The 70,495-nt window shown below is 43.2% G+C and overlaps 3 protein-coding genes across 8 annotated transcripts; 2 read left to right on the top strand and 1 right to left on the bottom strand.

The window, feature by feature from the left end:
- Positions 1-11,648: 11,648 nt before the first annotated feature.
- On the top strand, positions 11,649-15,698 carry FGF19 (fibroblast growth factor 19). Its single transcript, XM_075047119.1, has 3 exons — positions 11,649-11,868; positions 11,963-12,066; positions 15,366-15,698. The coding sequence occupies exons 1-3, from the start codon at positions 11,649-11,651 to the stop codon at positions 15,696-15,698; spliced, it is 657 nt and encodes a 218-aa protein (XP_074903220.1).
- A 5,696-nt stretch (positions 15,699-21,394) lies between these two features.
- Positions 21,395-43,863, top strand: LTO1 (LTO1 maturation factor of ABCE1). Of its 3 annotated transcripts, XR_012653203.1 has the most exons (6): positions 21,395-21,502; positions 22,100-22,205; positions 25,870-25,940; positions 26,912-27,029; positions 36,959-37,031; positions 43,663-43,773. XR_012653203.1 is itself a non-coding variant. In XM_075048265.1 (5 exons), the coding sequence occupies exons 1-5, from the start codon at positions 21,444-21,446 to the stop codon at positions 43,672-43,674; spliced, it is 366 nt and encodes a 121-aa protein (XP_074904366.1). In that variant the 5' UTR covers positions 21,395-21,443; the 3' UTR covers positions 43,675-43,863. The 3 variants fall into 3 exon arrangements, 2 of the variants coding, with proteins under 2 accessions (XP_074904366.1, XP_074904365.1); XM_075048265.1 differs by lacking the exon at positions 36,959-37,031 and having other exon boundaries at positions 43,663-43,863; XM_075048264.1 differs by lacking the exons at positions 36,959-37,031; positions 43,663-43,773 and adding an exon at positions 27,384-30,603.
- Positions 43,599-59,946, bottom strand: CCND1 (cyclin D1). 4 transcript variants are annotated; one of them, XM_075048260.1, is made up of 7 exons: positions 59,867-59,946; positions 59,640-59,763; positions 57,906-58,288; positions 55,905-56,120; positions 55,037-55,196; positions 49,409-49,557; positions 43,599-43,841 (listed from the first exon to the last, which is right to left on the bottom strand). In XM_075048260.1, the coding sequence occupies exons 3-7, from the start codon at positions 58,101-58,103 to the stop codon at positions 43,686-43,688; spliced, it is 879 nt and encodes a 292-aa protein (XP_074904361.1). In that variant the 5' UTR covers positions 58,104-58,288; positions 59,640-59,763; positions 59,867-59,946; the 3' UTR covers positions 43,599-43,685. The 4 variants fall into 4 exon arrangements, with proteins under 4 accessions (XP_074904361.1, XP_074904363.1, XP_074904364.1 ...); XM_075048262.1 differs by lacking the exon at positions 59,867-59,946 and having other exon boundaries at positions 59,640-59,783; XM_075048263.1 differs by lacking the exons at positions 59,640-59,763; positions 59,867-59,946 and adding an exon at positions 58,721-58,755.
- Between the last annotated feature and the right edge of the window lie 10,549 nt (positions 59,947-70,495).

Genomic DNA, 70,495 nt, shown 5'->3' with positions numbered 1-70,495 from the left:
CAGTCCCAACTTATATTCCTCCTGCTGCCGACCAGGTAGCCATAAACAGCTGCAGAACAAGGACATTTTTACCATGTTTCTCCCCCAACTTCCCTGTGGTCAACCCCAGGTCATCCTGCATGCCCAGGGCTGGCCTGGGAGCTTTTGGTGACACTAGGACCTCTACACAACTGGGGAAGCTCCAACAACCAAATCTTGCCTTTAAAGGTAACTTCTGCTCCCTCTGTAACCTTTTTCTACTGCCTGAGCAGCACAAAGATCAGATGTAACAAGGGAAAATTTTAGACTGAATATTTGTAAATTAATGCATAACCGGGGCGATTTATTATTCAGATTTGCTGTGTCTGAAAAAAAAAGACATGGTTCAAAAGGTGGATTATTATGGTTCTTGTTTATTTTGTGATGTTCTGTAGGATGGCATAGTAGTAATGATGTAATCACTACCAATAAATGTCACAGTCAGGCAATGACTCATTTAGAGCTCACATGATTACAGAAAAAATAGATACTAGTGTTATCATGATGCTTATCAGCGCTGTGTCATACGCATACCCATATTAATTGTATCAATCAAAAAGAGTTGATTCTGGGGACAAGAGTCAAAGCATGAACTTTTGAGCCTCTCTGCACTTACACCTACATAGATGTTTGGGGTTTTTTTGCCATCCCAGTACCTCTACAAGTGTGGAATATGTGTCCAGTGTTAGTAAATGCTCACAAATATTATGTAGCAGTTTGCTTGAGCCTGTTATATTCACGTCAATATACACCATTATAGAAAGATCTAGCTCATTTCCTAATTACTAAGCATTTCACACTGGATGGCAAATGAAAGGCTTAAGCCCCAGTGGGATCATATGTGTCTGACCCACAAATAATTGTTTGACATCAGAAGGTTTATTATCTCCTAGCAGGAATGAGCAGCATATTTCTTAATAGGTTCCCCACCCTGGGCAGTGCAAGCCTTCCTTTGAAGAGTGTCTCTATGGTAATTGATGTTAATGAGCAGCAAGCCAAGGAGAAACACTGGGTCACCAGGTAGGAAGCCCCCCAAGAGATAATCTAATTACTCTCCAAAACAAATTACTTTCAACCAAAACAAATTACTTTCAATCACTCTGCAACAGATAAGATCAGTGGAGGGAGCTCAAAGCTGATGACAGCTGGAGACTGAGGCTTCACGACTTTATGGATTGATCGCTTTTCTCTTTGGTCCGTTTTGTTGAATGACAATGGAGTGACAGAAAACTGGAGCCAAGAACTGAGCTCCCTTTCATTTCATTCAGATGAATGGGGAGGACCTGCCAAGTCGATGCTCTTTGCTGTGTGGCTCATTGATCTAAAATTGGAAAAGCTGTAGTCATGCATGTTCACATCTGTAATGTGAGCAAAACTCTCTAGGAATAAATGTGCAGGCTGGGAGACTGGGAAATCCACTCATTGTCTGAGCATCATTATGCTAGGAAGCATAAGGGAAAACATTATGTTGTTGCTTATTTGTGCATGCACGTAAAATGTAAGGCAAAATGGAGACTTCATTCTTATGAGGCCTTAACAGGGCTAAACTAGAAATATTAATTGATACTCTAATAATTTACTACCAAGAATTGGTGCCAAATGTCTGACTGTTCCCACTGAAGTAAATGACTTTTTTTCAGGGAAGGCAGAATTGGGCCTTAGCTTCTTTTCTTAACAAAGTATTAACAATATTGTTCTGAACATTAACTTCTTAACATTAATATTCAGTACCGTATGATGAAGTGAGCCTGAAATACAAACTACCCATGACCAACCATCACATTAACCAAATAGTAAGATCTGTTGCAGTGCAAAGCAGTGACTAGACATTGTAACTGGAAAATCTTACCCAATGACAGTGCAGAAGGAACTTTGGTAGCAAGGGTTATAAATTACCAGCAAAAGCTGTAGTTGATATGTCTGTCACTGCCATTCTCAGGAAATTGAGAGTTAAAATGCAGCTTTAAAGGAAATGTAAGTCAGGCAGTTGAATGATTAATCAATGATTTTTTTAATCACTGCTATTTGCCATGATGGTGCTAAGGGTTATCATCGCCATTTGTGTGTGTTGAAGGAAAAAGTAAATTTGAGGATTACCGTCTTTGAAGAATGGAATACTGGTATTGCCGCTGGAGCCATGAATTGGAGGGGTTTGTGTAGGGTCCATTTATAGTTGTGTTGCTCTTTATTTCATTAGTATTGGCTAGTTCCTTCTACGATACTATGCAGTCAATGACACATCTGCCTAACTGAATCCACACCACCCTGATGACAATATGTGACCTATTAGTCAAGAAAATGGAAAAAGAGGGGTCGATTGCCTAGCAATAGCAGCCTTTCTGCAGAATGAGGCTACAGTAACAGAGATCTGTAGGTGTTTGTTGCAGGCTTTATCTGCTAGAGACCTCTGATAAAGAGTCACATACAGGTCTCGGGGAGCCTTCACTATTGAGTGAAACCTTGGTGCCTCCCAAGAGCTATAAGAAGGTCTCCTGCCCTCATCTGGAAATCTTCTGAAATGGGTTAAATTTGGAACTAATTGGGGAGACTATCTTTACAATTCCCTTTGCAAAATGAGCGCCTAAATCAATAGATCCATATTCAAGAGTATAGGAACTGGAGACCAATCCACATGAAAGAGGCACCCTGACTTCACTTTTTCATCCTCAGTACTTAGGCCTGCTTTGTTCACTTCAAGAACTGAGGTGTCCCTGCCTCTTGTCATGCAAGGATCTTCCTGGTAGCTCCAGCCATGAAAGAACCAGAAGCAATGTGATTCTCACTTTTGGCCCGTAATGTTTAAAGAATTTTGTTTCCAGGAAAATGAAAAAATTTGAAGATGCATGTAACATAAAAACATTTGGGGTTTAAAGATGGTAAATTAGAATCCTTCTGACCATTACATGTCTGATCACAGTTGTAAATACACATAAAAAATATTGAGTTTAATTCTGCTTCTTATATCAAGTCGAGGTATATAACATAGGCAATAGCCACATAGCAGGGGATTTTACATTTCATTTAATATTTGCTGTGATGTTTAGATAGATAAATCCCTTGTTTTAATGCAGGTATGTAATTTCACTTTTCAGCAATGCTTCAGGTTTTATCTTATACTGAAACAAGTTATTTAATAAATCTGAATTACTTTTGGAGTAAGACATCCATTGCCTATTCATTTTCTCACTAGTCAGATGTGTAAAACCTAAGTAAACTTGAATTACTTTCTAAAGACCATCCAGGCTTTTTCCATGCTGATTTGTTCTGCTTCTCTTACTTTCAAATGGCCTTTTAATTGGCCATTAAACTAGGAAATTATGGCTGATTAGGATCAATCCAAATGCAGTGTTTTGGATGGACTGGCTATTTGAATACCATTCTTTTAGATCCCATGTTACTTCTGCTTTGTCAAGTAAAGGTCAATTCTGGCTGCATTGGCAGGATGCTTCAGTAACCTTTGCCCTTCAATTCTTGACCCCAAATGTCCCACAGCCATGTTTCATGGTACCAAATGTGACTAGTTAATAAGGAACATCAGAGAAAGTTACTCGGTTTCCCAATTCATGGTATATCGTGCAGCTACTCCATGGCTATGGTATAGGCTTCCTTTCAGAAGAAAATAATTTCCTCTCACCTCCAAGTGGAAGAAAAGTTATTAATAATCTTCATCTCTTGCCTCTTGAGCAAAGCCACTGTAAAAACTTTCTACGTGACTGCCACCTATATTGAGTCTGGGTGTCTTGTGAAGAGGGAGGGAAGATATCATCACTCTTTTTAAAATCCAGGTAAACTAACTCTGTCTAGTAAAAAAAGATTTTGGAGGAGTTGCAGAAGAATTTTCTTTCTTCTAAGATATTTCTCCGTGGTTTTAGGCCCAGGATATGGGCTGGGGTGAAAGGTAGACTTCTATTGATTCAGCTGAATCACTACTTTCCAGAAGCTGAGGAAATGGTTGTGTGCAAAATGTTCTTAACAGCCTTAAATGATGCCATTAGGAAACTTTGTACTTTTTTAAGTTTACATTTGTTCAGAACTGTTTCATAAAGGGCTTCATCATTTCAGTAAGAGTCCTTCCTGCAGTATCATAATAATCAAAAGCAATGACAGTAGGTGAATAAGCACTTATGGACTGAATTGACACTTTGACACAACGTTCACCTGCATTCACTTATCATTTACATCTCTCTACCAGTTTATCCAGTTCTGTTGGTGGCTTGCAGTTCCTAAGTAATGATAAGCAGCAGAGTGTAGCATGAAATAATAGGCAGCAAGAAAACTGTGGGTCTTAGCTGGCTTCCTTAACTTCCTTTCTACCTCTTTTATTCCACAACACAGTAAACTGTTATAATGTGTTCAGCACAGAGCTCAGACTCCTTTTTATCTGATCTCGGTCAAGTGTTTGAAGCCCAGAGCCAAAACCCCCACAGCTATCTACAGTGGAATATAAGCAGAAGTTCCCCAGACATGTGTAATTCTTACCTTTCGCATCCTTCAGCCCTAACAGGACTGAGCAATCTGGAACTAACCTGTTAGGGACAAGCTGAAGCCAGGCACTTCTCCACCTCTGTCCTCCAAGAGACTCACTGTGCCAAGTATCTGCAGACCTTACATATATATTGGCAAGCATAGGATTCTCAAAGAAAAAAAAAAAATCAGTGCCAGCTTCATCAAACCATGGCTGGACTAGAAACCTTCCACAACTTTTTAGCAGAATACAATGGTGATGTAACGGCAAATCGAGAATGGAGGTCTCCTGCTCTGCAGCAGTTCAGACCCCTCAAACCTTCCCTAAGAAAGAACAAAGGCAAGCCTAGCAAGCAGTTTCAGCTGACAGCAGCTATGAGGAAACCTGGCTCTTTGTTAGCACAACTGCTTATTTATATGTTTGCTCCACTGACTCTATGACTCAGTGGTGTGGGATCATCCTCCCGGCTGTAAAGGGAGGCTGTAAAGCCTCAGATGAACATCTCAAAGGCATCTTACCTTGATGGGCCATCAGGGACAACTATAGGCTAGTCCGATCCTCAACATCACATAAACTGTAATGTTCTCCCATAGGTTCTCAGTCAAGCCTAACTGATTCTAGCTAAAATGCCACTTAGATGGCCATAAACCTACAAAATACTAGTAGTGATATACATTATTATCATCTTCATGACTAAAAAACTTTGTAATATCAATTTTACAACAAACCAGGATTATTATCATAGGTGCCTTTGAGAAAACATCTACCTTTAAGCAGAGTTATAATCTCATTCCCAGGTATATAGGAGGCCTGACTTCAAGAGAAGGGGGGGATTCGGTGCCTCACCAAACAGACAGGCATAGCTAAACCCCTTTCATCCCTGTCCTTCCTACTTTTGAATTCCAAAAAATCATCACCTGAGAGCCCCTGGCTCAGTGTCCTTCTTAACAAAGAAACCAATTTTGCACCTCCAGTGAAATGAAGTTAGACCTTGATGGAACAAATTCATCCCAGATATAACTGGGTGAAATTGCTCCAGGGCCAGATTTGGTTCAGTGTGCCTGTATTAGTCTCGTTGCTGAAGTCCTCGCACATCCCAGCTTCCTACTATCCTCTTCAGGACTGATTTTGTGGGAATTGTCACTATATCAGACTGAATAGGATCACCTGATTAATTCTGGCTCTCCAGGGCTTTGGACATATTTGAACCACAGTTCTGAGTACACACTCTTGCGAGTTTGAAGCAAAACTTTGGTAGCGTATCTGTTTCCTTCTTTTTGTCGTATATCTTCCTCTTCTGCAGGCCCGTTCTCTGTCTATTAAAGGAAAAATATTTCCAATGGAATTGGATCTTGTCATAAAGGCAACATTATTTAGCCACTGACAAGACAAGGGTACAGGTAAGTGCTCCATGGATACCAATTTTGACTGAGAAGCTGGTGATCTAGAATTACTCTTTTCTGAAAAAGCTTTCCTCATGGTTTTCACAAACACAGTGCATAAACAAAGTCTAGAGGCATTACTCCCTAGGTCAAGCTAGAAATGAGACGTAACCTACTGGCAAAGAAACTTGCAATTATTCATTTCTGCTGCCGGATGCAGGTTTGCTCAAAAAATAATCAAAAAGTAACTTTTGTTGATTTAGTGTAAATAAGGTGCTGGAAAGCTACTGTACGAAATATGTTCCCAGAAAATCAGTAAGGCTTCTTCTATACCAGAATTACAAAGGATTTCATTGCACACGGAAAAGATGGGGTGGATGAAGTATTTCCAAAGTATGGAATAACAACTTACAGTGTTAATAAAAAATGCATTTAGGCCATTTGAAACTGATGGGACTTTTGTGAGCTTTAGTGTAGACTTAATCAGAAGGTATCATTTGACCAGGAAAGCTTCAAGCCAATTCCAGGCTAAGTATTGCTCTCAGGAATGCATTGACTGATAGCAATAGTTAAGAAAGCATTAGGTAACAGAATGGTGAGAGATATTTGAAATTAGTTGTCTGGCTGCGTTCATTGGAGAGAACCAGCAATAACACATGCAACTACAAATTACAGAAGCAACGATCTCTCCAGCGCGTTGACCTTCTTTAGCAGAGCAGTTTTAGAAGAAGAACCCCTCCAGAAGTTGATCGTTTGAAAAATCTTTAAGTATCTGATGCATTTGGATCCTACAAATTCACCGAGGACTATTGTACTTGTGATATCTGGGGAGAGCCTCCGTGAATCCTCGTCCCGTCGTATGACATCCTGTCAGTGGGCGCACGCAGCGGGAGCTGTGGAATCTCAATTCTGCGTTCATTCACAGCCCAGGGAGAAATATTGTCACCCTTATGCCTCTTGGATTGCAGAAGCAGCTGGGAAGCGGAGCAGTCCTTGACATATGGTGGAGTAACCTCTCCTTCTTAGGCAGGTTTTTTAGCTTGTGCTGTGCTGATAAGGCTCTTTATAGAACAACCTCGTGCTTGAATAACCGCATATCACCGGGTACTATGTCTTCACTTCTGCCTTTCCTCATTTGCCTGACATACTCTTCTCTACCAGAAGCAAGAGAAAGGACTGGACTGTTCTGCTGGCCCTCTGCCATGGGGAAAATAAAGGCTTTCTTTTTGCTTTCACTTGTGGGATGACATGCAGGAACTACAGCAGAAATCAGAAACCAAAGGAATTAGCACTAACATCTCTAGCTCTGCTTGGGACCTTACTTCCCTCAGAGTATTTACAGCCTCTGTAATTCTCCCACTTCCGACTTCAGAGAAGAGGGGAAAAGACTTACAAATCTCTTCTCAAAAGTAATACTGGATCACATTCACGTAATGCCCACTCCTAAATCTGCGGGAGATCCCAAAGATACCCCAGAGGAAGCAGAAAGGCGTTAAAAGCTTCCGTACTACTTTCCTCTTTCTGCAATAACTTATACATCCAAGGTTTTCACCATGATATTCTGAAGCTATTCTACTATTGAGCAGATGACTCTTTGTCCTAAACATCTCTAGTTCATCACATTTTGACCTTCACTCAGCCTTGAGTGACTCACCTATGTAATTTTTCCTTTGATCTCCACCACAAGGTAGCCTGCTATGACCACCTTCTACTCACGGGTGGCTACCTGCCCTATTTCTCATCCTTATTTGTGGCCACCTTCCTTGGTTTCATTGCAGTTGGTTCCAATGATGTTATTGCTCAGTGAGGCATAAGGCCTCTGTTATCTTTTTGGCATCTTTTTGGATCTCTGGATGTTTGACTTTTAAATATAGGTAGTTATGTTCTTCAAGACACATTCAGTTCAGCTTCAGTGTTACAGAAAACTGAAGCTCTTGTTCTGCAGAAATTACACTGGGACATTGAAAAGTGCACTGGAAATAAATGATTCATTACAACAGGTGAAAATGCTTTTGCAGTTGTGTACTATTTGGTCAGGAGGTATTTTTGTTCTACAAGACTTTCCTCCTGGTTTGGTTTTTTATTTTTTTTGGCGGTTTGGTGGTTGGTTTTTTTTTTTTCTATCCTCATTAAAGCAAAAAGTTGTACACTACCAGGTTTCCTTGTTGCAGGCTCTGTTTATATAGGGAGCAGGTCCAGCACTGGAAGTGATAGTGTGATTTACCCTCTAATACATTTGTTCTGCAGATAATTTTTTTCCTGCAAACACATTTGTAGGAACAAGCAAAGATATGTGCCTTTCTATTGAACTGTGGTAAAAAGACGCCAATAAATGATAAAGTTCAGTGATACAGATAGGAACTGAAATGAAAATCACATGTTGCAACTCTTATATTTTGAAAACATTAGCTCATTTAGGTCTCACTAAAAATAAGGTAGTTAATCTGAGTTAACAAACTTAGGCTTTTTTTCCAGAGCCAATAAAGAAGTAGGCACTTCCAGAGATTATTTAACCCGTATCTCTTAAACAGCTGGTTTGAGTTAGGATTGGTACTATCCAGTCCAGATAAGTACTTGGAGGCACTTACTCTGTCACTGACTACAGAGGAACTTGGACATATGATTTGGATTGAAAGCTTCCATAACAAGAGAGGCCATTCCAAAAAAATTAGTTAAGTTCTTCATTTTCATTTTAATTTGATTAGATATGAACCTTTAAACATCAGTCCCCATAACATCAGCAATAATAACAATAAAAATAATTTTTAAAAGCTCTCCATCAATCATTAGCAAATTCTCATTTATAGCCAGCTTTTGCTCTGGTGTGAAATATTATTTAGTGCAAATGATTTGCCCTTTCTGCCTCTATTTTTGATCTTCACAAGGGAATAATATTGCTGTCAAAATGAATAAACTAAACAAGTTGCAACCATCAATTCCTTACCACTTGAAAGAAATTTGACTTCTTGATGAGAAAATGAATACTTACGATTGTCAATATAAGTCACACTATAGTATAGCAGAAATAGTAATGTAAAATAGCTTCTAGTCACTGAGATGCACAACAAAATGAACTAAAAAAGCCTTTCAAATTAATTTCAGACCATAACTTCTGTGTGTGTGTGGTGGGTGCTCGATACCTTGAAGAATGCATACGTAGCCAGGATGAGTTACATGCACAACTGCTGTGGGGCCCAGGGTTGCAGGGCAGTGAACTGCCTTTGTAGCAGTCATGTAATAACATTAGAGAATTCTGCAGAGGAAAAAAAATGAGGGTCTCGGATGCCTTAGTATTATTTACTGGGTTTATAATGTTGTGAACTTGTGTGATGTTTGAAAGGCCAGAATTCCTCAAATCAGCCCGTGATTTGCAGGATGCAGCAGGAGACACCTGAGAGTGAAGTGCTCCTGGTTTTTATTAATTATTCTTCAACCATGCAGAGAAAACCGGGCTCCTTTTTGTGTGTCTCAAGCTGACCGCCAAAAAACCCCAAAGGTAGTCACTATCGGTAGTCACTTTTGAAATGGTTGGTGACATACAATCCCTTGCTCCAGGGAGCCTGTGATGCAAGACCCTGATCATTCAAACACCGATTGATGTGATTAACTTCAGTACCATAACCTACACATGAGAATAAGTGTACGCATTTATACAAGTGCAGGCCACCATCCTACAAGACTCTGTATTTTCATATGACCTTGTCTATGTGCACACAGCCTCCCTGAGCTAAGATTACTCATAAAGAAAAGTTATTTGTGTGAGTGTTTACGGGAGGGAAATGCAAGTGTACAGACAAAAGGATGAAATTAAACAGGTAGCAAAATATAAAAACAGTGTGTGGAAGCTGACCGAAACGTTGTTGTTTCAGAGAAGTTGCTGGGGGCATGGGGTTTTGTTTTGCTTAATTGTTATTTAATGTGTCCTGTGGGGGAAGGATTTTTTTTCTTTATGAAATTACCCGTTGTCTCTCTTGAGATCTGAGAAACTTCCTTTAATACTTAGTTTGGATGGACAGCAGAAAAGTCAGCAGCAATCTCCTAAAGTGCCCCTGAGATGCAAAAAGCGCAGAGCAACCCAAAATGTAGTGCGTCTGCTTCTTTCTGTCTCTCCTGGTGCACTCGCTAAGTGAGCTCCTGGGGAGGAGCGCATGTGGAAAAAGTCCATGCACAGACCAGAAAAAAAAAAAAAAAAATCTGTTTGATGCTTAAATGGGGCCGCTGGCTGCAGGCAATGCACTTTTACTACACATACTTTTTTTTTTTTCTTTTTTCCCCTTTTCCCCCCTTTTCCCCTATCCCCCCTTTTCCTTTTCCCCCCTTTTCCCCTTTTCCCCTATCCCCCCTTTTCCTTCCCCCCTTTTCCTTCCCCCCTTTTCCTTCCCCCCTTTTCCTTCCCCCCTTTTCCTTCCCCCTTTTCCTTACCCCCTTTTCCTTACCCCCCTTTTCCTTACCCCCCTTTTCCTTACCCCTTTTCCTTACCCCCCTTTTCCTTACCCCCTTTTCCCCTATCCCCCTTTTCCTTTCCCCCCCTTTTCCTTTCCCCCCCTTTTCCTTTCCCCCCCTTTTCCTTCCCCCCCTTTTCCTTCCCCCCTTTTCCTTCCCCCCTTTTCCTTCCCCCCTTTTCCTTCCCCCCCTTTCCTTACCCCCCTTTTCCTTACCCCCCTTTTCCTTACCCCCTTTTCCTTACCCCCCTTTTCCTTACCCCCCTTTTCCCCTTTTCCTCCCCCCCTTTTCCTCCCCCCCTTTCCTCCCCCCCTTTTCCTCCCCCCCTTTTCCTTTTTTTGCTTTTTTCTTATTTCTTTTTTCCTTTTTTCCTCCTTTTTTCCTTCCTTCCCCTTCCCCCTCTTTTTTCCTTCCCCCCTTTTTTTCCCTTTTCCTCCCTTTTTTTCCTTTGTTTCCCCCCCTTTCTCTTTTTCCTTCCCCCCCCCATCTCTTTGTGCAAATGGGGACCACCAGGAGCCGAAGACACCCCCCCTCCCTCAGGCAGCAGCTCCCCAAATACGAGCCCAGCCCTCAGCCCAGGTACCAGGCTCCATCTAGTGACCCAGCCGGGGATGACCGGGCGGCAATAAAGCCCGGCAGCACCGCCGCCCGGCCCAGAGGAGCCGGACCGGGCCGTGCCGGGCCGGGCCGGACCGGACCATACCGGGCCGGACCGAGCCGCCCCGTCCCGGGGAACGGCGGCCCCGCTCGCCCAGCGCTCGGCCGCTGGGGGGTGACCCGAGGTTTCCAAGCGCTCCCGAGGTCGCAGCTCTTTTCTTTTCGAAAAGGGACATAAAGGACGGGCAGAGGCCGAGGCAGCCGGAGCCGGGCAGCCCCCCGCGTCCCCGCAGAGCCCCTGGATGGGGTCGCATTTTCCCCCTCCCGCCGGGGCTGCGGGCCCGGCCCGGCCCCTCGGGGCACCGGCACGGCGGGGATCCGGCCCCGGGACGGCGGGTTAAAGGCTCGGCCGGAGCCTTGGAAGCCGGGGGCGGAGGAGCGGGGAGGGGTGGGTGTGTTGGGGGGGGGGGAAGCTCGGAGGTGCGGCTGGGGAGGGAGCGACTTCAGGGTGTCCCCTGCGAAATGATGTCACCCGATCAATATTTTCGGGGGGAGGGACCGATCCGACCAATTCCCGCTACGGACCGGGCTCCGATAGCGAAGCTGGGATGCAGCCGAATCGATCGGGCTGATAAGAGCGAGCTATAAAAGGCCGGGGGGCTGCCTCTCCCCCTCGCTCCATCCCCGCGGAGCAGCCGGCGCAGCCGCAACGCCCCGCCGGTGCCGTCCCTCTCCCCGCGGGTATGGGGCCGCGTCCCGCCGCCCCCCTGGCCCTCCTGGGGCTGGCCACCGCCGCCTTCTCCTTACCGCTGCCCGACGCCGGTCCTCACGTTAACTACGGCTGGGGGGAACCCATCCGGCTGCGGCACCTTTACACCGGCAGCAAACACGGGCTCTTCAGCTGTTTTCTGCGCATCGGAGGAGACGGGCGGGTGGATGCCGCCGGTAGCCAGAGCCCGCAGAGTGAGTACCGGGGATGGGATGGGGTGGAGGAGCTCACGGTCCTTCTTTTCTCTGGGGTTTCCCCTCCAAAAAAGAAAATAAAACCTCTCCCCAGGTCTGCTGGAGATCCGCGCCGTGGCCGTGCGCACCGTGGCCATCAAGGGCGTGCGGAGTTCCCGTTATCTCTGCATGGACGAGGCGGGGAGGCTGCGTGGGCAGGTGAGCTGCGCCCATCCCGGAGTCCCGTTCCACGGTGGGAGGTGGGGGGGGTCTGCTCCCGGGTTCTGCTTTCCCGAGGGAGTTTTCCAGCCCTGGAACGGTAGGCGAGACCAAAGGGCTGGCAGGTTATTTGGGGGTTTTATCGCTGCGGTTTGGTTAACAAAGCTTTGGGGTCCCCAGCACCCCCTTTTCTCTGTAGGACCTGTGATTCTTGTCAGTGTTACTGTCTGAAAGGATGATTAGAAGGCAGCAAGGAAACGTCATTTAGAAAGCAAAGTGTGTGTTGCGTGTCCCCTGCCAAACTATACCGAAAATACAGTCCAGGGCAAAATCGCGTTTATGTTTAAAAAGCCTCATTGGTGGGTGGCTGCGTTTCTGCCACAGAAATAGATTAAGTTGCGCCGTAAAATCTGAATAATTTCTCACTGCTCAGGTTAAGCATTCTGAAAAAAAAACAACCAAGATTAATTCTTTGGCAAGGAGATGCAGCCAAATAGCTGCCAGGATACAAATCCCAGAAACGGGGGGGGCCGTCTCTGAGGTAGTGCCACACAGAAACGGGATTTCGAGGGGAAGAAGGACTCTTCTGCACTGTCTCGCTTCTGACCTGTGATAACAACATACCTGTGGGACTCCAGGAGGTTGCGGAGTTGAGTGACCCGCTGACACCACTCTGTTAGGTCATGCTTTTTCCCTAGGTATGGCAGCCTGTCAGCTAGTCGTTATCAGTGATATAAACTTGTTTTTTAAGCCACGTGAATAAGCTGCCAACTCTAGAACTTGAAGGGTAAGATTCAGGTTCAGTCTGTGTATAACTGCTTTATGGGAGGCTGAGTTTCACAGAGCGACGGCATTTTATTATGCCATAGTAAAGATACAGCTTGATTCTGCTTTGATTACTCCGGCAAAATTTCTGCTGATTTCAGTCGGGCAAGGACTTGGCCCATCGTCAAAACTCCTAGTATCTTTAACAAGAGCAATACTGATGTAGTGATGTTTTTTGAATGCGTATGTAACGTAGGATTAAGCCTTTCTTTCTGAATTTCCTTGCTTTTCGGGACTAGAAGCAATCAATGCCATGATAAGATGCATGGGTTCAGATGATACAGTAGGTCAATTATTAGCTTAATGTTTTAATGTATATCCAAAGCAAAATGATCAATGAAAAAAAAGCAGAGGCTGGATCCTCCTCCCATCGGAGCTGCCGGATGGACTTTCGCAGTCACAGAATTTTAAAGCAGCTTTCACGTAACACCGTTTTGAAGGCATTTGCATGTGCCTTGACTGAGACTGGGTTTGTGGGTGTATATTATTAATTGCAGGGGTTTTTTTTCTGAAAATACAATGGCATGTAGCTGTGCCTTCGCATCTATATGTTGTGGACACCTGCTGTCACTTCTCTGCTAACAACCCCGGGCAGGCAGCTCTGCAGGAGATTCTTTGCCTTATCAGTGCTACGCTCAGGAGTGGAAGAATGAAAGGGCAAATACGGTGTCTGGGGACTGAACTGGGCAACCGCTCGCATTTCTGAAACATGCCCTTTTTAACACTGGAAAATTGGGGACTAGGGTTGATTTTTGAATGTGCAGTGTGCCGTAGTCTGTAGTTTAGGGGAAATAGCGTAACTGCTGAATATACTGACACACTATAAATTCCTCCTGTGAAAAAAAATAATCTGGAAATACTTAAAGCGCGTTTGGTACTTGTTTAAAAAAATACACTAGAGACAATCCCAATGAAATGAAGAGGGAATGATATAGCTGAGACATGGGGAGCACAATCAATAACTGTTATTTGTAATGCGCACTTGCTCAAGAAGCTGTTTTATTTCATCATCCTTGTTAGTGAGGCTGAGCACTCATAGAAATAAAGACAGCTAACAATTCAGCCATAAATTTGTATCATATAGACATATTTTTCTGAGATATGATGTGTGTAGAAGGATAAATATTGCATAATTTTATTTGGAGAAAATGCCTTTTTAGAAATTATTTGATTAGTTTAAAAAGTGCTTTTAAAAGACATCCAAATGCATGCGCTTAATTGTACTCCATATTATTAAGGGTGTTTGAGAAAGGACTGAAGAGAATCCAATACGCTCTCTCTTCAGACAGGCAGAGCATTCACGTAAGGACACTTTTGTCACTGCAGACTGGGACATAATCAGCAACTGTCTTTTATTGACCACAAGTTCAATCACCTGTAGTGGCTGAACCTGAAATAGCACTGGAGTTGTAAGAAATACAGTGCTTGTGTAAGGATCTGGAAAGGTCTGACCTGGTGATGCAAGCTCCTAATACGTTATCCGTACAGTATATTACAAATGTAATTCTACAAATTCATACCTAAGGAAATTCTTCTATACAAAATCTTAACTTGTGCTGGTATTAATCTGACAGTTCTAACTAATATGTAATGAGAAAATAACCTGCGTTAACTGCTCTTTTGTAATTTCAGTAAATGCTGAGTTAAAAAAAAGGCAATTATCTTTTTAATATCATTTTACTGATTGGCCACGTTTGCGTAAGCGCTGTCTTTGACAGCGCTGCCTTTCTACAGACGTGATCCTGAAGCCCTTACACAGGCAAATCTCCAACAGAGCTGGAGTTTTATACCTGAGGATTGTTGGATTAGATCTCATGACTGCAGTTAAGTACCGTCAGCAATTAAGGACAGTTTATGTAAATGAGCACTGCCATCTGAGATTCTTTTTCCATGTGCTCAGGACAGGGTGAGCGTGGTAGCTGCGGAGAAGTCCACCTCCAGGATTCAAAGCTTATTTAATGGGATGGATGTGCATTAACTTCAGGAGTTCTGGATGAGGTCTTTTCATGGCCTTGTAACCCAAAATGCATACTATGTGCAACGTGGGGAGCTCTAGTAGAATAGAATAGAATGGAATAGAATGGAATGGAATGGAATAGAATGGAACAGAATAGAATATTTCCATTGGAGAACAATTTAGATGGAAAACAGTCATCTCGTCCAACGGTCTGACCAGTTCAGGGCACTTCATCTCGGTGGCTGTGGTCCGTCACTGAAAGAGCAGTCACCAGAGCAGTGGGTCCCACCTGCATCCCTGCAGCAGCCAGGCAGAGAGGCAGCGGGCGGCTCACCGGCACAGATCTGGCAGCGGGGTCCGCAAGGTGCACCGAACCGGGGCACCCGTGACAAACCAGAGGGACACCCCCAGTGACAGCAGAGGGAGAAGGGCTGGTCCCACCAAAGGCTTATGTTGTGGTTGAATACAATGAGTCTGGCGGGTGCGTTTGTAATTCTCGTTACTCCTTGCTGTTCAGCTCAGGTATTCCACTGAGGATTGTTCCTTTGAAGAGGAGATTCGTCCAGACGGCTACAATGTATATAAATCAAAAAAATACGGAATATCGGTGTCTTTGAGTAGTGCCAAGCAAAGACAACAGTTCAAAGGAAAAGATTTTCTTCCACTATCTCACTTTTTACCTATGATCAACACCGTGCCTGTGGAGTCAACAGACTTTGGTGAATACGGTGATTACAGCCAGGCCTTTGAACCGGAGGTGTACTCCTCGCCCCTCGAAACGGACAGCATGGACCCCTTTGGCATCGCCTCCAAACTGTCGCCGGTGAAGAGCCCCAGCTTTCAGAAATGACTCTGATCACACACACATGTTTTTGAAGAAATATTGCAGAATACTGCAGGTTTTTTAGCTTTTCATGTAGTGATATTTCAAACTTTATTGTATATTTCAGTACGGAGCCAGCCTTTTCCTTGCCATGTGTTGTACCTGTAAGAGATGAGTGCCCAGAGGCTATTCTATAAGTCTAAAGAATTGCCTATCCATAGTTTTATTTAGAAAAGGATTAAATAAGAAAAGCTTAACAGCTTCATCAGAGTTCCTCCATTACCGTGGTGATGATAATATAATTTTTCTACATCAACTTCATTACCACGTATGTTCACCTGTTATTTCTGCTCACAGAGGCAAATGCAGAAAACCTTTTTTCCAGTCACAGGGAGGTTAATGATCTCTTAGCTTCAGAGGCCTTAAAGACAAACATTTGGTACGCAACACGATTGAGGAAAACCTAGCAAATGTGGTTACATGAACTAGAGTTAGTGCTGTTCCTTGAAAAGCTGCTGACAACATTCTGGGAAAACTTTCTATTGAAAGCATACCACTGAAAAAAAACCAATTCTGCTTGTATATTGTGCTTTTTCTTCCCTTAGGAAATAAGGGAAGAAAGGGAAAAATTTCTTCCTTCCCTTATTGCTAAAGGGTACTTTGGAAAACTGGATCTTTGATTTCTTTTAGAGGCTAATTTATGTTCACTGTGGGATCAGCATCATCCAGCAGAGAGTTCTCATTAACATTGGTGAGAATTCAGTGTGTGGTTGGAAGAGCGCACAGAACTAGTATACATGTTCACCAGGTAGGGAATGAGCAGTTCAAATTAGCATTTAAATCAAAGTTCTGTTGTATATAAGCATGCATGTCATTATCAAAAGCAGAGAAAGACTAAAAATGGATGATGTATAGGTCAAATCAATTGCAAAACAGGTTTTCATGTTTAACCTTTAACCATCAGCAATTCTTTCAAGTCCCTTCCAGGCTCGATTCTGCAGCCATGGGAATCAGTGGAGAGACAGTTTAGTGACTTATATGCCGCAGAACTGGGTGAGCCACGCCGTTCTTCTTGCAGGAAGGGATGATGAGTACCTCGTGGCCAAAATGCGGGTGTCTGATGTCTTCAGATCTGTTCTCCCGTTGTAATGATTTGATGAAGGAATAACCAAGGTGAAACCAAAGAAAAAAAAAAGCAAAAAAAAAGCAATGCGAGAAAAGGGTTCAGGGATTCTACTCATTTCCAAAGGTTCATCTATAATAGAGATTTCTGTACAAGAAAAGCTCTGCTGGAAATACTGGTGTTCTTCCGACCTAGCACTTCATTGCCAATGCAATATTTATAATTAATTTATTGAATACATACATCTGTTTATTTTGTTACTGTTATTTATGCTCAAAATTCTATTTATATACTCTTGAAGGTGGGTTTTTTAGTTGTAACAAATTTTGTGAAGTTTTGTAATCATGAAATTTTAGCAAACGATAGCTTTTTAAATTTCTGTGCATTATCAGTAGTGTAATGTGTACATTTGCAATAAAAAAAAAATCATCTTCAACACAGAAACCTAGCTGACTCCTTTGTCACTCCTTGAGTCTAGAGACTTCAAGGAGCTTTAGCAAACCGTGGCATCTGGCTCCGCAGCAGCCGTGTGAAGATGGAGTCCCTTGCGAAGGTGGCGTAGTTGAGGGACAACAGGTAAGGAGAGAGAAAGGGGTTTTCCCAAAGCTAGGCTCTGAATGCCAAGGCTGGAATTCGAGACTGTCTGCTGCCAGTTACTGACGAGCTCCATGTGAAACAGCAAGGCTAAGAAAAGTGTCTCTGTTGCGGAAGGGTTTTGGAAACATCTCATTAAGTTTTGACCTTAGGATATGTGAAGGTCACTCCATCTAGTCTTAAGTTGTTCTTCTCTTAACACAAATGGGTGAAGCTCAGCTTTAAGCAGTTTTAAGCTGTGTGTGTGTCCTGATGTTTTCCTCCTGTTCCTCATCATTCAATCGTAGAATAGAATCACAGAATCACTTAGGTGGGACAAGACCCTTAAGATCACCGAGTCCAACTACAAACCTAACGCTGCCAAGTCCACCACTAAACCATGTCCCTAAGCACCACAGCTACACATCTTTTAAATACCTCCAGGGATGGTGACTCGACCACTTCCCTGGACAGCCTGTTCCAATGCTTTGACGACCCTTTCAGTGAAGAAATTTGTCCTAAGACCCAATCTAAACCTCCTCTGGTGCAACTTGAGGCCATTTCCTCTTGTCCTACCAGTTGGTACTTGGGAGAAGAGACCGACACTCACCTCCCTACGACCTCCTTCCAGGTAGTTGTAGATCTACAACAGGCAAGTGCTGCCTGAAGACATCGTCAGGTATACTTCATCTGCAATAAAGCTGTTGTGGATTTACATCTATTCTATAAAACATCCTTTTCATACTCCATTTATGTCATTAGACCCTGCTGTTCACACTTCTTGTGGACTTTGGGGTGCCAGTCACTGAAAGGAGTGCTAACTCCCGGGTGCTTGGAGGAGGTGGGTGATTCCTTGGCGAGATGGAAAAATTCCTTACCAGGTGTGGTTTCTCCGATTCTTCTTTGGCTGCACAAAATCCACCTGAAAAATGCAAAAAATCCTGAGTGGAAGACGGCTCCCTTTTAGAAGTGGGAACGATACTCAACAGTGCAGCCAGGGAGAAAACTCGTTATCTTTGCCTGAAAAAGTTGTCAATTTCTGGCAGGAAAAGGGACCAAACATTTCCATTTGGAAACGCTGTGAGTCACAGGAATTGCAGATTTCTTGGCTGGCAAACATCTCCCATGGTGTTTCCCATTCTCCTTTGTGCTGAGCCACTGCCACACATCCGGAGGGTTCCTGGTCCTCGTGTACTGGGACATGTAGTCCTGATTTTCAAGTTGTTGTATTCCAAAAGTTTTCAAGCTTGGGGCTTTCTGTTTTTCTGGTTTTCATTTCCAGTTTTGATCAGCCACTCTATTTTCTTTGAACATTAGGTACCTTTCAAGATGTTTTTGTAAAAAATAAAAAAAACCCAGAAAATAAAATAAATATGAACTGTTAAAGTTTTGCAAAAAAAAAATCCACTTTTACTTTTCTGCTAAAAAAAAATTGCACAGTTTTGATGGGAAACACAGCAAATAACAGAGTTCAGAGAGTACACTTTAATTTAACCATTGAGAGATTTTTTTTAAGTAGATGTAACATTGTTGTTCGTGAATATTGCTCAAGAGCACAAAGGTGAACAACCTTACATTTGCGAACAGCATCTTGAGCTCTCTAGTGACCGTATTTGCTGACACCTTTGGATTTGCATCTTCCACCAGCAGTACAGTGTTTCTTACTGCAACAGTATGGTTAGAGGTTGCTTCAATATTTATTCAGACGGAGGGAAGAATGCCGGGAGCTCAATTATCCACACCGCTTCCTGGAGCACTTTAGTTTTCCTTGGAGGTTTCCCATCCAAGCTCTGACCAGACCTGGCTGCTTTGCTTATAAAATCTGACAAGATCACAGCTTGAAGTGGAAGGATTACTGGAAAATGCTTTCCCTACCATCAGACACCTGACTCGGTCAGGAACTTGGTGTGCAAAACCTCGAAACACCATTGCCTTTGGTTCTGTGGGAATGTAAACACCACCACCACCATTCGTGATATACCTCCCAGTTGATTATCGTTTCTCAAAGACAGTAGGACAATTGCAGTTCTTTCATTTGCAATAATACATTTTACAGCCCTAAAAGGTTTTTAAAGGTCAGGTGCCAAAAGCCTCCTTGTGAAGTCTCAGTTAGAGGCTATGATGTGCAAATACGAGTTGTTAGAGTAGTGAGAAGGCTGTAGGGAAGGAACATCTCCATTTACACTTTGGGGAAGTGTAAAAAGCTATAAATCCTTTATTCAGGAGCGATAGTATCGACTTTACCTCTGCTCAAAGCACTGAAACTATATTCATGGAAAATTTGGGACCCCTATTTCTACACTGCCAGTGTACTTTGTATATGAATGGAGAATGACACGATAAATTAAATAAATGTAGTTTCTTTCCTCAAAAATGTATGGAAGCCAACCCTTCTTTTGGGCAGCATCAGACGCAATGAAAGCAGAGATGCATTTCCCTTGGAAGCAAATGGGAGTGCGAAAAAGACATCATTAGGATTCAGAGTTCGGGGTGAATTTGTGACAGTCTAGGCACACAGCAAGTTCATCAGGAACCCCGTTGGATGGGACTGACTGTTGAAGGTAAGTAAGAATGCCCCTGAATAAGGCTAGTGTTTCATAGTCTTCTTGCCAGGACATTATTATATTTTCAGCATTTTTCATCAATCCTGCTACCTGCTGAGATCAAAGGACTTGTTTTTCATTAACTTCCAAAGCAGGATTTAAATTGTAGCTTAGAGGAAACCTTCAAAGACACCTTGTATTTCCACTGACACCAGTGAACGATAGGTGTTTGCTTGTGATTGTGTGGTTGTAGAGCAGGTAGGTATTCACACCTGGCAAACCTTCAGTGATTTCATGTGAGATCCAGCGATATCTACACTTTAATTGATGCACCAAATGAGCTGGCTGACTGACTACAGTCACCCTATATAAATCAGTATATCCTGCTGTGATGGAGCATTTTTAATGAACTGTGCTGGTGCATCTGGTTAGCTAAACTTTTAGTGGTATGACTTTATTTTCACCCTAATGTACTTTTATTTTTTCTTTAGACCCATCTCTGGATTTTAAAGCTGTCTATTTCAGTCCTCTGCCCTCCTGTGTTTGATTCAGAGGCTAACAGACCCCCTGTACCCCTGTTTGGATTGGCAGACTCCTTTGGTGTGGCCAAAGCCACATTTTCATTAAGCAGCTGGAAAACAACAGTGTAAGTTAACATTAAAATGTATGCTTACAAATAAGTATAAATGCTTTCTTTTACCAGTGTTGATCTGTAATAACAAATAAACGTTGTAACAAAGCAGTCTAGACCGGCACACTAAAGTTTGGGTTGGGTATTTACATCAAAAAAATTTACATTTTGGATATATTTTGGGTATAGACATCAAAAATACATTGCTTGAAAATCAGAAACGTCTCCAGTCAACGCAAAACCTGTATGGGAGCCCGGGACTCGCAGGGCTGGAAACGAGCCCCCTCGTCCATAGGTTTTTGTTTGGTTTTTTTTTTCCCGGTACTACAACTCCCGATAGTTTCCTGAGAAAAAGACCAAAATTGATCCTTTCACCCCTATCGCTGCCTTTTTTTTTTTTTTTTTTTTTTTTTTTTTCCCCGTGCCACCTCCAGCTCACGCCGCCATTCCCGGTAAGGTGTGCCCTGCAGCCACGCCGGGCTCGCTGGCGGAGGGGACTCACCGGCGGACCGGGCTCTCCCCCCCTCCCCTCCCCGCTCCCGGTGTCCCGGCCCCGGTCCGGTTCCCGCCCCGGCGGCCCCGCCCCCTGCCCCGCCCCTGCCCCGCCCCGCCCCGCCTCTCCAGCGGCGCTCTGGCGCCCCCTCGTGCGCACCCGCCGCGCCGCCCGCCGGAGGCGGGGCGAGGGGCGGGGTGAGACCGAAGGAGGGCGTGGTCGTCGGCTCCTCGGGCCCCGCCCCCTCGCCGCTTCAGGTCTTGGTAGACGGGGGGGGGGGGGGGGGGGGTGTGCGCTTGCGCACTGGTACCCAGCCCGCTCCTGGCCCCTCCGGCTTGCCGTTCTTTCCCGGCATGCCGAGCGGGTGGGCGTGGCCGAAGCGGAGCCGCCGTCGGGCTGTGGCGGCGCGATGGCGGCCGCGTCTGCGAGCTCGGATATGTTTGATGAGATCGTGATGGCCGAGGAGAGGTGGGGTTGGTGGGGGAGCCTTGACTAGGGCCCGGGGACCTCGGGGGGCAGGCGGGGCCGGAGCGGGACTCCGCGCTAGCCGCGGGTAACCGTCGGCTTAGAGGGAGGGAGGGAGGGGAGCCCCGGGGCCTGGGCCTGGGCCTGGGCCTGGGCCTCCTCAGTAGGAGCTGAGAAGAAAAAAGTGAGGGGTGAAGGGCGGGTAATGAGCTCGGGGAGGGGGCGAGGAGGGAGAAGGGCAGGGGAAATTCTCCTCTTTGCTCTTGCTGAGCGACCGACCTGCTCGATTTTGGCTCTTCCACCATGTGGTAACTTGACCCGGAGTTGTGAGCTTGTGGTTAGTCGTATTATTCTGGTGAAAGTGCTGAGCTGGATTGCAGAGTGCGTTGTTCTTGGCAAGTTGTTGTAAACTTGTTTGAAAAGATCACAGTGTTGGTAATTGCATCTTAATTTAAACCAATGTAATGAAATTTCTAAACATGAACAGTTGTATTCTGGAGATGATACGGCATGTTTTTGTTTCTGTGAGTTGCTTGTGTGCAGCGTTAGTTTGACATGAGATGAAAATAGGTGCTAAAAATTATATTTCTGTCTTCACAGGTTTCATGGTGAGGGGTATCAGGAGGGGTATGCTGAAGGCAGTCACCTTGGAGTTGTTGAGGGAAGAAGGTATGGATCGCTCCATGGTGCCAAGATGGGGTCTGAGGTAAATGGAAAAATAATCACAATGTTTTCGTTATTAGAAAATTGTTGTAATACAGAAACTGTTGGGCAAAGCCCGATATGTTGGTAGTCTGAGGCCTGCTGCATTATATTGCTTTGTGTGTGTCCAAGAGGGCTGGTAAAACTAGTTTAAAGGTGGTATTTTGATTTGAACAGTTGAATAGATGGTTTGGTGGGTTTTGAGCTTATTTGTTCTGTGAGATTTTGATTAATTTTTTTCTGAAAGGAAGGATAAGAAGAAACAAAAATCAAACAAGCTTGCTCAGAAAAAAAAAAGATTATGGACTTTGCATTTATTTTTATAACCCAAAATTGTGGCTAAAGGCCCCCTGTACCATTTCCTGTGGTTCAGCATTAGGGAGAAACATGGGATGTTGAGACACCTTGGGTGGAGAACCTGAAAGGGGCAATTCTGGGTGTCGCTGTTGCACCCTTTGTTATTTCTAATACTGGGAGAGCTTGTTGGCTGAGGCACAATTGTTCTTTAGTGGATGGAGTCAGTTCTGTATATTGCCACACAACGGCATGCCTGAATCAGTAAGCCTTTCTGGAAATAAAAGGACCAGAGGGTGGTGGTGAGGCATCTTGACTTGTCACATATGTCCAGTTCAAGTTTATCATAACGTGGAGTGTTTTCAGTGCTGTATGATGTAGTTACAGTATTTTTGGACCTGAACTGGATTTTTTTAGCTTTGATGGGAAGTTGTACTACAGGACTCATGGCAGGTCTTCTTTCAAGTACAGCACCACAAATCTAAACCTGTTCAATCTGTTGAAGACCTTTAGGTAATTTGACAATTTGTCCTTTTGATATTTTCAGGTTTCAGAAAGTTAATTACTACAGAAAGAACAGTAGCAATGCCATTAATCCATTTTGAAGTGAAAAAGGTGAACTGTCAAATTCTTAAAGCATGGTTATTGTAAAATTTTGGTTTGCATTTGGGTGTGATGCAGAGATCTACAGTGAGGAAATATTTTCCTACTTATACTACAGCTATGTAGTTCCAAGATGAGAATGTTAAAACAGCAGCCTCCAAAGCCAGATAGTTTTATACAAGATGGTCCTAGACAGACCATAATAGAGAAGTGCTCTAATTTACTTACACTGGGTAAGCTGCAGAGGACAGTAGAATTGTAGACACCGAGTCATGTTAAATGAGAGAAAGAGTGACTCAGGTAATCTTAGGTCTGTCATCCTATTTTGTGTCTTGGGCAAAATTATGATCTTGATCTGATGCTGGCCTTGCTTGATAGAGAATTAAAGTAAGACGTTATAATTAAAGTGTGTCTGTTTTCAGGCACATCCCTCAGGCAGGCTTAGACACAGTATTTGCCTGGGCTCAAGCAGAAGATGGGCACTGCGCTCCTGTGGTAGGACAGTGCTGTACTGGGTTTGCATGGCAAGGTTTTGGTAGCAGGGGGGCTACAGGGGTGGCTTCTGTAAGAAGCTGCTGGAAGCTTCCCTTGTGTCCGACAGAGCCAATGCCAGCTGGTTCCAAGACGGACCCACTGCTGGCCAAGGCCGAGCCCATCAGCAGCGGTGGTAGCGCCTCGGGGTAACATATTGAAGAAGGGCAAAAAAAGTTTCAGCGGCACAGAAACTGCAGCCAGAGAGAGGAGTGAGAACATGCAAGCGAAACAGCCCTGCAGACCGCCAGGTCAGTGAAGAAAGAGGGGGAGGAGGTGCTCCAGGCGCCGGAGCAGAGATTCCCGTGCAGCCCGTGGGGAAGACCATGGTGAGGCAGGCTGTCCCCCTGCAGCCCAGAGAGGTCCACGGGGGAGCAGATCTCCACCTGCAGCCCGGGGAGGACCCCACGCTAGAGCAGGGGGATGCCTGAAGGAAGCTGGGACCCCGTGGGAAGCCCGCGCTGGAGCAGGCTCCTGGAAGGACCTGCGGCCCTGTGGAGAGAGGACCCCAGGCTGGAGCAGGTTTGCTGGCAGGACTCGTGACCCTGCGGGGGACCCACGCTGGAGCAGGCTGTGCCTGAAGGACTGCAGCCCGGGGAAGGGACCCATGCTGGAGCAGTTCATGAAGAACTGCAGCCCATGGGAAGGACCCACGTTGGAGAAGTTTGTGGAGGACTGTCTCCCGTGGGAGGGACCCCACACTGGAGCAGGAGAAGAGTGTGAGGAGTCCTGCCCCTGAGGAAGAAGGAGCAGCAGAGACAAGGTGTGATGAACTGACCCCAATCCCATTCCCTGTCCCCCTGTGTGGCTGGGCTGTAGGAGGTAGAGAATTTGGGAGCGAAGGTGTGCCCGGGAAGAGAGGTGTGGAGGGGAAGATGTTTTAAGATTTGGGTTTATTTCTCATTACCCTACTCCAGTTGATTGGTAATACATTTAAGTTAATTTTCCCCAAGTCGAGTTTGTTTTGCCCATGATGGTAATTAGTGAGTGATCTCTCCCTGTCCTTATCTTGACTCATGAGCCTTTTGTTATATTTTCTCTCTCCTGTCCAGCTGAGGGTGAGAGTGATAGAGTGGCTTTGGAGGGCACCTGGCGTCCAGCCAGGGTCAACCCACCACAAGTGCTAATTAAGCTGAGAAGCCTGTGGCCAAGTGTCATGGGGCAGTTTGGGGGCATGCAAATTAAATTTCTGTCAAAGCAAAATTAACTGGAAGCTGCACTGCAAATGTGTTTGGGCACTTAATGGGATGTTCAGTCCCAAACCCATCTTTGGGCCTTAAGAAGAACCTCCACTGTGTACCTTAACAAACATAATTAACAGAAGACTGGAACTACCAAGCACTCCCACTTTAATCTGAAGCGGTTTGCAGGCCACAGGAGTTTACAAGTCCAACAATGTTTTGTAAGTTTAAATGGCAGGTGTATGTACATGCACACCTATGGACCAAAGTGGGATCAGGCTGTAATTTTGGATTTAATTTTTAAATCTAATTCTGATTTAATTTTCAGCTAACTTTTGTTTCAGGTGTCTGCATTGTTTTTCTGTGAATACTAAGTCACTTTTGAAAGGGACTCCAGCTGACTTAGCCCGTTCATGCATTGAACTTATCTATATTCCTATTTCATTTGGTGTCCAAAATTGTAATGAAAAGTTTTGGCAGCAAGGTTAGCTTAGTCAGCTCCTCATGCGTCTTTCTGATTCTGTGCTACCCTCCCGAGTTAGGCTGATTAAATTGTTTGTGTATTAACTCAGAAAAGTGTCATTTCCTCATTGGTTGACTTGGTAGCTCCCTCAGTCCAGCTGGTACACCTTTTTGTAGGGCTGTATGTGGGCTGCTTAAACTGACAGTGCTGCAAAAATGAGTACTTACCAAAACATCTTAAATAGGTTGTTTTCTAACTGTCTTCCTACTACCACACTTCAATAAATTTGGGGATTCAAAGCATACAAAGTATGGCTACTGTTTTGCTTAATTGTTTTTTATGCTGCATTTTAAATACTTTGTCATCTGATGCTAAACAGATTCTTAAAAGAAGTTTTCTGACTCTTGTACTGTGTAACACAGATAGCCCTCATTTATCCTAGCCTAATTTACTGAACTTCCCAGCATAGAAACATATTTGTATATCCAGTGATTTGTTTCCTGAAGAATGGGATACAATGTAGTGCTTTATTTTTGTTTGACTATATATGCTACATGTATTTTTTTTGCCCTCATGACATTCTTACAAATTCACAGATTGGCTGCTACCTTGGGTTTGCGCTGACGTGGCAGTGTTTGCTCCAGAAATGCGCAGATGAAAAGAACAGGTAAGGTTAAAAAAAAAGTTACTGATTTTTTAATACTGTTCCAAAATATGGTGTCCAGTTTTGCCTCTTCCCCAATACAAAAGAAATACTGAAAAACAGAAGAAAGGTGAGCAGAGGGTCACTAGGGTGCTATCATATGTTGGACCATGTAATACTGAAAAGAGGGTAAGGGAACTTGTTTTTTTCAGCCTGGAGGAGAGAAGACAAGGGAGATATGTAGTCATACCATATAAGGGGAAGTTCTAGATAAGGTGGAGACAGTGAAAGGACAATAGGCAACTTTCACAGTTTGAAACAAGGTAAGTTCTAATGGGGCATAAGGAGAATGTCCTTTCCAGTGCAAGCAGCTAAGTACTGGGACAAGTTGTCCAGAGAGACTGTAGAAGCTTCATCTTTGTAGATTTTCAAAATCTGGATGGAGATGGCCCTGAGCAACCTTGTCTAGCTTTGAAGTTGGTCCAGCTTCTGCAGAAGGTGGACTACATGACCTCCAGCTGTCCCTTCCAACCTACATTTTTTTATGACTTTTGTTCTTTTCTCCATCATTTTTTTTCTGTCCAGTTTTGATTAATTTACCTGACAGAATTGCCACCATCCTGTCAGCCATTTTGATATGTGTTCTGGTGAGCTTTTTCTACTGCATTTCTTTATTTTGCTCAGTCATCTAAAAAATATTTCTGAAGATTCTTGAATATTTCTCCACTTTTGGCAGGTAAGTTAAAAGCGAAATCTTTGTCAGTTGTGCTACAGCTTGATTTCCGATTATGGCTTAAATATGTATCAAAGCACTCTCAGTGAGCTAAATGGGCAAAGTTGAATTCAAGAAGGATGGAGGGCTGGATTCTACACTCTGAATTATTATATATAAGTATTGGTATAATTTTCATATTGGTGGATTAAAAAAACTTCTGTAGTAGGCTCATTGGTGGTTCTGTTTTGATTTGATTTTTTTTTAATTTTTTTTTTGGTAGCAAAAAGAGAAGGGCTCTGGATTCATTAATAGGGATGATTCAGAAATTCCCATATGAAGACCCTACTTACGATAAGCTGCAAGAAGATCTGGAAAAAATCAGAGGAAAATTTAAACAGGTTTGTAGGATTAAGTTGTTATTGTAGCACAAAATGGTATTAATTTCTGAAAATATTTAGTGTCTTAACTTGCTCAAAAATACAGTATTTGTGCAGCGTAATTACTGTTCTTCTCTTGCAATCATAGTAAAAATACTTCAAGTGAATTAAGTGAAGATACTCGATAGTTGAAAATTCCCCAACTGATAGCAAATGCAAAATAAGAGAAAAGTATTCTTTAAATGAAAATTGAAAAATTACTTGACAATGAATTTCAAGTGGGACCAGAAGAGAAATGGAGGAATTGGGAGTTTTGTTGAACATTCTTCTTGGAAAATAGATGCTTTGAAACACTTTTGTGTATTCTTTTTTTAGGTTTGTTCAATGCTAAATATTCAGTCTGATTTTAGAATCGGTACTGAAAGATCTTCACTAACATTTTGAATATAACAGATGAAGATAAACATGGATGACCAAAGAAGAAACATTAAGAGAACAGATAACTGGAAAAGTGTTTATCTACTCTTACCTTAAACAAAATCAAAATAGTGAAGAGGTGCTAAATATTAAAGGGGAAAGGGAAAACCACTGAATTGCAGTAGGACTTCTCATATGTCATTTAACATTTATTATCTCCAGGTTTTATTCAGGATCGCTGAAACAGTTTACAGTGTGTAAACCTGTTGAATAGATATATTTTCTTTAATTCCTCACTAGCCTTGCACTGATAGATTAATTCCTCAAAAGGAAAACATGCATTTGCAAAGTTTCCTTATTTAAGGGGTGTATGTTACTTAAAAATCTGTGTATGCAGATCATTCAGTTTACACAATGTGTAGATATTGTAGGTGAAGTAAAATATAATCAATTGCCTGCAGACTTTGTAGTAAGAAGCATTTTTGTGCATAAATAGTAGAATGACAAGTGAAGTCAGAATGCGAAGGAGAAAGATTGAGATACCTGCTCATAAAGTAGCTGCAGTTCAGAACATGAAATCTGCACTTTCTGTGAGTTCTGCAGACTAATGCAGTGTGGGGAAAAAACCCCCACCAAACCCCCCAAAACCCAAACCCCAAAAGCTAGCAATTTAAGGGATCAATGAGAGAAACGTGACTACTAGAGGAGTTGTGATACTGATACTAGTATTTACTAGTACCTTTTATTGAGGAATCGCTTTTTATTTTCCAGTCTTGAAAATAAACTCTTCAGTCTTATTAAAAAAAAATGGATGCTGTCAGCTAAAAGTGTTCAACTATATTAGTTTAAGAGAAATACATACAGTCAATTATTTTACCTGAAAAATGTTTTAGGTTGGGCTGCTAGATCTCTTTGCATGCCATTTGTAATACAGTTATATAATGAATATATACTTTTATCAGTTGTAAAGTATGCATGTCTGGCTAAGTTTACATGGCATAGTGTAGCTTCATAAAAACAGATTTGACTACCGTGGGTATCGGAAGCTGTACGCAGGGTAAACTATCTCAGGTGAAGGATATGTTTTAATATGGCTGTATCCTTGAACAGCACTGCTTTGTGCTGTCTAGACCATGTGCCTATGTATCAATTTATTTCAAAATAATCTTTTACTTTTTGTCTGTTTCCTGAGTATGCAAGTATGCCAGTGGCAAAGGCTTTTCTTAATAACTGGTTGCTGGTGTACGTTTTTGTTTGTTTAATTGTCTTACATGTGTAAGTGTTCAAACAGCTTTGATACATATCGTGAGTGTCAGGGCCATCTAGTGGAGGAGGTCGTTGTATTGTGTAAGAAATAGATTTTAAGAGTTCACAAATATTTATATAGATAGAAGTTGTTAAAATAGAGAGTACAAAATGTATGTACACCAGATACAGCTCTTCTAATTATGTGGTGAATTTCTTTGAAAGAAAGTAAAATTGAGGTAGGTTTCATTTGTAGCTTGTTTCCTCATTGGAGACCTTGGAAGGGACATGACAGCATTGATGGTCTCTTCATTTAGGGCAGTTTGAGTACAGCGAGCTTTTGACTGTAATACAGCTAATCCACTGGGACCCAGAACAAGCACCAAACTGCAAGTACCTGAAAATAGAAGCAAAATAAAATAGCATGCCCTGTAATCTCAGTAAATAGGTAGGCACAAACCAAAAAGATCACATACTAGAGAAAAGAAAGCTAATTGGAGTTTATAATCACTTCAGAGATATTAAAATTTGAAAAAATTGACTCTGCATCCGCAAACCAGTTTATTTTTGCTAATCAAAGTGTTTTACCTGTTTACTTCAAATTAGTGAAAGCTACTAGATACTCATCTGTGATTAACTTTGAAAATATTTTTCATTGAAGTCCATTAATTATGCTTTAAGTAAACTCCCCCTGGATCTTGGTCTAAAAAAGGCAGTTTTGTTGTTCTTCTGAATGATAGTACAGAAAGAAGTAAACGCTGGAAGTCTTAAGTATTCATGTTTTAAAATGCAGCCTTTTTTGGAATCTTTGTACGTGGTTTACAAAAATGTATGTAAAAGCAAGGGGAGGGACGTGAGAGCTCAGAGAATCTGTGAAGCATTTGATTCATAGAAGTGTATGATATATAAGTTATATGCAAAGTGCTACTCTAGAGGTTGTATCAAAACCAAAATTATTTTTGTTCGACTAAGGAGAGAAAGGATCTTTGCAGATCAAGCGGTCAGTGACTGTTATTTTGAAAACTGGTTTGGTGGCTAATTTTCTTGTATTGCTTTAATTTTATTTATAACAAATTTATATTTATAGAATAATTTATTCTAATAATATGTATATACACATATTTAACTATAAAGATTGTAGCAACCAGGATTTCAAACTGGGATGTGCCAGGTTAGGGTTGCCTGTTAGATCTTTAATTTAGCTCCAAATGTGTGTACATACTGATGGAGTCTCTTATTCCACAAGTCTGTATTTTTCTGAATATCTTCTGTTTCATGTCTTGTATGGGCCTGATGGTGTTTATTAAATGAGGTATGGTTAAAAATTCTGTTGGATATGTAGTCGTATACTTTCTTCGGTGCCAATTTTTTAAACTGTTTTCTGCAACAGAGCTGTGGGTTTTTCTGTGATGTTCGGGGCTATAACAGTGGAGTCTTCACAGCATACTGTATCAGTATTTTTATACCTTTATTTGCAGCCAAGGAGTTAAAGCCCAGGTTACATCAAGAATACTGATTTGCCTTAACCAATGTGAGATGTCTAATGTGACTCATTCCAAATAATTTTGCATTTTGAGTACTTAAATACTTCAGAATGTGCCAACATAAAGAGTGGTTGAGTACCTAGCTTTTTTTCATGTTTGTATTTTTGCCTGTGTTTCTCAGATCAGTCACCTAGAAAATGAGGAACGTTACAGTTAGCAAACACCTGTGAAAGGTGTGTGCTTAAGCCAACTAGAATGCTACTGGGAAAAAAAATCTATCAAAATTTTGAAAACCAGTATTCAGTTTTGTGAGATGTAAGCGTATGGTTTCTTTTCTTTTGACACCTTTCCTATTACATTAACATCTTCCTAAAATCTGTAACAAATGAAAAAAAATTCTTATAAATGGCTTCATTAGTTTCACGCCCTGCTTACTCATCCCATGTCTTGAATGGTCAGGACTCTGGTGGAAGCAAGTGTTACGCTGTAGTTAAAGACCCTATCAGAAGACCTGTGCACACAGAGGCTGAATAAAGCTTCGTTGGACCACGGTCATTTAAATATTTCCTGGTTTGAATGCTTGACTGTGCAACTTAAGTATTGCTTTAAAGACTGGGTGGAAAAGAGATGGAAAAAAATGCAGTCTTGTAGATTATAATACTGGTTATTAATAAAGGAGGACATAGAGATTGTGGCTTTTGTGCTATATCATCAAACAGGTTTGAAATTTTGCCAAAGTACTTGATCTGTTAAGAACAGTTAAGATGGAAAATTTCTGCTAGAATTATTGAAGTTGCTAAGACTTAAAAATGTATCTCTGTATTCACCACCTGCAGTTATTGCTCAGTTGTTAGGGAGGAGTGTTTGAAACATTTAATTTACAAATTTCTGACTTGCCCGGGCTGCGTTCTAGCTTGTTTTGTTTCTTCGTGATCATCTCTTAGCTGAAACTGTGGAATACAGAATTTTATTAAAAGATGGATACAAAGCTAGTTACTGCTAGTGTACTGAAGTCACTGCAGTCCAGAAGACTTGTAATTTTTCTTTCTGCAATATGTGATGGTACAAGAAATAGTGTTGAGGCATCAGCTGAGAAAGGTAAACTCTGACTACAGTGAATTCATTCCCTGGAGAATTGCATGCTGATTCAGTGCTGTCTTAGAGCCATGGGATCATCAGCTGCTAATACCAAATCAGCCATCACTAGAACACGTAAACCTGACTTAGTAGGTTATCTGCGTCATTGTATTACATCAGTACAGTAAAAAAAAAGGGAGATGGGGTTTGTTAAAGCTTCCTGGTAAAATTCATGAATAAAACACTTGTTCTATCTTCATTAAGCAGCATACTTTCTTTCCATTTGTTGTAAACTATAATGTGAAGGGGATCAATTTCAGCTTTGAATGAACATCTGTAATCAACAGAAATGGGTAAAATAAATCAGAAAAAAATCTGGGTATGCAATTGTTCACTTAAAAATCAACCCTATAGGAGTAGTCTGGCTCATTCAAAGCCTATTATGTTTTTCAGAAACAAGGTTACAATAATTTACGTGTGGATGTGTAAGGAAAGTCTGGCTTCCCGGTTTGGCATGCCTTGTTTGGTTATGTGACTTTTTGATCCAATTGCTATTGGGGTATGAAATATATAAGCAATAGTGTGTCCTAGTATGCACATAGAACCCATGCAAACTCATTTTGCTAGCTTTGTGGCTATATGCCATTTAGAGGGAGTAAAATGAAGACCGGTTTAAACACTCTGGTTTTGTAGGATCATTTTTGGTGAGTAAAGTACACATTTTGGTCTGTGTGTTTAGGATTTCTAGAAAGGTAGCACATTTTTATTGATTATTTTTAAATAGATTACGTTGAGATAAAATTAAGAGTTTAAATTTTTCGGTAGATCAGTTCCAAAGTTTATAAATACATAGGCTTTGGGTTTTGAAGAGATGCAAAAGAGAGTTTGAGCTCTGTGACATATTTATGAATGCTTATTTACACTTTGGCTGTAAATACAACTTCCTGTAGTGGAACAAAGGGAGATCCATCAGTCAAAAGTCTGCCTGCACCCTAATATTCCACAGTGCTTTAGAGTAAGAACTGATACCCTTTTAAGATACATGACTTACCTCACAGAATGGGATCAAATAATCTGAATTTTCAACGTTCTGTTGACATCTTTTTGTTCTGCATGCATCTATGTCCCTTTTTGAGTCCTTTTTGAATGTAAAGTTTTAATACCTGTCTCCACATTAAGGTATTACAAGAAAAGAGCATTAAAAATGGAATCTTGTATTTATAAAAATCATGCAACTACAGGCTGGGTTCTAATATTTATTTATTTACTCACAAGCTCCCAAAGCCGTATGTTTTATTTGATATAGCCTTCTGTTTCAAGATGTGATTTAATAATCTTAGATTCTTTTCTAGTTTTATTCTCAAATAAAAGTGGGTGCCTTCTCCCTGGGTGGCTTGTTTGAACATTTGTGGGTTCTTTTGTAATGTCCTGTAATTACTTGGCAGTTTTGCGTGCTCGAAAGGGAATGCTGATGACATTAATGAATGTCATTTTCTGGAGATAAAGGTGTGGGCAAGCAAGATAAGGATAAGACTCCTTGACAGAGTAATTGCTTTTTTAAACAATTTCTGCAGTGATAGCAGCATGAAGCACTACACATTTTTGACAAAGTACTGGTGTTGGTGTGCCTAGTGATCTTAAGGATGTTTGAAATCTGCTGGAATATTAGAATTATCTGAAGTCCTTCTGGATTAGAATCTTTATTTCTGATAGGAGTTTGTTCAGGGCACTCCAGCAAAGCTGGATCAGGCAGATAGGGCAATGTGTATGTGATGATATATTTCATCCTGATCTTCTTGAAGAGAAAGGCTTTGGTTTGAAACAAAAGGTTTAATATTTCTACTATTATTATAATTCTTTATATTCTTGGTGCTACTCAGTACGAATGTTAGTGCCTTTGAATACTGCGCTTTGCAACTTCTTACGGCAATGGGTTCTGGTGTAATTACAGTCCAAAACTTCAGCTTTCATAGTTTGGCAAGTAACCATGAAGGTTCTCATTTTACTGTCTGCCACAGTTGTTTTTTTAATGGATAAAGTTATGACAGTACACATTACCACAGAAATGTATGTATCACCAGAGAAAATGGAGATCTGGGAGATGTGAAATGAGTTCTGTGGCAAGTTTCTAGTTGCAAGTTTTGGTGTCTAGGATTGACATATAAAGGCCAACTAGAGCAATCTGGTACCAAAGCGCTTCAGTGTGTCCCAGTGTTTGGAATTGCAGAATGAATTGCAGCTCAGCCTCTGTTGACATTAAAAATAATAATAAAAAACCTTTGTGCACTGTTTTGAAAGCAGTCTTCTAACTATATAACTCCATGCACTCAGACTTGAAAATAATGGTTTCCTTAGCAGAGACAAGAAGAGATCTTGGAGCTCTTGGATTCTTTGGGATTGTCCAGACTACACTGTGCAATGGGGTGGTATCTGGGCTAAAATTAAAGCCAGCTTAATGCAGCAGAAAGAGTATCCCTATGTTAGAACAAAGCACTGATCTAGCTGATGTACAGTGCTGTTAGATACCCAAATAAGCTCTGTTCTAACTCTGCTTATGCAGTTAGTTCATTTGTAGCTAACTTGAATATCTATTTGGCATCACATTGCATATGCCTGCCTTAATCACAGGAGTGTTTATTCCTAAGTGTAATAATTACATTCTTGCAGCATTTTTCATCTGATGGAGCTGTATGTATGTTTGGGAGTTGCAGAAGTACTTAAAGAATCTTAAGATGAAAATATGCAGAAGGAAACATGGTCACTAAGCTTTTCTGAAACATAGCCAGCATAGGAGACTTTCAAAATCTTTATTAACTTAAAGTAGTACCCATCCAGTCCCATGAAACATACGAAAGGTAAAAAAAATCAGTCATTTGATTCTGAAGTGGCTTGCTATACAATGTTTTTAATTGTTCTGTCATTTCATATACATATGTAATTGACCAATAATACGACATTCTGTGTACCTGTTTTTGGCATGGCAAAATTGCCTACAGAAGATTTCTGAATAGGTATAAGAAATAGCATATAGCTTTTGTCCTGAAAAATTAGAAAGCTTGATTGTAGTTGTTCAGAATTCGTATGGATGGCCTCTGAAATAGTGGCATACTGACTGAAAATTTAACTGATATTTATTTATAATAAAATTACGGAGTTTATTTTAGCAAAAAGTTTAGGCAGAAAGAAGGTTGATTATTCAGTCTCTGCATCCCAACTCCGTACTAGACAGGATCAACATCAGTATTTGTCACTGTCTTTCATTTTTGATTGTTTAGCAGCATATTTTGCTGCTTTATCTCAATGTAATAGTAATTACAATTTTTAACCTTTAGCATCTTCAGGATTCTGGGGAATAATCAACACCGCATGGAATCTTTCTTGGTAGTAGGAACTGTGAGTCAGCAACCCTTTAATTTTTTTAGTTGCAGCTATTGTTCCAGCAGCAAGCTTTACTGCTATTGTCCACTGTTTGTCCAGCTCACGTTTACTGGACTGTGGGAACGGATTAGGGTTTCATGGCTTTTTTTTCCTTCTTGCATAAACTCTTGATCAAAGACATTCCTTGGATGACAAAACACTGTATACTGTGTCACACAGTCCTGACCAGACTGCACGAACAGTAGTTTAAAAACACATGCCTACATTGTTCTCTAAACTGGCTTTTTTTTTTTTGCAATGTATGTGCAGACATTGAATTTTTGAGACCCCATTTACCTCCTTTAAAAAACACACATACAGAAGTTATTGTTAATAAGTACTTGACAGTTTCTGAAATAAAAGTAAAAAAAAAAAAGGCTATTTGAAACTAAGAATCGATATAATAGTATGTCACTTAAGCAGAGCTAGAGGTTATGTCTGCAGTGTATTTCCTTCTTGAGGAGACCTTGGTTGTGGTGCAGTTAGTCAAGTGCACTATAAACCTAACACCACATGGACTTACGGCATCATTTTATGTGTCATATCCAGAACACCTGAGTAAGGTGGAGAATGATTTGAGTACAACTTGGGAATTCATAACCTTCCTTCACCATAGGTACATTGTTAGAACCACGTGTTGAGAATCTGGGTCATTATAGTTGTATGTCTTGCTGTCCTTTTAAGCTCTCTTATGCAATAAGATGAGGACAAACTTCACAAAAATCCAGTAGCATCATTATTTCTTAAACTAAGGAGAAAGAAACAAGTTGTGTTAGAGAAAAACATGGAGAGACTTTTTCAAGGAGCTTTGACTTGTGATTTGTCTGAAATTCTCCTTCAGCAGAAGCATGGGAGAAGTGGAAAGAGATCCTGAAGACACCTTAAGCAGGTTTACAGGAGATTTAAAACCATGGAGGGCTATATTTAGGTGATTGGAAAGTTGTTTGAGGATGAGAGAACAGTTGTGTTTCCACAAATGTGAGGCTTTGCATATACTTGTTTGACTCTGCAGCACTGTTGAGCACTATCATGCAGAAGTGAAGGCAGATGAACTCTTTCACTTATATTAGAAAGATACTGTCCATAAGGGAGGAACCTCTCTGGTCCTTTGCAGTCTAAGGGTCTCCAAGAAAAGAGAAACCTGAATTAATACGTGGCCAATAGATGTATTGTCTAAAAAGAACAAAGTGGTCATAGTGAATGCAACAGTTACAGAAATACTGAGTCAAAAACATGAAATAAATGTATTATGTTTTTAAGAAATAATATTTACTGTTGAGTAAATAATTGCTGATGCCTTCTGGAAATTTTGGAAGATGTTATGTCTGTGCATATAGAAAGAAAATAGCTGTGTTTAACAGTATATGTTTGCTGAAGATCTGGTCTTCATGTTTAAAGTAGTCAGCAACCAAATGTAAAGAATTATGGCCTGCGGGTGTTCAAGGAGTAAAAAAGCTGTTCAAAAATAATACCCTGTATTCAAACAATCTATAGTGATAAAATCTAATAAAAGGAGAAATAAAACATCAAAAAGCTCAATTGTCCGTTTCAGACAGTTTGCCATCGGAGCAGTGACTTAGGACACTAGGTCACTCGTTTGGTGCTGGCTCAGGTGAGTTGTCGTAATGCTCTAGTGGTGGTTTAGTGGTCCTTGTTAAATGATTTGCCCATCTCAGCCCAGCTCCTTGAAGGCTGGTGCTAATGTTACAAATAACATCCTTATGGTGTTAGCTGTCATAGGAGACCAAGCGCTTGATGGAATATAGCTTGTGGATGGATGAAGGCAAGTGTCACGGGGCAGTCAGGTGGGATGGATGAAATAACAAAACCACACCACTCAGCAACATACAATCTAAAATTTACTTACTTAGTAGGTTGGGAATAGTGAGTGGATAGCAATTTCCGTTCTGTGATGCACATGCTACATGCACGAATCAAAGCCCTAGACCTTCACCACATGGACCCAGGAGAAAAGGACTCCTGATCCAACAAGTAGACGTGTCAGGTCCTGGCTGGGAGCTTGGCCTGTGCATGTAGCAATTCCTCCTTTGGTTCAGCTTTCTTGATGGTGTTAAGATATCTGTACCTGGAGCTCTCTCCAACCCTGAGGGGTTACCCTCTTAACCAGTTATTGCTTTATATATGTCAGCACAAGCAGTCCCAGGCCATTCTTTCTGACTTTTTCCATATCTAAGGCCAGTTACTGGTGGGGAGGAGGTTCCTCTGGTCACCCACCCCGAATGTGTTACTACCTGTGAATTTAGCAACAGTTGCCTAACAAAGTTCTTATTTTGCTTCTTTGTTTTCCAGTTCATGCCAGATTAGTCAGAGCTGAGCAGATGTAGTCAAGGTGTCTTTTGACTGGGCCGTCTTTGGCTTTCAGGTAGGCTTCACCCCTTGACAGACATGTTAGCAGGGAAGATTGTACTGTGACTGTCCATTAGCATATATTTTGAATATGATGGGAAAATAATTTCCTACTGCAGTCTTCAAGTGAGTGGAGAGACTGGTATTCTGGTTTTGAGATGTATCGCTATGTGGTTTTTTTTAGCTGAAATAAATGCCAGTTGTTTTATTCTTCAAGGATATTATCATAAATAAGAAAAGTAGCATAAGCCATAATTAAAATGAGACGCGAGATGAAATCCACACAGGTGGATTTATTTTTTTTCCTTCAGTATAAGAGGGAAGACCTCTAGCAGCCACTAAACACAGCCTCCTGTGTCCAGAGAGGCAACCTGAACAAGTAAAAAGCTGCTGTGGCATTGGTCTGCATATGGTAGTGACTGCTCCCTAAAAGCTTGGGGAAGCTTATTCTGTGAAGGAATTGATGCTCTGAAGACCACATTAAAACCAGCTTCAGGAGTTCTGCAGAAGTGGTGGTGGGTACCCCAGGAGCAGATCTGTTGCCCACATGCTGCAGGCAGGTGGTGCCCCTGTATCAGCAGGGCCCACGCAGGGCGAAGATGCTGCCCATGTGCCTTAATCCCAATTTGCTGGGAGCGCAGTCTTTCTGCCAGTAGTTCCCTCTTCAGGTAAGAGCCCTCAGGAAAATGATGGCTGTGGATACTTGGTGACTTCCCTGAAATATGAGGCTTTTTAGTACATAGTCTTCACACAGGCAAAAAGTAGGACAGATCTAAGTAGGGCTCTGCAGATGCTAATAGGATCATCAGGAAACTATTTCTGTTTTCCCTCTTAAATGCCTATCGAGTTAAAGAAACAAAAGGGTAACTTCTGCCTTGCTCCTAAACTTGTACTCCTTGACCCTAAAGAACAAAATCAGAAGTCTGGCAAGTTTCACATTATCAGTGCAATCCAGTTGACTAATTTACAATCCCTTTCTCATCATTTGATTGGAATATTGTGTGGAACTCAGTCAAAAGCCAGATGGGAATCTATGTTTGCCATGCCAATGCAATTACTATTATCAATTATATTTGTGGGATCGTAAAAATACCATGTTTGTCTGAATAGATACATTTCCCATAAAATTATGCTGGCAGGAATTCATTAAAATGCCATCATTTATAGCTTTACTGCCTTTGTCCCATTGTAGCTTTTCAATGATGTTGCCAGGAATCTTTATTAGGGTATCTAGCCCACATGCCTGGGTCATTTCTATGACTCCTTTGAAATAATAGCTCCAAGCTTTACTTTCTCCTCTATCTTCTGGAATCTTCTATCACTTAAAATGCCAGATAGGCTTGAATGTAAGTAAGTGGATTCCGAGTTTTTACATTTAACAGATCTTGTTTATTCTTTAATAAAGAATATGTGAATTTAAGTGTTCATAAAAGGTCCAAGCTTGTCAATCAGTCTGAATTCAGCAATGGAATTGAGGAGGTTTTTTGGAGGTCTTTTGGAGGTTTTTCTGTGTACACATCTCAATCCGATGTAAGAAAATACAGTATTTTTCCCTTTAATAAGCTACAGCATAGCCTAGCTGAACATGCATATTTTTTACAGCCTATAGTAAATTGTTTTTCTTGCTACATTCTTGTCTTTCTGCCCTTTGCAATGTGAGTAATACTGGCATAGTTCACCCAACTTTCAAATTTAGTAGTCTGCATTTAGGGATGATGTTTGAGAGAAGGAAAATGTAAATAACAGAGCTGACTATGTGGGCTTAAACCTACTTAAGTCACAGAACACTTCAGTCAGTTTAATAGAGTTTATAAAACAGATAGGAAAGGCAAAACCTACTTAACATGTTCAACAAAATGCAGGTTTAAATTTCTCACTGAATCATTATTTTTTTTATCGGCAAAAAGGTTCTTGTCCCAAATCAAGATTTTGTAAGTATGTCTTCACTCAATTTTCAAACATTCAAAATCAGAGGGGTTAGCCATCAACGATACAAATGTGAGCCTTTGGGGTTTTTTCCTGTTTTTTCTTTAAAGTATGCTGAAATTTTGAAGAAAACTGATAAAAGATGCGTGTGGAAAAAAATGAGTCATTTTTGACTGAGTCTAATTTAAACTTGGGCTTAATCTGTATTTAAAGTCACTGTGAATATAGTTCAGATCTTCTTTCACTGCTATACAAATCTTCCCCGGTGGCCTACCACTGTAACTTAACCATATTGAGGAGCTACCCATTTTGAATGGAAAAAATTACAGATTATGCTATGTACTGGTATTACTTTACCTACCTGGTCTATGATTTTACAGTAGGCCACATGGTTCAGGTTTCTGTCTGAAATGACTGGGAAACTAAGCTAATACGAGCTCAAGTGGGATTCTTCTGCTGCAGATGGTTTCCCATCTATTCGTAACTGCACTGAGACAAACTTATTTTGCCCTAGACTATGATTAACATGTTAGGTGTTATCTCAGGATTTTCATTTTCATTTCCTTTGCTGTACTTACTGCATAGAATCAATTGTAATGTGAAGTTCAGTCCATGGGAGACTCAGGAGGCAGATACTAGATTTCTAATTTGCGACAGGAGAGACAAGCCCTTGACGTTTTATGTAGACTGGTTTGTTGCTTGTTTTTTTTTACAGCAGAAATAGTTTCATAGGGTAAATAGTTAAATACATAGGTTAGAAGGTTGAGTATCTCCACGAAGAATAAGCTGTTTCTGCTGTGTTTGGCTCTCACAATAATTGATAATGTGCATCCCCAGTTTTCAGAGATACTTTGGAAAGTGAATTGGGACAGAGATTATAATTTTTTCTCATCTTACTTTAAAATCATATATAATTTCTGTCCTTGTAGGTTCAGTTCCTTTTTATGTATTTTTAGTAGGCTTTTACATTTTTCAGGTTTATTCTTATTATCTTAGTGATACAATAGTAAGAGGCAAAAGCTGTGTATGAGGGGAAGGGATAGAAAACAAGGCAGGTTAACCTTACTGCTTTTAAAACAAACTATCTTCTTTAAAGGTATTCTAGGACATAAAACCTTACACTGATAAATAAATACAAACAAGCATTCTGTACCATCCAACACCTACTTTATTTTACCTTTTATTGACAAGAACCACCAAATGGTATTTTACTCTGAGTAATTACCTTAGATGTTTTAAAAGAAAGTCTTCAGAAAAAAAAAATATTTTGCTTCTTTAAAAATACACATTACTGTCACAGGCAGTCGCCTACCCATTGCTAAAAACGCCTACAGTTTCCTAAAATAACAACAAAGGGTTTTCAGCATTGCAACTATTAAAGCACGGAGTCAAAACCAGAAAATGTCATGTGGTTTACTCACTGCGTCAGGTAGTTACTACCATTCAGCATTTCATGAAGGCAATTAAAAAAAAAAAAAAAAAGACAACAAGCAGCAGACATTGGGTTTTACCAATTTTATTTCTAGACTTTAGTTTTTTTTGCTGGAAACTTGTCTGTTACAGGTCTGTTGGTGAAAATGTGCATTTCAGACCAGTGATGCCAATAAGTACAATATAAAAATGTACAAATCTGAATTGCTTGCTTACTACAGATTGTTATAATAATGTGACAAATAAAGCATCTCTGTTGGCACATGAACCCACTTATCTGGATTTGGCCTTTTAGTACATACAATATTTTAAAGAAATTTGCAGTACACACTGCCACTCAGTGTAACACATAATATAACCAACAAGCACTAACTCAATAATCATGTTTGGTTCAGAGACACAGAGATGCCACAAACAGAAGTGTTTTATGAGGTAAGCAGTAAGAAATGTTCCTGAAATTTGGACAGAATGTATCCAGTCCTCCTGGGTCCTGCGACTGCTAGTAGCATTGCAATGCTTTATTTATGCACTATGTAGGATCTTAACTGCATTTGCCTCAAAATGAGTTCTAATTCTGTTTTGGTTTAGCAGCATACAGGCAACAGCTAGATTATTCTTCAGCATACAACTCTGTTAGCTGGCTTATTTATGAGATTTACAGGCTTTTTAAATTAGCATTATGCTATAATTAAAAAAAAAAAAAAACCAACAAAAAACTAGTATATCATAACAGATTAAACACACAAAATACTTAGAGTTCCAGAAGATAACCTATAATACCAAATGATGTGTCCCAACTGATGGGAAACCACATCAGGTGGCATACAAGAGTTATATTATAATGCACCTTTCATATATCAATGTGGCTAATAACACAGCTTAAAACTACTATGATAATAAACCCCAGATCAGACAAAGAATCCAGCTTTATAGAATGCATAACAACAAAAAAAACTGACATTACTTGATCTTCTGAAATGTCTGCTGTTTTTAAATTAATGCAACCTAGTTGCAAATCGCGAGACCCATTCAGAATAACGTTCGATGCATTTCCGTTTGCAGTAGAACTATGAGGCACTGTGTACGAACATTAAAACCTGGTCTAGACATGGTTAACTGAAGTATGAGGTATTGTGAAACAGGAACCTTTTTGGAATAGAGCAGTAATCACATTAAGTAAAAATTGATCACATAAAAAATCTACAAAAAAATGATGTCAATAATATAATTTTCTATGAGAAAATTAAAACCTATAACATGGCAGTATATGACATTGTATAACAAAAAAAAAAAACTGATCCACAAAATAGCAGCAAAACACAATGACAAAGATACAGAAAAGCAATGTTAATTTTTTTTTCAAACCATGCTGGGAATTTATCCATAGCAGCTCAATAAAAATGGAGCATCCACTCCTTTTCTTTTCTTTTTCTTTTTTTTTTTTAATTTTTAAATTTTTTTCTTTTTTCTTTTTTTTGTTGTTTTTTTGTTGTTTTGTTTTTTTACAATCAACACCTTAGCGGCAGTTTTCTCACATACATTTCACCATCACATTCTCCTCGAGCATCAACTTCAACAGCTATGTCCACGTCCCTTCAGCTACTTTCTAAAATAATAATAAAAAGATACATAGCCAAGATGTGCAAATTTTCTATTTGTAGCTAAATAAAAAAATGGGGCATATACTGGAATAAGAACTTCTTTCAAGTACTCCAATTTTCATATCTATTAACTATGGCGTTTTTTTCATGGTTAGACTGCTTTTGAAAATGTATAGGAAGGGGCCAAATAGACTGCTTTGTTTTGGGTTTGTTCTCTGAAGCGTGTCCTTTTTTCTTTAATAAGCTGTGTTAAAACTGCAACATCAAGGGTAGAAAGATTTTTTTTAAAAAGGGGCGATTGCATTATTTTACAAATCATACTGGCCTTACGAACATCCTCTGCAATAAATATTCTTTTTAGCCTTAACTATAAATTATATATTTTAGTGTTTAAAAACCTTCAGTTGTAAAACATCTAGCGACAATCCTTAAACTATGTGTCCTATATGTGAACCTTTAAGGCCCCTAATTTATAAAGATGAGTTGGCACCAAAGGATTCTAAACTTCAACTTTTCTATAGAAAAGGATAGGAAGATATCCTGGCAATTTGTGAATGCAATTTCTCTCACTGGAACACAACCTTCGGAAAAAAAAAATCACCTCTCCTCTAACACCATAGTTAAATGCACTTGCTTTGCAATTCCAAGTTTGCGAACAAGCACTTATATATTTCCAAACCATTCCATTAAAAAAAAATTCCCACACAATAAAAGAATGTATTTCCTATATCTAATGGACTGAAAGTGCTTTGAATGGAATGGTTTTAGAATATTACAAACAAACAAAAAAAAAAAAGACTGAACTGTGGATTGAACCTGACCATAATTAGGCTGAATATCTGTGGGGTCAGACCAGCATTTTTACACAGGTAACTACAAAAATATGAAGATTACAAAAATATAATATATTATGTCACTATTTCGGTTTCTCTTTATAATAGAGTATCGTATGAGTAGTACATTGGCCTTCCCCAACAATGCTAAGCTGGAACCCTACAAATGCCTTATGCACAGGCAATCCACAGGCACAAAAAAAGATTAACATATAATAATGCTGCATACTAACATACACTAACTTATGGGTTATGTTAACCATTTATAAGGTGAAGAGGATAAAAAAAACCTACGGAAATAAAATAAACATTTACAGATGAATTATAAAGTGACTAAATGCATAAGCAAGCAAGATACAGAAAAGCCTAGAACTGCGTTAAAGCTATGCTTTTTAAAGAAAAAAAAGAATATTTCATTTACTATCTAAAAAAAAAAACCCTCTTCTACTTTAAAAATGGTTGGTTGGTTGGTTTTATATGTAAGAAATCAAATCTAATACCTCCCCTGGAGACATTTTGTGTGTTAATGCCTATTTTTACAACATACAGACAAGAACACTTTAATATAAAAACTAGTTGATTATTATTGTATAAAATCCTCTATTTTTGTAGCACAAACCCCTGGGGGTAATGCAAATACTATTTTTTTCTTTTTTTAAGACAGTTTTTGGGGTATTTTTTGTTTATTTGTTTGTTTGAAGTCACAGATGGAAGGGAGACAGAGCAAGAAAAAATATAACAAGACTGGTTTTCCCTTCTGGTATAAAAATGTCCTGGAGAAAAGGGTTTCTGGGGGGGAGATCCTGATGCTGATTCCTTCTCAGATGCCCTTTCTTTGTCTGCTTTTCTCGCCAAGCAAACCCATTAGAAGAAGTCCTCTTAAATGTTCACATCTCGCACATCAGTGGGTGTGCAGGAAAGGTCTGCTTCATCCTCTACAGTCTTTGTTTCTGAAGATACGTTGTGCTGCTGTGCCTGACGTAGACTGGATTCAAGGAGGGATTCAATCTGTTCTTGGCAGGCTCGTAAACAATCCTAGAGAAGATTAAATGGAAGGAGAAAAAGACCCAGAGTCCTTTAGAAAAATAGTAAGATCACAGACCAAACACCATTTCTTGAAAAAGCAAGAGAAATACAATCAAGTTATCGGGGAGGGCAGCAGACTGAAAGGAGTGTGGGAAGAGCAAGAGAAACACCGGACAGTGAAGGGTTGGATGAGCTACCCCGTTTTCTGCAGGATGCTAGCCTGGATCCAGACTTCAGCAACTAACTCTTGCCATCTTCTAATTAACGGCCTAGGTGAGCATCTCCATACGTGGTCCTCTGGTCAAACCACGACTGCTGTTTTGTTCTTAGTCTCAGCCCATAGGTCTACGACTGAATGTGACGGACGCTCCGCTACAGCGACACATGTAGTAACTAAGCCGGGCAGGACCCTCACACAGTAAGATATTGTATCTTGCACTACTACTTTTCTGCCTGTGCCATTAAACACTTCAGCAGTTCTGTAAAAGTCCATTCATACTATCTTTTACCTCACTGTCCTTTATACCTTTTGAAAAAATAGGAACAGTCTGACTGGACAGCAGTGTGAATCAATCAAAATTAAATGAGTGGAGATGCAAAGACATGAAACTGGGCTGGAGGCAGACCTGGTCCACGAGTTCTACTTGTACCACAGAAACACTTTGGCAGAACAGTCTACTAGAAATGACGGTCATAAACAGTGATTTTTCCCAGGCTGAGTTCTGGTAATATGAAGTTCTTAGATAGAAGTGTCATAAATATATTTAGGTATACATGCCCAAAGTTGCCTGCCAACTGCTGCTATGTCCAGCAGTGGGCAGCTCAAGTTAGCTAACTGATTTCTATACTCAGAAAGCATCTGAACAGAAAAATGTACCAGACTGCATGACCCCAAAATGGAGAGATCTGTCAGAAGCACCACTAAACACCTTCGTAACAGTGCATTACAAAGTGCTGCCAAGCTTTCAGTTTGCTACCGCATTCACCTTGAAATCACAGTCAGGGTGAGTTCTCTTTCCCTTGCTTCAAAAGCATTTTCTCAGAGCTGAATGCGCACACAATCCTCCTGAGCGTTCAGGAAGGTGCAAGGGCCTCGCCGCTTGCACAGACTATGGCGTAAATTAAAAGCATAAAGCACCAAGCAGGATCACGTCTCCTGTGGGGACTTCCCCCAGGCATTAAACCATACCATGAGTAGATATATCCAATTCTACTTATCAATCTACAGCAATTAGAACTGGAGAAGGCCTGTTCGACCTGTCCAACTTTCTGCAAGTTATGGTCGTGTTCTTCAGAGCCATGTACGCCCATTGCACCGACACAGAAATGGTGCCTTAAATAGGCAAAACAATCACACGACATTTTGCCAAAATTCCTCCAGTGTGCTGTTTACTCATAGCTTTATAACAAACATCGTAAGCTTTTTCCCAACATATTTAACTCTGTGTATTAAGGACTTTGAAGTTTCCTTTCAGTATTGCCTTTTCTGATTTAACCTATGACATGTGTTAGCCCTTGCGGTGAACCCAGTCTTCCATGATAAATTGCCGTCAAAAGTGTTAGGATGTGCATGACTGAGAATGAATGTTGTTTTCCTGAGAGGGTGACCTGCCTGCTGTTTTCTTTATTTCCCAGTTTCAATTCTGCCTTCATTCAGAGGCTTCTTGTGTGATCTACCAGCTTTTCACTGATTCCACTACCACAAGAATCTCCTCTGCCACCAATAAGGGCACATGGCGTTTGGGGTAAAATAAGATTAGAAACCCAAGCAAACAATTCTCTGCAAGTCCTTTCTGAGAGAGAGGGAGGTTAATCCTACCTCTAAGCAGATCAGACCATCAGTTACAGCTCACTGAAAACACATAACCTATGACCTTTTCTGGTTTAAACCCTAGTGTAATATTTCCTCTTGACAGAGACACACAGCGTTTTAAATGACAAAAAGAAACGCCTCATATCCTAAAGTCATCATGCCTTTGGCTCCTACATACCTCTGGCCTTCACAATAAGATCTCTATGAAGTCCTTTCACCCCTTCTCAAGATATGACGGATCAAGCCTGACTGTAAGGCTTCTACTGGCATGTCCTGTACCATGCACCTCAGTCACACTTGGAATTAGACGTATTAAAGAGTAGTACATGGATACAGGTTTAGGGATTTTTGGTTTTACAAATCCAGGCACTTTTGAGGATAATTCTGTTTTAACAAGGTAGCATGTTCAGTGTTCCAAAAGGAAAGCCAATTTGTTTTCAGAGCAAAATTAACCCTGCTGGCTTTTTTCTTTTTTTGGGAGGGGTAGTGGGTGGGATATGTTTTGGTGGGGTTTTTGTGCCTTTTTTTTTTTTAATCCTAACCATTTGCATATAGCGTGTTTGAGCTCTGAAAACTAAAACCATTCAAAAGAATTTCTACAGATACCTTTTCTTCTCCCTCTGGAGTCCAGTCATGAATAATCACATAGGACTATGTAATTTAAAGGTAATTTTTGACCACAGAATTTTTTTTCCTGTGAGATTCTCAGAGTACAGCATGTTGTAACTGTATTTTTTTAAAAACATAATCTTTACCATTTATCATGAACAGACTATGTCTTAAGCTGCAGCTGAATGAACAATATTTTTTTAATGTTTTAGGCATTTTTGTTCATTTCTTATTTAGATGACTATTAGATTAATAGTTTGTCTGCAGGAATGTATTAGAGCTAGAAAAATAACTGCAAAATATAAAATTCACTGTGAACAACCTCACCAAAGCTTTTTTCATTCTCAGTACTTCTGAACACTGAAACATACAAATACAAAACTTGTGCATTACTCTGATAACTTCTCCCAACAACTTTTCTGCTTCACTACCCAAATTTTCAATGCCCACAGTTTGTTCAAGGTCACAAACCCTTCCTGGATTAATTAAGCTCCTCAGTGAAAAAAAAAAAAAATAAAGACTTGCTAGCTTAACTGATGTGGTCAAATACCTTTAACACACACAGGAGACATGATCAGACTCCAGGGTCAGATACTAAAGGAAACAAACAACAACAAAAAAGAAGCTGCTTGGAAATCCTTTGTTACAGCCTGACCCGTTCTGGATAACAAGCACATGTTTCAAGGTGCCTCTGAGTAGAGGCAGGCGGGAGACGAATTCCAATGTACTAACAGACAGCATGGAAACCCAATCTAATCTAGTTTAGCAAATTTCTGGCCTGGAAATGAATGTCAGGTAAAATTCAATCTGTTTGGATGATGGGGTCAAGAATAGAATGATGGAAGACAGCCCAAGACTTCTAATTGTGATTATCTGACTTCTAATTACCCCTGATCAAAGGCAAAATGGGAAATTGGACTCCTACCAACGTAAACATGAACCATAAAGGAATTCCGATCAGGTGATACTCATTTTACTTTAGATTCAGCTTTCTTTGAGACTAAAGGTAAAAAAGTGTAATTATATAACCTGAAATCCAACAGACCAGCTGCTCTAGCTAATAGATAATCGGGGAGAATGTTAGTCATGTTATAATGCATGCTCTTAATATTTCAAGACAATCCAATATAAAGCGTATTCATTTGTGCGGTCCGACAAGGGGAACCATCGCTGTGGAGTAACAAACTTCATATACTTGCTAGTGAAATAAGATAATAGGAATAGCATTCGATACCATGGATTACATAGGCACATCTTACGGGAAGTTCTCTGTGCAGGGGAATCATGCTATGCGTGAAACCAAGCAGTCTTCTCTACTCAAAGCAATAGTAGTGAAAGAGGCTGTTTCCTTATTCAATTACAAACACAACAGTGTGTGTATGTATATATACACACACACACACACACACACACATATAAATTTATGATGCTTATTTTCTGTAGCAACCTATACCAAAACCTTACTTGTAACTCTAGCTGCTCTAACACATAAATATATTTAGCAATGAAAGCCGGAGGGAAGTTCCTTCCTTTTAAAGCTGTTAACTTTTGAGTGCAGGTCATACAAATTGTGGCCTTGCAATGACTCTGGACAATAAAAAAGAAATAAGCAAGAACTCTCCTTCTTGCTAGAACTGCTTTCTTTTCTTTTAAAAGAGCTCTGTCATCAACTAAGTCAAGTCACGTAAGGACATGCTGTTGTTCTCCAAGATGTGAGAGAATCTACTTCCAATGCTCTGTATCAGGAATGATTAAATAATGTTGTTTGAATCAGATACTGTCAGAATAGATAGCGAGCCTAGTATTTTTCCTCAGTACCTGCTTCAAAGATCTCGCACTGGATAGTGGCCAACCATACACTGAAATATCTACATTGTTCACAAACTGGCTAAAAGCATTACACGTACATACCAAACTGAGCAGCATTTTATTTCAGCATTTGAAGTTCTTACAGTATTTAACATTTCAGCACTGGATCCGTATTACTTTAGCTGCAGCAATATAAATGGCAAAAATAACACGCTCAATACTGAGGCATTGTTAAGGTGATCAAAATAGTAAGCGGGGGTATCATATTTGTCAGCAATTGTTTCACATAGTCTATCAAAAGTAAAATCCTCTTTTTGTGAATAATTAATTATGATGCATTCATCTTTCCAGAAATCACTCACTCCTGTCAACAAAGCCCAATTATACAAACCTAGTTTTGCAGCGTCTGGACCAGTACAGTTCTCTATGTATTTAAATTATTAACATGTAAAATAATTTAACAGCATCTCAAAGATTCTGCCGCTAACCACAGAGTTGTCTTTATTTGACTCATTGTCCAGCGCTTGGAGACCTCACAAGAACCTTTTTAAAGCATCTATTTATTGGTCTTCCACATTGTTACAAAACAAAGCTCAACTCTGCCCCAACTTCACACACCATTATGACATGGATCATTGACTTTAGGTCTTCCTTGTAGGCTCCCTTCCTGGCCCATTCACTCATGAAAGGTTTATTGCTCACTAGTTACTGATGTGCATCTCCTGGAAGCTGCAGGGCAAAATGAGAGTCCTGTGAGGACCATCTACCTTGTCAGAAAGTCGTGGGACAAGCATTTGTTCCGAAAAGGAATTCAATACCAGCTACTGTGCAGGTCTAGCACGTAATAAACCAAATTAGATCATTAGAACTCTTTTAAGAAGGGCTTTTTCACACCACTTGGCACAATAAAAGGCCTCAAGAATGGTCAAAGATAAGGTCAGAGATACCACGAGGTCTCAGTAACTATTTCCTCGTCTTATTTTCAAAGTTTTGTTTTACACAGACTCCTGGTTTAATTACCTACAACGAAACACAGCCTCTGCAACTGCAGCGTCCTAAATCGATGCAGGGTTTCCTTTGCTTTGTCAGATACGCCTCTCTTACAAACATTAGAGCTGGATGTGGCATTCCTATCGGTGAACTGCAGCAGCGTAATCACAGATTATTAATGGATATAATGACAGCTAAATAACTAGGACGGACACAAGAGAACACGTTCAAAAACCCCACTCTGAGGTTTTGACTTTTATCAAGATTTACTGTCAGATTAGCTACTATGCAGTAAGCAGGCATTCATTCTTAAAACTCTAAGGCAGGAGATCAACCAAGAGAAAGAGTCACTTACCGGATCACATTTGATAACTTGTGATAGGAAATGTGTGAGGCATTGATAGGAGAGGAAAGTGTTAGTGTTCCCCAGATGCAGGCCTTGCACAGCTGCTACCACACTGCCAGCTGCGATCATGGAAGGTGGGTTTGAAATAAATTTAATATCTGTATGAAGAAAGGAGAGAAAAAAAAAAAAAAAAGACTGAAATGATTGCTTTAGGAAAAGCCTGCCCATACACATACACTCTTCTACCAGCATGGCTTCAGCTGCCAACCATTGCATCCGAAAAGGTAGGGAAAATTGTGAGCAGAAAGGTGTCTCCTGCTCTAAACTGCTACAGGTCCAAACCTGTAAACACTTATCCACATGAGCAACTGTACTTCAGCGAGTAGCCCTTCCTAGCACTAAGCCTGGGAGGCCATTCATCACTTCGAGGTATTTTTATCATAAGCAGGGCCCCCACGCTTCAAACGTTAAAATACTTTGCTCATGTGAATAATGCCACTGGGGTCAATGGCACTATACATCTGAGAAAACCTGTTCGCATTCTTAAGTGTTTCGCATGATCAGATCCTAGGTGCACTCTAACAAGGAGTCCTCGGGCCCCTTAAAGCAGAAACCTTTGCACTGACATTCAAAGGAATATAGCTTTAATGAACAACAACATCAACAAAAAGAAAGAAAGAGAAAGACTGCTTAACCCTGTCAGGAGGCAGATAATCCATATTTAAATTAAGGTTTCATCTTAAAAATGCTTTGTCTCAACCTAGTCTCTTGTCAGTGGCTGCCATCCATCCTGGCAACAGGGATTTAATGTAAATGTGGCATAACTAAGTGACGGGGGTCCCAAGAATTGGCGGACAATCAGTTACATTCTGATGTGACACCATGCTGACAAGAGGCTGGGCCCCCTTCCAGACTGCATTGCTGTAGGTCTCTCCACAAAGCCACTCCCATGATTCCTTAAGGGGCTATCTCTGCCATTTAGCATGTTTTTGGTTTGGTTTTTGTTTTGTTTTGTTGGGTTTTTTAATAAGAATAATCCACATTTTAATGCTAAGACTCTTTCTGCTGAACAGGAATGCGTTTGATCTGTGGCAGCGTACACCTTGGAGGAAAATCGGAAACAAAGGAAGTAAGTGGCACAAGTAAACGTCCAATTTTGTGAGGAAGAAAGGGAAATGCCACATAATACACAAGAACCTGAGATACATTCCTTCAGCTTTTATCAGAATACAACTTCCTCTGGGTTGAAAAAATATAAACCATCTGTCAAACCCTTGAATGAAATCAAAGGAATGGACAGCTTAGAGGGCTCAGTGGAACAGTTTAAGTATTAAATCATGCATCTCCTTTATTATGATAAAATAACTTTTGTGTAAATGTTTTAGCAGTGAAACTAAAGACTTGGGGAGTCTATGAAAGAAAGTCCTCTCTCTGAATCTATTCATATACCTCTGACGCTCCATTGTAGCCCTGACCAATACCCACCTTCAAAGGGGCATTTCGCCCAGCATTCTACGGACCTTCAAAATTAAACCGATACGATGAACTGTGGCCAAACTTTTGTGATGCGCTGCCAGCGAAAAGGCAAGCTTGATCTAAAGTCATCTCGGTTATGTTACTGTGCTTCAAATAAATTTAGTTTAGCCCCTTTTCGGAATCTGCAGATTCAAGTACACCCACCTTCTAGCAAGCTTCTGTCATTCCCCAAAGTCAGAGTAGTCCAGGCTGCTTATTGACACTATACGCATTCCAAAGCCAGTCCCCTAACTGAAATACTGACGCACCGTTGCAGGTAGACTTCAGAAATGAGGGATTTCAGTAGGCAAGCGTGAATTCCACCAAGACTGGGTTGCTCACAGGGGGTACGGTGGCAGCGCGTTCGCGACACTATTTACCGAGCTCCACAAACAGAACATGACCAAAATGTTTCAGTTTAATGAGCCTGTCCTGACAGGATCACGTTTGGGATTAATATTTGCGTTCTTCTTTTAAATGGAGCAGTAAACAAGAACATGAATTCATAGTCGCACCCTCATTCTTTCCAAGGTGGAAAAGTGATAATGAAGTTTAAATGACCAGTTTGTGTCTGTCCCTATAACCACTCCAGACAAGCAGCATGGACTGCCTTTTTGTTGCAACTCAACAAGGAATTATTTGTGGCAGAGGCCACTAATTTCAGCATATTAATCAGGGGGCCCCTCTCGCCTGTAATTGGATGCCCCCAAGTGAAGAGTGTGGCATCATTGTCAGCCTCCATCGCCTCATCTTGCGCTATTGAGCGCTCAGGAACAAGGGGGCTTCGGTGAGATGAATTAGACCTGACACAGCCACAATGGGGTAGGGGGCCCCATCAATTGAAGCACACATCCCCAGTAGCCTATCTGAGACTTCATCCAAAAAGAATAAACAACTTCAGCGTTGTTAAAAAGAGAGAGAGAGAGAGAGAGAGGAGGGGGAGGAGAGAGAAGAATGCCAGCCACCCTGAAGGGAGGACAAAGCAGGCATATAGGCGCTGCAGCGCTTTAAAAAAAATTCCTAACAAGGCGAGTCACCCCTTTTCCTTTTTAAATGGAGCAGCAATTCCATCCGTCTGGAGAGCTGGGGGCTATGAATGAAAATCTTTTCATTGAGGCAAATCAAAACTGCGAACATAAATCACTTGCTGCAAGATGCAACAGGTTCCAACTGGTCACATACCTTGAGACTTCCAATTTTATAAAGGCCAGAGAATAGGAGAATTGTAACACACTTGTTTCAAAGGGGGATCTTTCTTTCTCCATCCGAGAGGAGGAAAGCAACAACAATAATAATAGCAATAATAATAATATAAAAGGAGCCTGGTATGTTTTGATAACCAGAGGAACATAATGAAATGCTGAAGCTCCAATATTTGTTGCTATTCATTGTTATGCTTGTATAGAGCTGCAGTTCTCCCTCAACACTGGTCTTAACTTGGGCCAAAAGAGGCCTGCTTCCTTTTGAGCTCTCCCTGCCTTGCTCGGCCATGCCAAAGCCCCATTCATTAAGCTCAATTATGTGTTAACTTCAAACAACCCCTGGTAATCTTTTTTTTTTTTTTTTTTGCTTTTTCTCCTGAACCTACCACAGCACAAAGACGTCCTTTGGTGAAAATGGATTTTTCGAAACTAAACCAAATCAAACAAATCCACTTCTACTAGCCAGGCAACTGAAGAGGGAGCTTAGAAGGAATTCCCCTCAACTTCACCTTGCAGCGTAACCTTCTCTTTCTGGAGCAAACACATACGCACTCATCTACAAACACTTCTACAGCCTTCACCTTGTTAAGCCAACTGGCGGAGGTTTTATTTTCTAAGCAAGGCCTATTTTGCAGTCTCTTCTTAGGAGACCCTCCTTCACGGTAGAGGACGCAGGCTGTACTTCAAGCAAAGGATATACTGCACTTGCCCCCGTGGCCACTTAAGCGAGTGACAGTATTTCCAGTGGACTTTGGATTGGGCCCCACAGCATCCAGGCAGCACAATGCATTTGCAGTCCATCTAGGTTCATTTTGGCAAGGGGAAATACAACACAACCCAGCAACAGCAAAGCAAAGTCCAGATGCTACTTAAGCCACATGTGATCTTCACTAGCCAACAAAGGAGTCATGAGGAAAGCAAGAGGTAGAGAAAATCCTGACATCCAAAAATAACAATAAAAATACAGAGCCTAGTGGCAGCCTTCCTGAGCGCTCTTTCCCCAGGCAATATTCCCAGCTTCAATAGGGAGCTGTAGAGGGCCCCAATTCTGGTGAGCTCAGCACTGTTTTTTTTAAAAGCTAAGTAAAACTCCCAGAACATGGTTCTCATTTACTGATCCATTCTCCAGCTGTGGTGTGTAGCAGTGTTAAATAAAGGCTCTGGATGTGCTTCCTAAAAGAAACATAACAACACCGACAGTAGATCAAAGTACTGGACTCTTAGCAAGTCTCCAACCTTTGAACTACTCTTGTTTTCATCCCTGTCATTGCCAACACAACAACCTAGGTTAAACATCCCCATATCCAAAGGGGAGGCCGGGTAGCTGTTCTTTTTAGCTAGCAGCCGAGGAAGCTTCCAACTTAGCAACTCTCGCCTTCGAAGTCACAGCAGCCTTATCTGGTAGAATGTGGCATGAAGAGTTATGTCTGATTTTCCCAAAATGTTGCTGCAGGTAGTTTGAAGGCTGGCTGAAGGTTGTAGCGCTCTGAACACCGAGCATTATTCCAGGCAATCTAACTTACGAACTGCCCGTTATGCTGATGTTAGGCCCGAGATGAAGCGCGATGCCAGTGTTTATAAATTTCTCTTTCATGGCTCGGTTGTTCCATCTTTAGGCCTCGCAGTAGGGCCGATTCTGTGAAATAAAATTTTTCTTCCGAGGGCCTGCAATCTTTTCTTCAACCTTTTTATACCAAATCCATCTCTGGAAAATAAACTACACAACATTAATTTGTGCCACTGGCCACACACATCCCAACGAGGTTTTCGAGTGTGGGTACCTCTTTCTCAAGTCCACATGCAGGCCTGACCTCTTTTTTTAGCACAACTGCTACTGAATATTACCATTTACTAAAGCGCTGTATCTCCTTTACACTAAGTTTTTATCAGTGTCAACAGAGCGTCTGGCATTCCTCTTTACGTGCTACTGCAAAAGCACATTTGCTTTGGCCGCTTTTTCTTCCTTCTTCTTTTGCCATTCCTGGATTGGTCTCGCCATCCTAAAAGAAAACGCGCTGAACACGTTTTGTTTAAACAGAGTATCTTCCCTCTAGAATTTCTTTTGTCCCTGCTCCTCCACTCTGTCCTGTGGGAACAGCGAGATGTGGAGAACAGACAGACGCTTCTAAAACTTTTTTTCCTTCCCGCTTGCTAGGGTTCAGTGGGTGAAGCCGGTACACGTACAAATGCGCACACACACGGTCCACGTGCAAACATGGGAACTTCAAAGAACCAGCGCGCACGCACGCACGGTGCCCTTGAAACCAAAGATCAGGCCTCTGCAAACCTGGCCTAGCGAACAGTCGGCGTCTTTGGAGGCCGGCCCTGCACATGGCTTCAGCACAGCACGTGGTCAGAAGGGTGCAGATGGCAGCGGCTCGGTCCTGTGCCAGGAAAGCCTCCGTGCCGCGTGGCCCTCCTCCAATCCACCAGCCACCGAGGAGGGGGGGGAAGAGGCAACTTGAAGAGGGAAGTTTTAAAACCCCCACGCGGAGCTATTCACAAGCAAAATCTCCCCTCCGCCTTTAAAAACTGTCTTAAGAATGAATCCACGCGGGCAGGGATTCCCCGTAAGGGGCAGTAAGCCTTTTGCAGCCCCCGCATAAAACCCGGCGTACAGAGGTGAAGAAATCGTGCCGCGCCGAGCTGAGACGCCACGGCTAAGCTACAAAGAGGGGGGGTACTCCTCCCTCCCTGACACCACCACCGATCTCAACTCAGAAGCAAAATATCTTAGGAAAAAACTTACCTCTGCAAAGTAATCCACCTTCTGCAAACAAGGGGCAATAATCGGGGCTTAAACTACCTCCCCGCAGCTCTGTGAGCTCGCTTTAGACCACGGCTACGGGAAGCTTTATAAGCCGGGGGGTAGGTGCGTGTAGGGGAGCAACACGCTTTGCTTAACGTGCAGGGCTCATACCTGTAGCGCACAGAGCCACAAAAGTCTGAGCATGTTTACGGATGATCTGCTTGGTGTCCTCTGCCAGAGGCATTTTAGTAAGGAAATGTTCAATGAAATCGTGGGGGGTCATTGCAGCCAGATTCCATTTCAGCTTATTCACCAGAAGCAGCTCCATTTGCTGCAAAGACAAGAGGGAGGGAAGGGGGAAGAAGAGAAGAGGAAGGAGAAGAGGGAAAAACGTGGTTAGCTCCGCTCACGCACGCTCCGACGAGCACAATCCGCAGCTGGGCCGGGCAGCTCTCCGCCGAACCCGCTTCCCCGGCTGGGGGTGCGCGGAGGTGGGGGGGAAAGGGGACAGAGGGGCTCGGAAATCCTTGCCGCGGCTGAGCCCCGGGATGGGGAAGGGGAAGAGGAAGGGGAAAGGGAAAGGGGGGGTGCCGGGTCGCCCCCCGCCGGGAAGCGCCGGCCGCAGCCCCCAGCGCGGCCGCCAGGGGGCGCCAAGGCAGCGCGGTGGCGGCGGGTCCGGCCGGGGCTGCCCGAGGGCCGCGGCCGGGGAAGCGGCGGGGGGGGGGGGGGGGGGGGTCGGTCCCGACCCCGACCCCGACCCCGGCCCCGGCTCCGGCCCCGCTCCCTTCCCGGACCGCCAGCGGGGTTAGTTAGTGCTCCTGCGGCCACGGGGAGCGATCCCCGCTGGAGGGGAGGCAGCCCCCTCCCCGCCTGCCCCGGTGGCGGAGGGGCTCTGTAATCGGCGGGTTTTTTTTTTTTTGGTTTGGGGGCTTTTTTGTTTTGTTTGTTCGGTTGGTTTTTTGGTTTGGTTTGGGTTTTGGGTGGGTGTTTTGGTTTTTTGGTTTTTTTTTTTTCCTGAGGTGATTAAACGTGAAATTACCAGTAATTCGTCGGGTCTAATGGAGTTATCTGTATAAATGCACAGTTTTTCTGCGGTCAGAGGAATAGTTTCCTTCATTTTTGAAGCCACAAACATGCAGGTAGCTCCGAGCAATTGCAATCGGCTTTTCTTGAGGGGTTCAAACGACAAAAATCTGTCCAAATAATTCATAGCCAAGGGGAAAACTTCCTCTTCGCACTTCTGCTCCTCGCAGACCTGGAAGAAGGAGAGAGATCGTTGAAGAATAATTTAATATAGGCGAAAGCTAGGCTTGTCCCGCTGCCCTCCTCTTCCCTCTCCCCCTCACCCCCCCAGGCTTTGCAGGGCAAGGTTGAAGGAGACGAGGGGGAAAATGCAGTTGGGGGAAACGGGTAAATACGGGAAAACCAGAGGCATCAAAGAAAATGAAAGAGAAAGTCACGAGTGACAAAGTGGGGAGAAATGTGGCGATAGAAATCTGCAAGCGATTCATGGTAAAAAAAAGGGGGGGGGGTCGAAGAGGAGGTCTGTCCCCATCTTTCCAACCCCTAGAACAAATTTTAAAAAAGGGGGAAAAAAAAAAAAAGGCGGCAAGCGGAGGAAAATGCAAACCCCCGTGTCTGGGAATGGGGTGCAGAGCCGGGCTTGCCCTCGGATTTATTTATTTCGCTTTTATTTCATCTAATTTGCTGTTGTGCTGCCGATTCCCCTCTCTGGTCGAGACACAAAGGTGGCGTCCAGCCTCATTTCCCCAGACGTCATCTTTTCAAAAAATATTTAAAAATATTTAAAAAATTATTCGAGCGCTGAAAAAAGGCTGAAAATGAAGCGGCGGGGGTCCTTTACCGAGCCCCGTGCCGATGGTCCTGCTGGGGGGCTCCGGGGAGACCCCCCGAAGTAAAATTCACCGCCTCCCTCTCTCGCCCTGCAGCACAGCCGGGCGCGACATTTCCCAGAGCAAGGCAGGGCGCCGCGCTTTCAAAAATTAATTAAAAATAGATCGCGGGCTCCCAGGGCTTCCGAAAAAGCATGAAAATGTAGCCCAGCTCCTGGGGCTCCCGCTGGGAGCCCCCCCAGACGTGTCTCGCCAGGGGACGAGGCCCTTTCCCACTCGCTTTTCCCAGGCGACCTTGCAGATCGCCGCCGCAGCACAAGCATGCCTTTGAGGGGTGACCACAGCTCCAGCCTCTCTTCGCGCTGAACAAAGAAACTTTCACCCTGCAACTCCCCCCAAAGAAAGCCCGGAGCCCCTCCGGTCGGTCCCCCTGCCCGCAGCCCCAGCGGGGTCCCCCGGCCCCCGACCTTCTTTCCCCCGGCCCCCTTCCCCCGCTTCCCCCCCGCAACACACACGCACACACACACACACCCTTGGCTTGCTCCCCGGGACTTTCTTAATTTTTTCTCCCGATTAATAAACACTTTTGCTTTGCAAATAAAAGAACAAAGATGGCGCGTAATACTGGCACGGCTAACCACTTGCATACGTGTACAAGGATATTAATTTAAAATAAAATCCCCAGAAAAAATTAACTGGCAAAGCTTTCCCGGCGGCCCCGCACGGCGCGGCCGGGGGTTCGGCAACCGGGGGCGGGAGGGGGGGGGGGACGACGACACACGGTCGAACGGGCCCTTCTCCCGTTCTCCCCTCCGCCGGTCCCCGACGGGCGGAAAAAAATACCGGGGGACCCCCCGCACGCCGTGTACCGGGGCTTGGGGGGGGGGGGGGGGTGAAGGGGGAACGGGAGACGAGGCCGGTGATCCGCCGCCCCTCGGCGGTGGGAGCCGACTGCTGCAGCGGGGATAAAGCGGTAATAACGGGCGGGGGGATCGGGAAACCCGGGCCCCGACCCCTCGTTACACGCGGGCGTCTCCGAAGGCAGAGCAACGTGTGCCGCGCCGGGGAGCTTAATTTTTTTTTGGGGGGGGGGGGGGCAGGAGGAGCTGGGGGAGCAGCTCCTTGGTTTAATTCATTTCGGTGGCGCCGAAGCTCGCCGAGCAAAAAAATCGCCGAAAGCTACAAACCTCCAACATCCAAGTGGCGACTATTTTCCTCATATATGGCAAGATTTCTTTCTGCACGCACTTGAAGTAGGAGACGGAGGGCGAGCAGGTCTCCTCCGCCTTCAGCATGGTCTGCAGCACCCTGTCATTGAGGAGGTTGGCGTCTAGGTAGGCTCGTCGGATGGTCTCCACCTCGCAGCACAGCAGCTGATGTTCCATGTCTGCCGCCGTCGTCTCGAGTCAGTTTTTCTGCAGCAGGACTGAGTCAGTCGCTCGCTCGCTCCCTCTCTTCCCCTTCCAGGAGTCCCTTGGATGCTGCTTCTGCTACTGCCGCTACAGCCCTCTGGAGGCTGCAAAACTTTCTAACTTCCAACAAAACTCTCCTGTATAGTCCTGTGACGTTACTGTTGTTAAGCAGAGATCAAAGCACGAGAGAGAATGAGAAAGAGAGAGAGAGAGAGCCAAAAGCAAGGGGCAGAGCCCTAAAGCCATCCCATAGGCTTCAAGTCCTTCCCCTTTGCTTAGCTTATAGAGAGCAGGGGTTTAATGCAAATGCAAATGAGACAAGGGCTTGCTTTCTTCAAGGGCAAGGGAGAGGTGGGGGAAACCCAAATTGTCTCTTCAGTGTATCATGCATAATTTTAAAAATGGAGCGAGTTCTGCAGTGGGAGCCAAATGATGAATGGGGCTAGGCCACACACAGACACGCAGGGATATAAATACAAGGAGACTTGGTTGGTATTATTTTACTGGGGGCGCCGAGGAGGGGGAGCAGGGCAGTACCGGTGCGTCGCTCTTCCTTATCAATTATTATTATTGCCGTCGCCGACGCATACCTGTGATATCTGTCGTTTCAAAAGGCGCGCTCCCAACCTCAACTCCCAGTCTTTGTAGTTGATTCCCAAGGGGAAAAAAGCTGTCTCCCGTTTCCTCAGTCCTGTTTTTTCCCAGCCTAGATGGTTTTGCTGCACGCCACAATTTTAAAGGAATTGGGGTCTCCCCCACCTCTGTCAAGACGGTGCTTTTTTTCTTCTCTCCCTCTTTTTTTTTTTTTTTTTACACCTCTTTCCTTTCACTTTAAGGTTTTTGCCCCCCAAAAGGGGCACGGAGGTGGCAGGGGACAGGACGATAGCTAATCTGAGCCGCGGTCGGCGGCAGCGCACGCCGGGCAGGCCGCACTCGGCACCCCACCCCCACCGCTCACAGCCACCCAGAAAAAATATCCCAGCAGAGCAGCAAAATGGTGGCCAGAGCTTCCTCCAGCACCTACAGGGAGATGAATTGGGGGGGGAGGAAAGGAGGGAGGTACCGGCAGCCGCCGGAGCCTGCCGGGGCCTCATCCGACACGCCGCGCCGCCAGGACAGCCTGTCCACGCGTGACGTGCAACAGCGGGGCCCCACCGTAAATAACTCCCATTCCCTGGCTGAACTGCTTGTACCTGAAAACACTTTGCTTTGCTTTGTTTCTAATTAAAAAAAAAAAAAGAGTTTCTTTTAAACTCCTCACTTTTTCAGGGGCTGATAGGGGAGCTTGGGGCCTGCCGGAGAATCCCGGCGGTGAAGGCAATGTACCACCGGACGGGAGAAACGACTTGTCCTGCACCAACGTGGAACTGGGAGGAGCGGGAAGGCCGTAAACTGGGGTTCACGCTGCCTTCTGCCTGCCCACCCCTCAAAACCTGAGCACTCGGATTTAACCTCAGCCTCGGTGCTTTAGCATCACCTGCGTGCGGCACCGATGGCGGGAATACCTACCGGTGGTACGGCGCTCGCGGCAGCATCGCCGGCAGGCGTCGGGGCAGTGGAAGGGTCTCCCGACCGTGGAGGCCATGCCGTGGTGGACATGCCGTAGAGTCATACAGCATCTCTCTTGCATGACCTGCGGGGAAAGCAGTGCCAAAGATCACAGGGCATGTTGTTGCACAGTTGCGTGTTTACGTAATCTCTCTGCATGACATATCTGCCCATCTTTCTTAGTTTACCCGTTTGCTCGGCCATTTGTCTCCATTTTGTCTTCGTCTCTCAGGAGGATGTCGGAGACCCCGGGGATCTCGGTTCCCCTTGCTCGCCGCAGCCCGTGGGGCGAATCTGGACGGTTTCTCAGCGCGGCAGCCGTCCCCTGCCTGCGTCCCCTCCGCCTGCCTATTGTGCTTCATACGCAGGACACGCACTTCTGTTTTCACAACTTCAGTTGGCCGGGGAGGTTTTAATTTTTAATGAAGAAACACGCCATGACCCTGCACTCCCGGACCGGAATTCGGCCTGCCCGTGACGCACAACTTGGGGGGATCCTATTTAATTGACTTCCCTGCCACTTTTCTGGGCAGCGGCTGGTTTGGGGGTGCAGGCAAAGCCCTGGGGGGGGCGGGGGGGAGCCGGTCCCCCTGGCTGATGCCGCTTCTTTGCCTCCAAACATTTCCTCCTGACCACATCGCCCTGCCCGGGACCACGGATCCTCTCTCCCAGCCCGGCGCATCGCCCACGCCGCCGGCATCCTCGCCCTCCCGGTGCCTCCCGGTTAAGGTGGGCTTGGTGCGGGTTCCCCCCCCCCCCCCTCCCCGCCTTTACTCTTCCAGCAACGAGGCCGGTGTTTCATTCATAAAAGCTTCCCCCCCCCCCCTCCGGCAGCGGGGAGCGGCGCTGGCCCCGGGCCCGGGGGAGCCCCCGGCGGGGCGGCGCGGGGCGGCGCGGCCGCAGGAAGCGGCCATTAGCGTGAGCCAATGGGGGCGCCGGGTTGTTACCAGGCGGATCAGGGCAGATCTCGGCGCGAGGGGGCTCGCCCGGTCCAACGCCGAGACAAAAGGGGGGGGGGGAACTCGGTCTCGAGTACCACAGATGACGATGACGGGGCCGGTGTTCGTCCCGTCCCCCCCCCCCCCCCCCCGCCACGCTCGTCCCGGTGACGGCTCCGGGCTCCGCCTCTGCTCACCGCACCTGCCCGCACCCGGGGCAGGCAGGTCCCGCTACCTGCCCTGAGCCGCCCTCCGGCCTGCCCCGCCGTACCGGCTTCCCTTAACGGGCTCCCAACCGGCACCGCCACACCAGCGGCACCGACCGGAGCCCCGGGGTTGCCTACGCCGTTCCCCGCCCGTCCCCCCACGGCGGAGGGGGGGGGGGGTGCGTGCTTAACGGGCGTGCCGCCTCCTGCCCCGCTGCCTAACGCGCCCAGCCCGCGGCGGACGCTCCCGGGGAAGAAGAGGAGGAGGAGGATGGGGGGGGGGGGGGAAGGCCGCCGCCGCCGCCGTTCAATCGCCCCCGGGGGCTTCCGACGGCGCTTCCTTCCTGCCCGCCCGCCTCTCCCCTTCCCCGCCTTTCCCCTCCCCTCCCCGCGGCGCCCGCTGCCGGGGATCGCCGCTCCCGGCCGGCACTTTCTCATGATGTCATCCCGCCGCCGCCGCTGACAAAAAGGGCGGACGGCTCGGCCCGGCCCGGCCCGGCCCGCCACCCATGCCGGGGACGCGCGGGTGCGCGGCCCCAGTTGCGCGGGGGCGCGCATTCCTCGCCTGCCGCCGCCGCCCGCCGTAATCTTTCGAAAAGCCGCGCAGCACGCCCCCCCCCCCCCCCCCAAAAAAAATACACCCCGCTCCGGTGGGGGCGACACGGCCCCGAGCGGATTAAACCGGCGCGGTTGGGCGGGAGCAGCGTCCCGCTGGCCGTGGCTTCCAACCATGGGTGCTTCCACCTTGGCTCTCCTGCCCGTCACCTGCTTTCCTTCACCGCTGCCTCTTAATTATGTCCTGCTAACGAGGCAGGAGGTGCCCCCCGGCCCGTTGATGAAGTCCCCGCTGGCTCCGGTGAGGAGAGTGGCCCAGCTCCTGTGAGGAGAGCGGCCCCGGGTACGACCCAGCTCCTGTGGTGGCGCAGCTGCCCGCCATGTTGTCCCCTTGGGACGTGCGCCCACAAGGCCCGGTACAAAGCCGCCCGCCTTCGGGATGGATCCGAGAGGCTCCCAGGCCGTCTCCCTTGGTCGGACCCTAGGGGTGAGCTGCTCCTCCGAGGCATCGCTGGAGAAGCGGGTGCTGAGCTCCAGCGCCCGGAGGAGCGGCAGGGCCGCGGGGCGGCTCTCCCTCCTTTCCACCCACCCAAAATGCAGGCCCGCCGTGTGGGGCCTGCGGAGGGAGGGATTTGAAGGAGCAAAGCTCGCAGGGGATTTGCGTGGGGGGAACCATCGCCAAGCTGGGGAGAGGCGCGAGGCTGGGCGGGAGGGAGGGTGAGGCCGGTGCGGAGCCGGGGGCGGCTGGCCGGGGTGTCCTGAGGTGAGGAGGTATCGCTGGTGGGAGCGGACAGGCAGGGACAGACCGCAGCCGCCTTCCAGAGCTGATGGGAATTAGCCCAAGTTCAGCCTGGACAGTGGAGGTGAGAAAGTGGAGAGGGGAGGCGACAGGGCTGAGGACAGGGGAAGAAAAAGGAAGGAAACGAGGGCTGGTTGTGTTTCTTTCGTCATCAAGGGAAACTTCATGTTTGGCCGTGCCAGAAATGCGACGGTGGAAGGAGAGGCACCAAGGGAAGCCTGACAGACAGCGTCAAGGTGAACAGACAACGTCTTTAAGCACTCACGTCCTCAAAGTGAGAATGTTTCAGTGGAAAATATTTTGATTTTAAAACCAGCAGCTACAGTTTCTCTTTTGCTAGGCACTGTTAACCCAGAGTCCTCAGCTGACAGTATGCATTTGGTAACACATCAGCATGAAAATGACCGACATAGATGCTGGTGTTTGATATGGATTAGTGAGCTACGAGAAAGCACATCTTAGCCATATAGAGCATTTAAACTCCATTTACAAGGTAGGAAAGGAACATTATCACCATTCCCCAAACTGACACTTGCTCTGTGTAGTATCGCAAGGCAATTTAAAGGCACATTATAAATACCGTTAGAAGCTTGTTGTAGAATTGGATATTGGTGGTAGTTTTTGAAGCACGGTGTTACTATTTTTCATCTCTCTTTTTACAAATATTGCAAAACAAAAAACACAGGGAGATGTTTCGTAGTGATTATAGGTTCAGTTCTGCTCCCACTGAAGTCAGCAGCTGTTGGGTTGCTGTAGTGGGGCAGATTGCTGATGTGGTGGTGTGCTTGGCGTGGGGGGACGGACAGTTTACTGGAATGATCCCTATGCTGAGTTATTCATTAGTGACAAAGCCCTAATCAAATTTTGCAGACTACCTTGCATAATTCCCGATAAGCGTCACTAAATCAGTATCATATATGCTGCAGAAAAGCTATTTCAGGAATGTCTTGGGTGTCGTTGTCTTACGGGTTTTTTTTGTCTCACTCTGGCAGAAAAGATGCATTAGTAATCGTGATCCAAACTATCAGATAGGCTGGGCTGATGGGGTAGCTCCGTGGAGGCAGATTTGCTTCCTGGCTAAACACATAGGTTCCAGAGAGAGGTAGCCACAGAGATCAACACACATCCATGTGCACTTTTCTGTGCAGTAAAAAGGTGTGATGATAGAAGCTTATTTGGGGACTCTCTGGTCTAAATACAAATGATATCTGGCACATTTGTTGTCACCATCTCCACCATCAGTTCTCCAGCTCTCCCAGAGCCCAGAGCCAAGTCTATCCAGCCACACACTGCATTTCTCATTTCAGTCCACTGCCCTGTCTACTCTTTCTCCACCTGCCTGAAAGTGGTAAATCTGCTTGCTGCATCTTTGTGACACACTCTCCGAGTAAAAGCGGTGCAAATAACCTCTGGGGCCAGATTTTTGGGGATGCTCAGCACTTGACTCCAATTTAAGCCAGTGGCAGTTCTAGGGGTCATTTCTTCAGTAAATCAGGAGCCTGGCTCCCCTGTAATATCCTCACCTTCTTTAAGGTCCCAGTTCTTGGTACATTAACTTGGGACGGAAGGAGAGGCTTTCAAAATCAAAGTCCTATCGATATCTGACACCCACCTAAATTGTTTCCATGTTCTCTCATCCTTTGTGTTGCCTTAAAATCAAGTCCCATTTTGGGAAGCTCATCTGCCTTGTTTCAGAACTTCTTGAATATTGCTGTTGAATACATTTGGTTGAACAACCGCGATGACCAGAAGAACTTGCCTCTTACTACCTAATGTTTCTCACCATGCAATGTTCTCCACCAGGGGCCAAGAGAAGGTGAGGATGAAGAGAGAAAGAAACATGCTTCACTTAAAAGCAGTGGAGTGGATAATGTAAATGATTAGGATTTAGGATATTTCACTGAAAGAGCTGCAGTTCAGTAGCACGCACAATCCCAGAAAGTCTCCTTTGCTTCTGATGTTTTGCAAATGACTTTCCCAACTCTTTCTAAGCAGGTGGGCAGTGTCGTGCCCCCAGCAAGAGGAGAGCCTTGCTGTTTACTGCAGCGAGACCCTGGAAGCTGAGATTGCTGTAGTCACCTGCAAGATGTTTCCATCCCTCAAACCGTTTTGAAAACCTCAGCCGTTTTACTCCTTGGTTGTAAAGTGGATTGGCACCTCTCTGAAGGACAAGTATGCGTTCTTTGAACATTTAGTAAAAATCATTTGGCTCAAAACCAAGTCTAAAACACTGGATTATAATTTTGACCTGAAGCATAGATGACAAAATGATAAATTTGCAAAACTCAGGCATTTTTCAGAGCACATGAATTCAATGGAAGTATTACCATCAACATCAAAGGGAGCAGGATTGAACCTGTAATGTATAGCACTAATGTCTACAATCAAATAAACTCATATTGCCTGGGTTTTCTACCACCTTTTGCCTTGTGTGTGTGTGTGTGTGTGTGCACTTTTATGTGTGTGCCAAATGAGTGGATCCAGAGTGCTACCGTTTCGAATCTGGGGCAGTTATACTAGAATGGTAAAAATATAAATAATGATGCAGGGTGACAAGCTTTGGGGAGTCTGGTCTACTTGATCCATAAATCAGAAAAAGAAGTGAAGAACTGAAAACCTTGAAAGATGAAATTATAGTCTTAGAGAAGTCTTCAGAAATATTTATACTTAATTTGATGTGCTTGTGGCAACTGGTATTTTTTTACTTACTTGCGGTGCAACTCAATTTGATTAAAAATTAGTGTGGAATAGCATTTCTTTGGGGAAACACATGATCCTAGAGTTACATCTTTGTATACTATTTACTTTATATTCTTTTTGCTGTGTCTGGAATAGTGTGTAATGTCAGCAGTAGCTGTTTTGTCCCCTCTGGTTAGTTCTTACCTGACTAGCTCTCCACAGAGAGCTACAGCTAGTGACAGAAGAGAATGTAAGGTATGATAATAGCCTCTTATTTAACTCAATTGAATTTCTTTTGTTGGCTAATTTTCGTTTGTGTTTTCTAAATTGCTCAGATTTACAACCGTAAGCTGTGGATGATGCTTCTTGGGGGGAAAAAAAAAAAAAAGGAATCATCTCTCTGTGTATTACATTTCAGAGGGATTAAAGTAAAAAAGTCGAAATAAAACATGAATGTCAGTTTTGATTAACAGCTACATCAGAGATGCTTTCTTTCCAAAGTATGACATTTTCTATGGTCTTAACATCACCTTGGCCTAGGAAGAGCATAGTTTGTAGCAGCATCGGTGTCCACTTTTAAAGTAAAGAACAATCAAAATTAAAAATGTGATGTCATTCCATTCTAAATTCCCTTTATCCTTTATGTTTTCTTGATTCCCAGCTTGGGACTTAAGTGGCTTTATCAAAGTGCTTAGTCTGCTGTTGCCTGTTGATAGGATCCCCAGTCAGTCAGAAAATGGTGAGGCTCAGACAGCGTGTGTAAAAACCTCCATTCGCTTGACTGTGTCAGGGAGGTCTTTTTTCCTGCAGCTGAAAAATTCGAAGGATGTTCTCATGGGATTCCCTAGTCATGATTGCATCGGGCTAGGAAGACGTCTGGATGAACACAATGAAGTTAGATGAGATCACCTGACAGATTCTCAACTGGAGAATGGTAGGGCATGCAGATCCAACACTTCAGAGACCTGAAGAAAAAACAAGATAAACCTCACTATTTATTTCCAACCCAAAATACACACAGAGGTCTCTGCCAGGCACAAGCTTGTGTCACATGCATGTGTATCATGGCAGGAGTGCTAATTGTGGTGTGTCTTGAAACGCGCAGGTAATTTCCCAAAATATTGTGCTGGGAAAGGGAGGATCTGGAAAAGGGGAATGGCTACATTTTTGTTTGAAACGCATGATAAAGCTATGCCCCCACCTTATCTGTCCTCTTTAAAATCTGTGTATAGTTTGAGCATATTTTGTCCACAACCAAAGAATTTCATCAAATCCCAGCTTTGGCTTTGAATTCAGGCTGGGGCTGGACCTGGTTAAAGAAGCTGAATCTCAGCAAAATGTTAGTGTAAAAGCAGGAAAACTTTCTCAAGAAATACCGAGAATATTTTTTCCTCCTTCTGGAGTAATCAAATGATGTAGCACAATGATTTGCATTGATGGAAATGAGGCCAGGTTGTGAATGATTTAGAAGCTAATTCAGGAAAAGACTTAAACATGTGCCTAAATTTAAATAAGTAAGTACACCGGAATTACTCATATGCTTAAAAATTAAATGTATGTTTAAATACATGGCTGAACTGGAGCCTAAGGGTACAGTCTGAAGTTAAAGCTAAAGTAATCTAGACAGTAGCTGTTGCTGAAAATGATTAGTCTTCTCCTGGTTTACTTCCCTGAAATGGCCCATGCTGGAGTAAAACAAAAGCAGTGTGTTGACAATAACTGCTATTTCCTCAGCAACTTTGAAAAGTACTCATTTCTCATAAAAATGCAAGCAAAAGTCTTACTTAATACTAAAAATCAATGGAGATACACTGAAGTCAGTTTTTGTACTAACATGCAGTGCCTATTTGATTTCACAAGCTACAGCCTGTTAGAGAAAGAATTAAGGGGAGCCGTTCTCACGCTGACTAGGATGCATTTATTTCTTGTGTTTATAGGCTCCTACATCTTCCTAGCAATAACTAAGGGTAAGGGAACAGCAAACCAGATATGTCACCGAAATCAAGCTGGCTGCAAAGCAAGCGAGAAGAGAGAGGGTGTTTCGAGATGCTTGCCCTTCGCGGTGGGATGCAGAAGATATTGTAGGCACATCGGCATTGCTGGTGGCCTCTCAGCCTCCCTGAAACCGGCAGCAGAGATTAGGGCTTCACCACATCTGTTTGGCCCTCTGTGAAGGTTTTGCTATAAGCAGGAGGACAGCACTATCTCTTGGCAAACTGATAGATATTTTTCTGGAATAAAACCGTAGAGATTGAAGGCTGTTCGGAGGAGCTGACACAAAAGCAAGTGACCCTTTGGGAAGGTTAAGGCTTCCTGGACGTCCACCAGGAAGTCACGGGCTTGGGGAGATGATGCCTGCGGAGTTGTCTGTATTTTTAAGGGTGGTGATAGCAGATCTCAGTCTCTCAGTGCAAATGTTTAAGGGCAGCGGAGGTCTGAGGAGCACAGGTATCCTTCTGGCAAGCTTTCCGTGAAAGGAGGAAGACTGGGGCCTGTGGATTTCTGTCATGGTCATTTGTGCTGCAGCTATGCACTTGGCTGCCTGCCTATGACGGCATTGTGATAAGACTGTGCAAAGATTGAGCATATTTTTAATCAAATGTTTCCATTAGTTTTAATATATCGTACCCATCAGATTACAGTCACTCAGCAAAAATCCAGCCTTCGACACAGTGTCTCATTTATCCTTGTTCCTACCATGCACCCAGCTCTGCTTTGCTGACGTTGGTTCTGGTCGTACAGTCCTGCTGTGGGGTTTTTTGGGGGATGGTGCAATTAGCCTGGTTGGAGCAACTAGGCCAAGGAACATCAAGCAGTAAAATAAAGTCTTGATGACATATTTGAACTCTTGTAGACCATGGGTTATCTGATCTGCAAGGTCACCGCTATTCTCTGGGAAAGTTTAAAAGAATCTGCTCCTGTTTCAAGCTTAAAGGGCCCTTTTTGACAATTTTAGGATGCAAATTCAGTTTTTAAGTATATGCACTTCTACATTGGTGAGTGTTTCAGAGTATTTGCTACCTATATTTTTATTTCATTTTCTTTTAACTGCTCATCAGAGGCAAACAGAGTAGAACTAATTTTTATGAACAGAAGGAAAAAGTGACTCCAATAAGGCTGCTTCTGCTACCAAAACTGAATGAAATGCAGAAAGGAAAATAATAATAATGTGAAAATGAGAAACCTAAAAAGAACTTTAAAATTCCTTTTAATAATTTAAGCTGTCATCAGTAGCAGAAATAAGGAACTATATTTCAGACATGACTTATACCAGGCATGTCTTAAAAAGAAAAAGACAGACAAACTGATAATGCCTGAAGAGACTGTCCCTGGGAAGAAAAAAGTGCAGAATTAGGCCCTGGGAAGCCAAGTATCTTTTCCACTGTTAAGTCTGCAGAAAAAAAGAATTGATGGCCCTTGATCTTTAGCAGCTCTAACAGATGGACTTGGGGAAGCAGTAGGAAAATAACATCATTAAAAGATTTGTCTTTCTGTATTTATGAAAAGTCAAGTTGTGCCTTGCTCAAAATGTTTGAAGCTATTATATTACAAAGATTTGGTATTAATATGATTAGCTTAACAGTATTCTTCTGTAATACACATCACAAAGTCCTGTCAGAATGAAATTGAATGCTAAAAACATCGCATAATAACTTTCACAGACCATTAAGGTTTAAGGCTACAGTGTGGGAGTTTATTACAAAAAGACCCTCTTACATCAGCATATACTTTAAGTTAGAGGTATTTCCCCCCTCAGGCTTTATTTGGTGCAAAGTATGATGTTCTGACTTTGTTTATGTTCATATACAGACTGGCTTAGCTTTGCGGTGGGGTTGTTGCAATGGCGTGAGGAATCCTGTAGGAAGGGATTGAGAAGGCTATTATTTTCCTTTCACGGGACTCTGAGTATGTAAAGTCTTGGCCATTTTATCCTTGCTGGCTGTGGCAAAATATCACCCCTCCGTTTCCCTCCTATTACAGTAACAGCATGATCTGGCAGGATGAGGTATGACTTTCCCTCGCCGGTGTCTTTCATGCCACTCTCTGTACTGTTGGGAACAAGGATAATCCACGCCCTTGCCTCAGGGATTATAAATTTAATGCCCCTAAGGAACATGTATTTTATCTACAAAGCAATGCACTACTTGTGCCATAAAAGTTTCTTATCACCCAGTAGGAATATGGATTCAGATCTGTTTATTTGACTCTGTGTAGGTATCGGAGTTTAAGGAAGGATCCTATTACCTTGCGATTATCTCCTTGGGCTGATTTTACTCTGGTGTAATTCCTCAGGCTCCCATGAAGCTATTTCAGACTCATGTTGGGCAAGTGGGGAAAGATTGAGTGCGTGTACTTGATGAAGTTAGAGTGATAGCAAAACGTGAGCTGGAGTCTTTGGCGGGAAAATCTATCATTCTCCATTGATAAAAAGTTTATGATTAATCACTGGCTTGATTACATTACCCTTTAATTAAGCTTGTAAGTGCCAAAGAACAGGGACTTTGGTGTGTTTTTTCTTTGTTATCTCCTGACCATGGCTCTGCTGGTGTGATTTTAAAGAATCATAGAATCGTTTAGGTTGGAAAAGACCTTTAAGATCATTGAGTCCAACCGTTATAAAAGGTCTTGCATTGATTTCCCCTTACTACAACTGTTCCCACCCTGTAAAAGGAAATTAAGGTCATATTCTTCCTTCCTGATGCTTCCACAGTTGGGATGATTTCTGTGGAAAGCAAAAATGTAGGTGAAAATATGTGTTGGTTTCATTTATATCGCAGAGTTACCCTCCTCTACCTTGGATTAATTTCTCAGCTTTCCCTGGAGCTCTCGGGAACCCACACAGACGTCCATGGGATTTTCTTCCACAGAAAACTGCTGATGCTAACCACGGATCTACAGCACAGGCAGCTGTTACCAGCAGTTTATAGTAACCTTCCTCACACAGGATCCCACTGCACTTCACAAACTAATCAAATCCAGCACCACTGACATGCAACGAGCGCTGGGGCAGAGCGTGGCAGCTATTCAGCACAGAGTACATGGATCAGGATAGTTTTGTCCAAAGCCACAGGAGCCAATTCCACCTCTGGTGAGAAGTGTCTTGGGATGATCAAGGGCCAGAATGAAAAAGGAGAATTTTAGTTCCCAGAACATTACAAATCTCAGCATGGCTTCCCCAGGGAAATAAAGGGCCTTGATGGTGCCTGGCAGACTGAAGGACTTTCACTGATGGGCTCACTGAGTTCTTGGATCTCCTTCTGACATTGAGTCATTTTAACCCCTTTGCTTTTTTTTAGTATTTCCGATGCTTTTCACTGGATCATGCCTGATGCTTTGGTACTAAGCAGCCCTTCTGATAACTGCGGTGCAGTACTGTAGTCCCTGAAGATCCCCCCCATTCCCATAGCACCGTCAGCACAAGGAGAAACAGTCCTGACAAAAATCCCAGTGGGATTCTGAGTGCACAGTTCCCGCACCGAGAAGTGAAAATTCAAGTGCAATGTGTGGAATTTGCAAGTGCAGCTTCCCTTGTTCCTAGCCCACCCTCTGTGCTATAAAAATATTTTTTGACTAGTGATTGTTATCATTACAGCAGAAATGTAACAGCAACAAAGTATTATTTGAAATGTCAACAACCAA

Source organism: Buteo buteo, chromosome 16 (assembly GCF_964188355.1).
Source record: "Buteo buteo chromosome 16, bButBut1.hap1.1, whole genome shotgun sequence".
In the NCBI taxonomy this organism is placed as follows: Eukaryota; Metazoa; Chordata; class Aves; order Accipitriformes; family Accipitridae; genus Buteo; species Buteo buteo.
The sequence above is the reverse complement of the archived record's forward strand: the minus strand, read 5'-3'. Positions and strand labels throughout refer to the sequence as shown.

Excerpts from the sequence above, each read along its gene's own strand:
- FGF19 (XM_075047119.1), top strand. The coding sequence starts at position 11,649 with ATGGGGCCGCGTCCCGCCGCCCCCCTGGCCCTCCTGGGGCTGGCCACC. Across the intron at positions 11,869-11,962 it reads CGGTAGCCAGAGCCCGCAGA|GTCTGCTGGAGATCCGCGCC; the intron begins GTGAGTACCGGG and ends ACCTCTCCCCAG. Across the intron at positions 12,067-15,365 it reads CGGGGAGGCTGCGTGGGCAG|CTCAGGTATTCCACTGAGGA; the intron begins GTGAGCTGCGCC and ends CTTGCTGTTCAG.
- LTO1 (XM_075048264.1), top strand. The coding sequence starts at position 21,444 with ATGGCGGCCGCGTCTGCGAGCTCGGATATGTTTGATGAGATCGTGATG. Across the intron at positions 21,503-22,099 it reads ATCGTGATGGCCGAGGAGAG|GTTTCATGGTGAGGGGTATC; the intron begins GTGGGGTTGGTG and ends CTGTCTTCACAG. Across the intron at positions 25,941-26,911 it reads TGCGCAGATGAAAAGAACAG|CAAAAAGAGAAGGGCTCTGG; the intron begins GTAAGGTTAAAA and ends TTTTTTTGGTAG.
- CCND1 (XM_075048260.1), bottom strand. The coding sequence starts at position 58,103 with ATGGAACATCAGCTGCTGTGCTGCGAGGTGGAGACCATCCGACGAGCC. Across the intron at positions 49,558-55,036 it reads TGTGGCTCTGTGCGCTACAG|ATATTAAATTTATTTCAAAC; the intron begins GTATGAGCCCTG and ends TTCTTCATACAG. Across the intron at positions 43,842-49,408 it reads AAGTTATCAAATGTGATCCG|GATTGTTTACGAGCCTGCCA; the intron begins GTAAGTGACTCT and ends AATCTTCTCTAG.